The sequence below is a fragment of the Emydura macquarii genome, unplaced genomic scaffold (genome assembly GCF_026122565.2).
Source record: "Emydura macquarii macquarii isolate MOO-44397 ecotype Brisbane River unplaced genomic scaffold, CSIRO-AGI_Emac_v2 contig_2422, whole genome shotgun sequence".
Classification (NCBI taxonomy): Eukaryota; Metazoa; Chordata; order Testudines; family Chelidae; genus Emydura; species Emydura macquarii.
The window spans coordinates 18879427-18951515 of record NW_027132559.1 but is presented as its reverse complement, the minus strand read 5'-3'; the positions used below and the strand labels follow the sequence as shown (position 1 = coordinate 18951515).

Sequence of the window (72089 nt, the reverse complement as noted above, 5' to 3'; positions counted from 1 at the left end):
ACTTCTCCTGATCACCATGAGTTTTCAAAGATAATGGCCAATGGCTTCGCAATCACATTAGCCAACTCCCTCAGTACCCTCGGATGCATTGCATCCGGCTCCATGTACTTGTGTATGTCCAGCCTTTCTAAATAGTCCTGAACCTGTTCTTTCAGCACTAAGGGCTACTTACTTCCTCCCCATTCTGTGCTGTCCAGTGCAGTAGTCTGGGAGCTGACCTTGCCTGTGAAGACAGAGGCAAAAAAAGCATTGAGTACTTCAGCTTTTTCTACATCATCTATCACTAGGTTGCTTCCCCAAATCTGTAAGAGGCCCACACTTTCCCTGAGCTTCTTGTTGTTGCTAACATACCTGTAGAAACTCTTCTTGTTACCTTCCATGTCCCTTGCTAGCTGCAACTCCAATTGTGCTTTGGCCTTCCTGATTTCACTCCTGCATGCTCGAGCAGTATTTTTATACTTCTCCCTAGTCATCTGATCAAGCTTCCACTTCTTGTAAGCTTCCTTTTTGTGTTTAAGCTCACTGAAGACTTCTTTGTTAAGCCAAGCTGGTCACCTGCCATATTTGCTATTCTTTCTGGACATTGGGATGGTTTGTTCCTGTGCCCGCAATAAAGTTTCTTCAAAATACAGCCAGCTCTTTTGGATGCCTTTCCCCCTCATATTAGCTTCCCAGGGGATTCTGCCCATCAGCTCCCTGAGGGAGTCAGTCTGATTTCTGAAGTCCAGGGTCCGTATTCTGCTGTTCTCCTTTCTTCCTTTTGTCAGGATCCTGAACTCGACCATATCATTGTCACTGCTGCCCATGTTACCCCACCCACTTCTACTTCCCCTACCAATTCTTCCCTGTTTGTGAGCAGCGGGTTAAGAGGAGCATGGCTCTTACTAGGTTCCTCCAGCATAGATATGCTCTAGCTGAACCAGAAGTTAGGGGCTTGATGCAGGGACCTCTTGGTGAAATTCTATGGTTTGTGTTATACAGGAGGACAGATAAGGTGATCATAATGGTTCTTTCTGGCCTTACATTCTATGGGTGACATTGGGCACCTTTGAAGTCAATGTCAAAACTCCAATACTGCAAAAACTGATTGTTACAGTCCACTAGTGTATGCAAAATATGTGAAAAATGTAGTATAGCAACACAGCCAGAGTAGCCGAGGTGCTGATCTAGAATGGTGTGGTGTGGTGACTTTTTTAGCTTTCATTCCCCTTTCCTTGCATGTGCAGACTCCAAGGCAACATTTCAATATGTCTTCACAGTAAGCATTTCATGTCAAGTCATTAAATTTAATTTTCCATTTAACACACTATGCAATATTTGATGGTTTCATAACTAAAAGTGTCAGGTTCTGTACTTTAAAATCAATGTAGCCTTGTGAGTGAATTTCACTTTTATCTGTGCTACATAATTTGACTAAGCGAAGCTGTGTTGCCATAATTATTAATTACAGATTATGTCTAAGAAAATACATAGTATCAGAAATGACAAACCAGTATTTTTAAAAGATTAGCTATTGCTGAGACCTATTTTGCTTATTTCTTAAATATTGCCAACTGAAATATCGGCGAAGGTATCATTTAACATTTCTTTTTTTTATTCTCTCACTGGGGAGTAAAGCTGTCTGTAAGAAGCTTCCCTTTAATCTGTGGTCTTTAATAAAATATAGAAAGCTAATGAATCAGTTGTCATTGCTGGGAAAGAGACATACAGATTGCCTTTCTGCCATTGAGGTGGGTGTTTTTCTATTATCTAGATCCATATTAGAGGAGGTAGTTAGGACCTCCACATGCATGCCGGCTCCCCTGTCTCACACAGGATGGATTTCAAGACACAAAATCAGAAGTCTAGTGAATAAAATGTATTGATCACAACAGCTCTAAGTCCCTGATCTAGCACAACACTTGAGCACATGCTTAAATTGAAGTACCAGTAAGAAGTACCATTGATTTCTGAGGGTCCCTTCTGAAAAACACTACTTTTAGTCTTCAAAGCACTGCACAAACACTAACAAATGCTTAAAACATCCCTGTGAGATAGGACAGTAGGTACCATTCCCATTTTTCAGTTGGGAAACTGAGGCACAGAGAAATTAAGAAACTTTTCTGAAGTAATGCAGCGAGTCAATGGCAGAGCCAGCTATATACCTCAAGAGTTCCAGCTTCCCACTCTCATGCTCAATCTTCTATGGTGTGCACTCTTTTTTGTATTATTATATATCTTCTCCTTTGTGAAGCTAAGAATATTAATTCAACAACTTTCACAGGGCAAGTTACTGTTGTATTTTAGCTTTTGGAACTGAGGAGCTGTTTCCATATCACGTTTACCCTTTAATAATCATTTAGGGAGGGAGACGCTTTTGATGTATGTCTTGTCGAGAGAGGTCATAGGTTTGATGCAGAGAAAATGTGGCCTATGAGCAGATGTCTTTAACTGCTCTTTGTTTCAGGAGTTTCTGTCGTACACTGAAAAGAGTATGCATGAGAGAGCCCGATGAAGTTTATATTTTAAAAACAACAGAGAAAGAATAAACAGATACATTCCGGAACACGAATAATCTCTGTATCATTTTCTTGGAGGAAATGTGCATATTTCTTACAGAAACAGTCGTCGTTTAAACAGATTCAGTAAAATGTATGAAAGGTGTCCATAGTTTTCTAACATAGTGGTGTTTGTTCTCCTTTTCCATGAGGGCATATGATTGCCCCTTAGCATCAATGGGAGTTATGTATAATCATCAAGAGGATGTATATCCCACTACCTAGAAGGAAAAATAGACCTCATAGACTGATGTGCATACACCTCATTACATCTTTATTAACATGGTATGGAAAGGAAAAGCAAAGGCAAAGGAAAGCAAATGTTCTAAGAAAAAGTTATAGTTAACTGAAAGGAAGCTGTTAGCGGCAAAGAAAATGTTTCTGGGTGAGAATGTGCTGCAGGAGGAGATGAGGTGTTGTATGATTAGGACACCACTATCATTATTCTCAGTGAGCAATGCATGTACCTTTCCATTTCAACTACCCCTTTCTGCTTATGTTCTTACAGCCCTTCTTTCAATGGTGTTAGTCCTTTTTTGAGGGGATTCTCTTCAATTTCTAAATTTTGTGCCTTGATTCTCCACCCAGTAATCTGGGAACCTATAACCACTCTGGGCACCTTTGCTAGCAAATCTGCACCCACTCGCAAGCACAGAGCTTTAAACAAGCCAACTTTTTTGGGGAGGGAAAGAAAACGGAGAGGCAAATATTTGGGAGAAGTAGTTACAATTGAACACCTTTCGCCACCACTTACCTCAGTGTGCATAAGTCACAGTCCCAAACAATTGGACCTTGAATGGCTGATGCAGTTTGTTCTGATTCCCACTCTCAGTTCGTGGGTCCCCCGCTTCCTCACTCACAGTTTGTGGTTCCAAGAGTCCAGGAAAATCAGAGTCCCTGTTTCATAGGCAACTGTGGGGCTCTACCACCTGCCCTGCTCCAATGATTTCAGTCACTAGGACAGCAAGGCCTCATCAGAGTCTCTAGGCTGATGTAGATGGTTGCTGTGAATACCTCTACTCCCACTGTAGTGCATGCAGCTGCTCTCACTTTGCTGATCTGGCTGCTGCTCTCCTGCTGGAAACTGTGGCCTGTGGGTGAATCCAATGGTTGCTGTGTTCTGTCTGCCGGGTGCTATGGCTGAGCCCAACTGCTGCTTTGCTTTGCTTGCTGCTCAGATGACCAACACTGTTGCTGGGCTTGGACCACTGCCTGCTACTGGCTACACAACTGGAACATCTGGGAAGCTCTTCCCATATAAGGCAATTCCAGTTCTTCGAGGATCTCTTTCAGATACAAGGGGATCAATGGTCTTAGAAATACATCAGAGTCCTTGCTACTCACAGAGACATTCCCAGCAGCAAACCAAAAACATATCATCTCTTTCCATTTGCCCTTTAGCTCTGTCCAGGGCCTCTTATCCCACCTTGGCAAACATCAGTTGTCATTAGGGTGATCCCATAACCAGTCACTGCCCAGGCTTTACCCAGGTGTGTTCCCAACAGTGTAATCTCAAAAATAATCTCCAGTAGATGCCATCAGAGAGCTCATTCAATTATTTCCTTTCTCTCCTAAGTTTCGGGCCACAGGGCTTACGCACTGTTAGGGTCATAACATAATTAAGATGTCATTTTTATTTCTTTGAAGTTATACCCATTACTTGAAGTGAGGAACAGCCAGCAGAAGAAACTGAAAGTATCAGATAATACAGAGACATATAGATGGGACCCAAATGCTTGCGCACCCAAGGTTAGTGGACAGTTGAAAAATTGGGACTAAGGGTCTGTCTCTACTTCCGTTCTTGCTCCCATTGAAGGCAGTGTATGTTTGTGATTGACTTCAGTGAGAGCAGGATAAGGCCCTAAGATTTCGATCAGCCTGCAATGTTGTTACCCATGGGCGGAATCTCCTGATTCTCTGTGGAGCCCGATTGACTTTGGTGGGGCTCTGAGTGGGTGCAGAGGTCTGCCTGTGTGCAGTGCATTATCGTGTGGGGGCCTAAACTTGTTGATCTATCGATTTGTCATACGATATAATTTGGAGTGATCTTGGGCAAGGGCTTTTAGTAATCGTGCCTCATGTCTGTGGAACCTACTATGTGGTGACACGTCTCCCCTTTTAAATCCATATGGAAAAATGTCATATTAAATTCTGCTTTTAATGGTACTGGTATTATAAAGTGCTCTGTTTTACCATTCATGTTGCTATTTTTACTCTTACTATATTATTTGATTTTGGCAAAATATTACATTTTTAAAACTTTGTAGCCCCAACAATCTATTTTAATAATTATTCTTCCAGAAATATAATTGATATCTAGTTAAATGAAACATTTCCCTTTTCTATTTTTCCAGGACATTTTTCTCTTTAGTGAATCTTGGGGGCTGGGGTGGCGGCAGCGGGGGGTAGTAGAGAATAGAACTGAGCCCATTGCTAAACTTTAATCCATGGTCTTTGTGCATGTACCATCTGTGGGTTAGAAGATAATGAACTTTATTCCCATTGATAAAAGGTAATTTTCTAACAAACTGACGCTAATGTCTATCTTACATCTTCATAAACCAGCTTCCTTTGCCCTGATGTCTGGTTTATAGTCTGAAACAAATTGTATCTTGAAAAATGACCACAGCCATCCTAAATGAAACTTAAAAGGTACATAAGCAACCTGAAAATGAAAAACTTTTCATGTTTAAAGCTGTCTTTACAGATAGGTATTTTTTGTGCCCTTTTGTTTCTTTAGCAGAGACAGATTACTCTCACTAAAATAAATTGAGTTCTGATTTCTGAAATGCTGTGTAAGTTCTTGGTCCATACTTTTGAAGTCTGACTCCAACTAAGATTGCTTCAAGAGAAACAAATAAGGACCCCACTGTGAAGAAAGGCCGGTCTGGCCTATATAAAATTTGAAATTAAACTGCACCAGTATAAGAACGGCATGTCTTTCTTTCCTGGGCTGCTAACAAGACATTTTGCATGATTTCAGGGACAATTTTAAAGCTATCTTATAGGGGAAAATACCACCAAAATGATGAAAATATGATCATAGATCAGATCAAGATCTTTAGACAATTTTGAAAGGGAAAACTTAATGATTTCTTAATCAGAATTGTCCTAATGTTCTCCTGATCCTGGCAGATGACATATTTAAAGGACAGACAAAAACAGATTTATCTGAGTATACCTATGCTGCTTAGTTTTTCAAACCTTGAGAAATGTACACTTCTATGAAATTATCCTCAGCCAGGAGCAAAACAAACTGGATTTAGAAATATCCAGTTACTACTGTTTGTTCCACAATATGCATGTGAAGTGTTTTCCATAGGTTCAGTATTTCATCAGAAATACTTGAAGACATTAGGCCAAATTCATCTCCAGAGTAGCTCCATGGAAGCCATGGAACTGCTCCAATGATGAATTTGGCCCATTTAATTTCTATATATAGGTCAAATTAATATTACATTCTATTACATCTTTAGATGGCAGGAGGTCAGGGTTGGATTTATTGGATAGTGAGTTATCCAAACCAAATATTGTACATACAATTTATTTTTTCCTTGTACCTTTTGTTTAATGTCAGGGAGAGACTTCCTGAGTGATGTTTTCACTCTTTCATGTCTTTATTTTATAAATGAAACCAATATCTAATCTTCTGTTTTTTTGGAAATGTCATTGAAAGTGCTGATTGAATAATACTGGTGATTTCTTGAGGCCTTTGATTTCATTAACCCCACTTGGTCAAATGGACATGTAGTAGCAATGTAATTGGTTGCATTAGTTGATTATCTTCATCCACAACTAGGAAGAGATCATATCTGTGCAGATACTTTTAGATCTGTTGGCAGCTTTTGCTACCATTGATCACAAGCTTTTGTTGACTCCTAGCTCCTAGCAGGAGTGGGTGGAGTTCACTCATGAGTGGATCCATTGTTATGTAACTAAGAGAACCCAGAAGGTAGCTGTGGACAATGGTTCTCTCTCTCAGGGTAGCACAGGGTACCATATTCCCACTTGTCTGGATCAACATGTACATGAGGCCCCTGAAAAAGTTAATGAGGAGACATAGACTGCCACATATTCAGTATAATGATGGCACCCAGTTCTATTATACCTGACCTAACCAAATCAGGGGACCCAGTATCTTAGTGTCTAGAAGAGCTTGTAATATATGGGCGCTAGTTGGCTGCAATTTAATCTGAGCAAGACTGCAGTAATGTTGGTGGGCTGAGGGAAGCAAACAGAAGAGTTAGAAGAATTTATACTGGTGATCCTCTTTGGAGGAGTGCTATAGGCATTTGTAACACAGGGGCACAACTGAGGTGTCGGGCAAGTTCTTGGGCTGCTCCTTGATTCAGAGATAGTAGCTGTGATGACCAAGGGTGGTATTTACAATGGTGCCAGATGTGAAGAGTGCAATTTTTCTGTCCAATATAGACCTCGCCTCAGCTAGCCATGACGTGAGATGAGATTGTTGAAATGCACTCTACATAGGGCTATATGTCAAACCCGCTCATTAACTGGAGCTAATGCAGAATGCTGCAGTCCACTTAGGAAGTGGAGTTTCATTGCTCTAGCATCTCCATTGGTTGCCAATAAGTTTCTGGCTAGTGTTAAACTATAAAGTCCTAAAAGGTTTAAACCCATTTACCTGGGAGACCACCTCTGTCCTGGTCCTACACTGCCACTGTGCGATATAGACAGTAACTGTAAGCCACTGAGTTCCAAGGCAGCCTTGCAGAATAAGATTATTACTCTATTGATCATTTGATAGATTCAATGTGTGTGTGGGTGTGTGAATTCCACAGTGGAGGCACTCAGGTTGGAGTTTCCTAACTGTAAAGAGAAGGAGCAGCTGGCAGGGTGCTCTCTGTGAAAATTCCTTGACTTTGAATCCCATCAAACCTCCAAAGCCTGGGTTTGGTCTCTTTATGGGCATGCTCCAAAGACCATCTTTTTCTGCAGGCTTTTATGGAGGTGGGGAAAGGTTCAGGTTTATTTTATTATCGTCATATTAAAAGAGTCAGTCCTTTATATTGTATTTGTTTTGTATATTTTAATTGATTGGCTGTGCATCTGTTAAGGTTTTTATAAATCTACAGAAATAAGAACAATACATAAAACAGGAGAAGGCCTGGCATTGTCTTTTGAAACCTTACAATCCAACACTATGTTTCTAAGTAGTTTTACAGCCATTATGGCAAGATTTAAAGTACTTCCTCCCTATCCTCTTAAATTGAAGTGCAGGCTACCTGTTTTAAACATGAAGAAGTGCAGGTTAATAACCTGTTTTAAAGCTTTTATTCTAATGCACAGAGCTAATAGGATAGTGGAAATTGATTTAATAGGAGATAGAAGAGATCCTAGGAAACCTTGATTTTTACCTTATTGTTACATTAGTCACTCTGAATAAATTTGCAGTTGCCTTAAATGATGTTAGGTAACCAAACATTTTAGCTCAGAATTTGAAGTGATCTAGTTATTCCCTTATACCAGTATTGGGTAGTTTAGGTGAAAACGTTATTTCTTTATCTTTAATAAAATAGGCACATTTCCAAGTGAACTACTCTGCTATGTATAATAGGGCACAACAAAATGGCAAATGTAGGATGAAAATGAGGTGCAAAATGTTTGCAATTTATCAGCTTGCTCATTGCTAACAAATCTGCCTCTGTTCTACAGATTCTGCTTGAGGAAACTGAAAGTTTCATTTTTAGTGAATACTTCTCTTGATCCATGTTTTAGGCCTAGAGTTGTGTTATATACAACCTATTGCAGCTTGTCTATACACAGTGTTAATGAAGACATCTGGAAAATATGTAAAATGGTTTGGTGACTATGAAATTTCCCAGAGCACTGGATATATACTATAACAGTAAGTGTTGGCTCCAAACCCAGGCAATGACACACAAATTGTTACTGCAGAAGGTCTTTATTTCCCCCCAGCATTATGTATTTGACACTTATCCGAGTTCTATTGCATCCAGTAACATATTTCAAGAGAAGGAAGAAAAAAAATTGCATCAGGAACAATGGAAAAGAAAAACGGATCTGTGCTTCACTTGCTCAGAGATCTAATGAACCTAAATCCATGTGACTGACTATTGTATTTATTTATGTATAATTTCTTTCAGTTTATAAGACTATTCCAGTGCTCTGGGCACCTGTACAACCTCAATACAAATTAAATGAACAAAGAGAACCTAAAGTTCTAAACCAAAAATGGTTCCAAATCCCTATAATTTAAAATTCAGAGCACTCCTATGACACCATCCCATCTATTGCTCACTTCCCTTACAAAAGCCTGAAAGTTGAGATGCATCTTGAAGTGTGATCTGGCTCTGGTAAGCCCAATTTTCTACCCCAATTACCAGTAGTTTATAGATAAAGGAAAACAATAAATCACTTAGCATGGAACTTTGAAGGATTCTCTTGATGAATCTCAAGACCTGGAAAATTCCCCTCCCTAACATTGAGAAGCCAGTTAGCAAGGAAAAATGAACTACTTGTATACAGTAAGCGTGTAGAGTTCAGGTGATATCCAGGTCAAAGAAAAGAAGTAGTAATTATTTTTTTATATCTATATAGCACCTTTCAGCCAAGTACCTTAAAGCACTTTGCAGCACAAATTAAACCTGACATATCCAACCCCCTTGCCATGAGGTAGATATTAAGAGTCAAATTCTGATTTTCCCGACTGTAATATGGGTTGCCTGTATGTTTCAAAGGTCAGAATCGGAACCTAAGACAGCTCGGGTGGTTAAGGCAGTATAAAGGTTCAATTTCTGACTTTGCCACTGATACAAAATGACCTAGTGCAAAAAGTCAAGTTACCTTTCTGTGTCATTGTGCCATTTATAAAATGAACCTAATATCCAACTCTCAGAAGAGCTGTGTGGCTTATGTTATGTTTGTAAGCACTTTATGTTCCTCAGATCAAAGTATATATTGATCTTAATGTTTAGGGACATATGAACCCTCTACCCATACTGAGAATCAGTTACTCAGTATGTAATCCCATTGAAGTTAGTAGGGCTATTTGTCCGAGTAGCTTCTTACCAGTTTGAGTAAAAAGATTCACAATCTGGCTCTTATTAAATATCAAGATTATTGTGCCAAGTTGTTATTTTTGCCTTCCATTGTTAATTATCTCAAATATATTTACTTGATATTGACCTGTCAGCTTTTTCATATCTACTCTCTTATCAAATGAATTTTTGTGTTTGTGCCACACATGTAAAGCTTCAGTTGGGTCATTCTGGTGGACAAGGTTGAAGAAATTCAGACAATTTGAACCATTTCCCTTCCCTGCTGTTATGGCATCTATACAGTGTGTTCAGCAACAACCTTATTTTAATGCATGACAGAGTATGTCAGTGTATTTATCTTAATGGATCTTACTCTAACCCTTTGGTTCTGCTCCATCATTTGTAGATGACCAGATGGTTGTAGAGTTTGATGACAGTTTCTATTATGACAACAGCTAACTTGACGAGAATATATTTTTTAGTGTGGGGTGGATACCATTTGCTTGGACTACATTGGCATTTTCTTGCTTTCAGGATGTGCTACACGTAAAGCAGTTTCCGTCAAAGGTTACATTTGCATTATCAGTAGAGAATATGGAAAATGGCACAATTTTAGCTGATTACAAACTAAAGAATCTTTAACCAGCTCTGTAATTTTAATTGCTTCTTGCTGGGTTCTTCAACAAAGTCTACCAGCTAATTTACGCAACTATATTCAGCTGTGAAAAACTGTAGATCAGTCAGAGGCTGCAATAACTTCCTGTTTCCTTTGTTTGAAGCATCTGTTATGATAAAATAGTAAACAATTTATTTTTTGAATAATTCCCAAAGAATTCATTCAGTGTAATTCATCCTAAGGAAATCTTAGACAGCACACAGACTCCTTTTGTTCTTCTACAACTTCACACTATTAAGAATACATTCTATTATTGTGTGTGATGCCAAATGGAATCCATTAAACAAATGAAATAGGAGTCTACCAATTACACTGCTGAGGAGATGACCTTTATTGAAGCTAAAAACAATGAAACGTCAGCCATTCAAAAACCAGCTTTTTGGGGGACATACAGTGAACTTTTAAAAAAATTCAGCTTTCATGGGGGAAAAAGAAGCAGCTTCTGCATGAACCATGAGAAATGTTACGCTTTAACTCAACCAGACTGCAGTTATGGTACTATATGCAACAATTACTTCTGTGCCAATTGTTAGGTATGACAGGAATAAAATACTTGCTCAATCTTTTCAATTGACAAACAAATATTTAGGCCTTTGCTCAATTTATTTTCAATAAAAAATCACGACTTTGCTCTGGCAAACATTATTCTGTGACAATATTGTATTCCATTGGCCTTAACTTTTGATCAGAACTGAATCAACTTTCCTTCCTCACCTACAGAAATTTACTAGTGTATTGTGGTATTTAAAATGAATGGGGAAAAATGTACTTAAGGGACTGAATGGCTCAGGGGGCTAGAAAGGAAATGTTAGCCAATATTATAAAATGACCAGAATGCTTATGCTTAGCTATGAACCAAACTCCGGCATGTTTTTGCACTTATCAAGCTTACGGTAAACTGTGTATAGCCTTTCCTTTGTTCTATTGAGCTGTCAGAAATGAGAGGTATGTTCTGTTACGGTGTATTGTATTTGGTACCAAATATGAACTAAGTGCCAATGTCTCTAAGGTCTATTAACATCCAAAATGATGATGTGTGGTACAACCTATTTGGAAGGATTAATACAGAAGTCCTGGTCCCCTGAAAAATAGGTATGAAACTAAGATAAGGAAAAAGGGAGTGAGGTATTAGTCTCCTGCTTATTGTAAACAAGTTCTCTATAAATATAATTTCAATTCAATTCAGACTTTGGAACAGATTTGAAGATGCTGTAAACTGTTCTCTGTATTATTGAGATATTAACCCTTGCCTTTCTGTTTGTGCTGATTTTTCTATTCTCAATAACTCTGACTGAGCCTGGGTTATCTGATGTTTCATCAATAAAATCCTTAAACCTGAAAAGGGATATAGACCTTTTTGGTTACAGATTGAAAAGGCTATAAAGTTGCATTTGCAGACTTCTGTCTCGGTGTGAGAGGAGCCCCAGAACCAGGCATGAACGGAGTGAGGGAAAGGATGTTGGGACTGTGAGGCAATCCAGAATTTATGGGATTTGGCTGCTTCATTGGTTGTTAATGGACTAAAGTAAAATCCGTGAAATAATTACTTTCGTTTTGGTTTTTTACCATTTACAAAAAGCTAAAATCCAATTCAAACTGGTGTCAGTCACAGAGTAAATACCCTATTGTAAGTGAGATACAGAAGATTAGTAATAGATAAATCAGGGTATAGAACAGCTTATTAATTGAGCAGAGTGCAAAATGTAAGGTTACTTTCCTTGTAACCAAGTGGCATATTTATACGCTTAGTGCAAGCAGCTCATGTTCCTCAGTGCCCAAGCACAAAATCTTGATGTCTGAGTTGCTAAACTGGTAGTGAAGAGAAACACAAAATTATTTATAGATAAAGCATACAGGAACGTTGAGGAGCAGGCCCACTTCAGAACTAGCTGCCCTTATCTTCCAATCAAGGCAGCCAGTGTTGTGGAGGGCCAAGGTGGAATGGACGGACAAACACACTTAGGCGGGATCCATTTTCCAGTAAATGCTGATCATTCCTCACACACTGTGGAGGTCCCATTAGGAGATTATCTGGATATCATTGTCTAATCAGGGTTTAAATAGTCATAAGATATGAAGTAAGTATGTTCATGAATTAGAAACTGGCTAAGCAACGATCAAAGATTCAAAATAATACTAAATTTACAGCTTTGCAAAAGGTGAACAGTAGTTCAGTTTCAAAGATCTTTATTAGGAATAATGTTTAATATACTAATAATCTGGGGCTAGGGTAAACAGTGAGGTGATATAATTTGCAGATAGCACAAAATTATTTATGTCGACTAGAGAAGACTGTGAGCAAATCTAGAGAGACTTAATGAAGCAGGATGACTGACCAGCATAATGGCAGATAAAAGTCATTGTTGACAAAGCAAAGTAAAGCAATAGTTGAATTACTCATATGAATTGATGAGTTTTAAATTAACAGTAACTGCTTAGGAAAAAGAACTGCACGAATATGTGGACAAGCTCAGTGAAAACACCTCCATGTGCAGTAGCAGTCCTAAAACAAAATAAAATATTAAGACCTATAAAGAATGGGCTAGAAATTCAATAACTAAATTCATTATGTGGTAAGTGGCCACATCTAAAAATTCTTTCAAAATCATTCCAATTGTACAATATAGAATAAACGTAATTAGGATCCATGTGTAACATCCAGTGAGAGGAAGGATGATTTTATGGACTGGGACTCTGAAGTTCTGTGATGAATTCACAGCTGTGCCGCAGACTTCCTTTGAACTCGCACAAATCTCTGAATCTTTCTGTGCCTTAGTTTCCCATCTGTAAAATGAAATTTCTTCATTTCTCTCACCCTGGTCTATTTAAGGAGAGATTTTCAAAGAATTTAGGCGATCAAATTCTGTATGTGCCCTTAAATCGCAAAGGCATTGTTGAAAATTGACCCCAAAGAAGCTGTAAATGTTTTGGGGCTCAGATTATATGTATGCGCTGCTGTAATATAAATAATAATATCATCATTGCTTTCATTCAATCACAACAATAATGGTGGCAATAATGATAGTAATCCAGCATTTAAAGAGACCTCACCACAATTTGCCAGATTAAAAATTCATGTCACAGAACAGAAACCACACCAACTCAGTTTTTGAAGCCCTATGACAGCAAGACAGAGGACAGGCTTTGGAAGATCAAGATTATGGAAGTGTGACCCATTTTCTGTATTCAATTTGCTCTGATAAAAGATTAAATTGAATGCTGCCATTGAATTGATATGTGAATTTGGACACAATTTCTGTCCTGCCTCATTTCCACAGATATTTGCTTTGAATGACCCTTCATTAATAGTCTGTGATGACTGAGCTGTCAATTCCTGGGAGATTTGCTTCTCACCAGCTGTCTCATCATTGCTTCATAAACCTTAAGTGAATCCTTTAATGTGCAGTGAGATTTTGAAACATCAGTCTGTCAAAAGTGAAACTCTCCCCCTCATAGATTTCCATTGTGCTGCAGGAAAAACTTGTAGGTAGCTCATCTATACAGTCAGATGTGATTACTCATCATTATCTATGTACCAGTGTTGAGGGGCTTCATGGAGAAATCAAATGTTATATCTGCACAGGAGCTGAAATTGTTCATGATCCAATATTAACAGTTAGAAGAAGTAAGAGCTGGTTTTCCCCAAAGAAGGCAGGATGGGATTTATGCAGATAATTCTAAATAATGCAAAAGTTACCACCATAACCATCAACCACCCCCTTGAGATGTCTCCTCCTCTACATAGGGGTGTATGGATCTCAAAGTATCTATTGAAGGAAGAGCCCCTTTAAACACCAGGTGACGTACCTTAAATAACTAATGCCACATCCCTTCAGAAGCAGATACTGTTTTACCAGGGCAAAATGCTGTAATGTCAAAACACACAAGACTTAAGACCTTTATAAAGGGGTTTACTTCAGACAATTCCAACTTTCTGAGTATCTTGATGGAGCACATCCTCCTTCTCTTTGCATCCAAAATGCAGCCAACCTGCATTAAAAAAAATCTGACAATAAATCACTTTTTTTCTTAGCATGGTAGTTTTTTAATTGACTACATTCTAAACATATAAAAAGACCAATAAACCCATATTTTTCATTGGAATAAAAAGGGCTTATTAATTGGTTTTTTTTAAAAAAAATCCAATTTTGGGCCTGTACAGCATCAGTTTATGGCCCTGCATGATTGTTTTTACAGAATACACCACTTCGGGCATAAAAAGCAGACCCTAAAGTTAAAAAACATATTTTAAAAATGCTTGTGTAGTCTGGCTGGAAAATATTTAGCTCAATTATCTTGTCATTTTTACTGACAAATTTTTTAAATAAAAGTTAGTTTCTGGTTTATTTATATTTTTTACTGACTGTATGTAAATAGTTGAATAGCAACCAAGTTTGCCTCAAAATTCAAAGCAATCAACGTTATGAACTTGTCTATTAAAACCAATACTGATTTAAAGTTATCTAGTTAACTTAAATGTATAGCATTTGGAATTGGGGGCACAGAGTGCTCTACTAGCCACTTGTTCTGTTCTACTAATCACTTGTGTTATACTCATATTGCAATTGCCTACAGTCAGTGGACAGTGGAAAAGCTTGACATCGCCGTCTTTGCTGTTTCTGAGCCACTGAAGCAACAGTGTACTTTATTAGCCTTTCCACATCAGGAATATATAAGGAACATAGACTTTCTAGCCACTGATATTAGTTCTCAAGTGTTCTGTGATTCTGCAGAGGGGGAGCATAACTTCAGTTTGTGAATGTTAACTAGGTAGGCCCAGATCCTCAAAGGTATTTCGGCGCCTAAGTCCCATTAATTTCAAAGAGAGTTAATTATCTAAATGCCTTTGAGGATCTGGGCCCTAGAATTTGTAAAGCAATTTGAAGTTGAAAAGTGCTATATACTTGGTGGTGATATATTTATTTATTTTATTATTATTGGTACTGTTATTGGTCTGAATACTGCAGTTGTTAATCAAAACTTTCTAACTTCAATTAGTCCCATTTTCCTGAGCAAGGACTGCTGGATCTAGCCTATAAGTGAGTTTGTAAGAAAGAAAGCTATCTGAAATACTTTCTAGCCTTCCATTGGCATTATTTTTCCATAGCAAACATATTTTGGAAATTTAATCAAATTAGGGTTCAGTAGTCATAATTATTAGTTTATATCAATACTTATTTTGTGAATATGAATAGTTGTACGCATGCCAAACCTAAATGCCAAACAAAGCAAAAATAATCCAAATGAATTTAGGTGAATATGTTAAAATTCTAGCATTCTGTGTCTATTGTTGAAATCTCTGTGTTAGCTCAGTCTCAGTTTGTCAAGAGTTTAGCACTTCTTTGTGGGCTTTTTTTTTTTTCTGATGTAACAAGATAAAGAAAATGGGCTAATAAAAGATGCTCTCTCTCTCTTTTGAGTCTTTAAAGAAGATGCTAAATGGAATATGCGTTGCACAAGGGATGAACTAGGAATTTTCTCACAGAAATTAGACATGAAAAAAACCTATTAGATCATCTGGTCCATATCCTGCTAATGCAATATTTTTCTCTCAAGTAGGCAATCATTGCTTCGACCAATCCAGTACTAAATAAGCCAAGCATTGTTTTCCCCACAAAATTCTTACACCAGCAACAGAACTCTGTGTCAGGAACTTATAGTCCCCAGGCTACTGGAATCTGCTCGAATCAAAGAACTGAGACTCCATGTTGAGAGAGATACTTGTCAGCTGTCTTGATTATGTCTATCCACACAGTACTACTCACTAAGGCCAAAATTTTCAAACTTGGGCGGCTTATTATAAAGTGAGGCTCCTAAAAGAACCATTAGCCATGTAAATAAAAGTGGCCTGATTTTCAGAGGCACCCAGCTCTCCCAATAGGCCAGTGATGTCAGTGGCGACTAGAGGTGCTCAGTATCTGTGATGATAAGTCCTGTTTGATTTAAGTCATTAAATATGGATTTAGTAGCCTAATTTAAGCATTCAGTTTTGAAAGTTTTGGCCTAAGATTTCAATGCCTTTTCACAGAGTGCACCAGGCTAACATAAAAACTAGGATGGATTGCTTCAAAGCCTCAGTCAGGGCATGATTTTTCCAATGGCATTACAGAACATTTTCCTGATATTCATTCTAATTATTTTTCATCCCATTAACCTTATTCATAGCCCCTCCCTCTTGCTCTTTAGCCTTCAGTTTCTGCTAGATGGTAGTTAGGGCCTTAATCTTTCAAGGTGCTGAGCATTCTGCCCCGATTCAACTAGACCTCTTAAAGTTAAGCATGTGAAATGATTTGCTAGATTGGAGCTACACCTGGAGCTGAACCCTAAATCACCCTACATAGGGACACCCTTCATTTCAGAGGCAGGATGATCTTGCAGTTAGGACGCTGACCTTGTATTCAGGAGACCTGGGTTCAAGTATTTGGAGTATTGTGTCCAATTTGGAGTACTGTGTCAGTTTTGGGCCCCCCATTACAAAAAGGAGGTGGACAAGTTGGAGAGAGTCCAGCGAAGGGCAACAAAAATGATTAGGGGGCTGGAGCACACAACTCAGGAGAGGCTGAGGGAACTAGGTTTGTTTAGTTTGCAAAAGAGAAGAATGAGGGGGGATTTGATAGCAGCCTTTAACTACCTGAAAGGGGGTTCCAGGGAGGATGGAGCTAGGTTGTTCTCAGTGGTAGTAGATAACAGAACAAGGAGCAATGGTCTCAAGTTGCAGTGGGGGAGATCTAGGTTGGATAATAGGAAAACGTTTTTCATTAGGAGGGTGGTGAAGCACTGGAATGGGTCACCTAAGGAGGTGGTGGTATCTCCATCTTTAGAGGTTTATAACGTGCAGCTTGACAAAGCCCTGGCTGGGATGATTTAGCTGAGGTTAGTCCTGCTTTGAGAAGGGGGTTGGACTAGATGACTTCCTGAGATCCCTTCCAACTCTAATATTCTATCATTCAAGTCCCAACTCTGTCACAGACTGCCTGTGTGACCCTAGGTATTACCCTGGAAAAAACAAAAACAACCAAAAAACGAACAGGCCAGTAAGTCTCAGAACCTCAGTTAGCTGACTTGGGCTCACTGGGCTAAAACTAGCGGTGTAGACATTTGGGCCTGAGCTCTGAAATCTGGGACAGGCCATGTTACACTTAAGATATTACTGAATATATTTCTGTATGTTATATCATAGTAACTTTGATATTACACGTGTCACTATATGTGAAATATAAGGTCATGTTCTCCATTGTTTAATGCCAGTGTGATTCTATTGATTTCAGTGGAGTTACATTGGGGTAATATTAATGTAAAACAGTCGAGAATCAGCCCCACAATATACAAATGCATATATAATCTTAAAATAACATATAAAAGCAAGCATATACAGTACTCCAAAGAAGGAACGACAATAACACTCTGTAGGATTGAAAGAGTAAAAATGTGGTCATAAAGTTAGAACAGTGAGGAAGTGAAGACAATAGTAATAATTAATCAGTGTTTAAAAAGTATCAGCATGCTATTCTCACTGCTTATTAATTATTATTAATTTATTTATAAAGTATCATATATATAGCTTTACATGTGCCAGCATGTAGGAAGGCAAGGTAATTAAAAAAAAGAACACAATTAACATTAATAATATAAATAATTGTGCTTTCAGATGGGAAATGAAAACCATGATCCACTCTTTTTAGGCTTCTCTCCCATAGTCTTCTGAAACATCTTAAATGAAAACGTATCTGTGAAGATTAGTTGTATGTTATCCTTTGTTTTGGGACAGTTTTGCAAGATTTAAAGAATCCTTCCAATATATTTTTATCATGTTACCGATTCAGATTTTGTATCCTACATTTTTTTCTTATTTAAATCGCCTATAAAACCTCTATGATTTTTTCAAAGAAAGCTTATCTAAATAATTTGAAAACAACATAATCAAGTGCTGTGCTGCCTATGACATTGCTCACATGCACATCTAGCAGCTCTGTTGTCTTCATTCTTTATCAGTCCTTGCCACATAATAAACAGAATAACTCTGTAGCTAGTGATTATCTAATTAATTGGAATTCTTTTTTGTTGCTTTTCTAAGGTACCAATTTATGGTGGGAAATATCAGAAGTACTGAGATAATTTGTCTTTTCTGGTCCTTATGTGTATCAGGAAAAAGCCCACATTATTATTAAAATTCAAGAGATTGTAATTAATGAGATATTAGAAGAGAGCCCCTGTGCAGAAATTTTATACACCACAATATAATTAAATAGGATTAGTAAGCCTTCTGATTAATTAATTAATTAACTGATTAATTTTATTTTGTCCATTTCATGAAAACTTCCAAATAAAAGTGCAGAAACCTAAAAGCAGCCTCATTGGGAAAGAAACATAAACAAAAAACAAACCACCAAACAAACAAACAACCCACCCCCCCAAATCAGTAATAATAGGAGTTAATTTGTCATGAAGGTACTGTATCAAGGTGTGAAAGCCCATCTCTTAACTTGTAATGATACTATCAGTTACAAATGTGTTATCAAGTGATAGGGTTGTTGTGATTTTCCACAGCCTTAAAAAAATTTGAAAAATTCTCCCCAAAACCCATGAAGATTTCATTAAATTAAATGCAAATCACATACTGTATTATTCACTGTGGAACTATATTTATTCCTCATATATAAAAGGGTTTGTCTACACCCAAAGAATATACCATAGTAAAACACACTAGCTAACACAATGAGAAAGATGACTGAGAACTCAGTGGAGACAAGGACTGTTATGTTTAATGTGTCAGCTGGTTGTGGTTAAACCTGACGTGGACCTAGGATTAACAACTGTGAGCCTGTCCACACCGAGATAAGAGTTGTGTTCCAACCTGGTTCAGTACTTCTAAGTATGGTCACTAGTCTGTTGCAGGTGGACCCAGTCACTGGGTCCTACATATTTCCAAGTCCATTGGATCTGGGTACAGTCTATTCACTATTTCTGTCTCTAGGGCTCTAAGGTATATGCCCAGGCTCAGACTTCTTGTCTGACATCCTTCTTGGGGATGAGAGGTGCTACTCCCCAGCCACTATACACCTCGAAAATAGTACCTCTTTAGGGACAACATGGCAGGAAAGCAAGAAACACAGGCTTAGCAAAGGCACTTCTTAACTGCAATCACTTAACTCTTAAAGTACTCAAGAGTTATAGCTGCTTAAAAAATAACAAAGTATTAAGATGCATCCTCCCCTAGTCTGAACTCACGCTCCCTGTAAGTCTGAGGTCTGTCACATTTCAGGATGGACAGAATCCATCCTGCCCCGGGTGTCTCCTCACAGGCCTTCTTACATATGGCAATGGTCAGCCCCACTGCTCAGAATAAAGCCTTGCTCTTAAGAAGGCCTCTATCTGTCTGTCATATGTTCCTCTGGGAAGCTCCTACTCCCTCCCACAGTCATGCATGACCCATCTGTGTGGAAAGACCATAGTTCTGTAGGAGTGGGGCAGCAGTTGACAGTCATTCAAAGCCCATAACTCCAGATTGCTCTCTGTCACAGCCCTTCAACAAGGTGTAAAGCCCCTTTCCTTGGCAGGGCAGCTGTCTGGAATGCAATTCAATAGGTTGCCCTCAGGCAAATTTAGACTTGTTCAGCACACAATACAAAATGGAGTTCATAATTTGATATAGATCTATTACACTTTTGTCATAAAGTGTATTTTTAGGTTAGTGATCACATTTCAACTAATACATTCTAAAGCCGTAGTGTAAACAGGATACGCTTTATTTTCACATATATTAGCTGATCAAGGTAAACCCCAAAGTGCCCCTTTTATCCTAGTGCAGACAGGTCCTGAGTTTTTAACATTGTGTTAATTAATACATGTTCTAACACACTGTGTTTTCCCAGTATAGACACTGGCTAGTGTTAAAAAGAGCCATGTTATCAGATATTCACTTATGAAGTTTCCAGAGACTAGCAAATCTAGCTCCACTAACAATTCACAGCTCTACCCACACCCCTGTCTTCAACATCCAGTGACAGTTGATGACGCCCACAAGGCATGCCCCTGTCTCCAATCTCTCCTGACTCTACCCACTCGCCCCTTTAGGCGTCAAGTAATTTCTACAGTATTGTTATTGTTCCCTAACAGGTTTACAATAACCTTAATCTTCTCATTGTTTCTCCTTTAACTTTCTGTAGAATAGTTAAAGTTTTCATTTATGGATTGAAATTAGATCCTCAAGATTAAATTTCCAGTGTCAAAAAATGTTAAACACATGTTATACTCATATAAAAACATATTAAAACATATAAAAGCATGTTAAAAATAAAATGTAATCCCCCCCGACACATCCTTAGTACTAACAATCACCACTGGACCGGGTTTATTCCTGGAACTACCCATCACTCTCCCACCAATATTTTTCTTAATCCTTGCTAATGAGTAACATAAAATGTTTTAACTGGCCAGGCACAACTTCATTAGTGATAAGATCAGACTTTCATTTGTATTCTGTCCATCTGTTACTTGAAACAATTTAGAACAAAATTTGCAAGATTGGGCCCAAAAAAGTGACTATTCTGCAAAAGAAATAACCAATAATATTTTAATCTTATTTGCGTTTCAGATTTTTGAGTTATGATTTAAGCCATCAAAAATCTATATTCAGTTGGTAGTAAAATGACACATTTTATGTAGCATGTCACTAGTCAAATTCTTCTGCTGTAATTTCTAACCTTAATTTTAAATACTGTCAGCATCAGCTAGAATTTCAAACAAATGGAACAACTCATCACCATACTAATTGAACGAAAAAATGCTCCATGATTTAAATACCTATAGCTTCATCATTTACCCAGTTTTATGCTTCCATTTTGTTAACCATGAGGTTGGTGATTAAACTAGATGCATAATTATTAGCAACAGAGAGACTGTTGTCATATCTTGCAGTTTCCTGACCAGGTGCAGGCTTCTCAGATTCATACTGAGATTGTCTGTCAGTTTTATGAACAATCCAGCAAAATAAGTGACTGATTTCTCATTATAATCACAGAGGCACTTTTCAGCAGATTGTCACACTAGATCCTGTTTTCTGAATGGTATAATGAACATTCCAATGTCTAAAAATTGTGTGTGCGCACATGTGTAATATATAAAAACATGTCAAAAATGATATTTGCAAACTGATCCCAGTTATCAATATAACTCTTACTGTAACTTCTGTGTTAATGTTGCATCTTGTGACAATGTTGAAGAACAGAATTAAGACCTATTGGATTAACCCAATGTGATGAGAACTTCAGAAGATCGAGGTTCTTTGCCCTTGTTCTTCCAAATTCTTTCATGTTTAAAATCCACATGGTGAATTCACTTAGTTGGTGTTAAGGATAAGAATGTCTTTCATGATCTGGAGGATTAATAGTCTTAGGATCATGAGCCTTTCTTATTGCAGTCTATACCAAAACTCCCATTCATTTCAATAGGTGTAGTAGCTGGTCTCTGACTAACAGTTCACTAGGTAAAAGAGAGAATTTAGAGTACAAGTGTTAAATGAAACAGGACTTAGAATACATGTGCTTTGTGATCAGTTACAAATGTACTGTGTATGGCCAAATTCTGCAGTCTTTATTCAGGCAAAACTTTAATTGATTTTGACTCTAATTGCCTGAGAAAGGACTGCAGGATTTGCCTCATAGTTTGCAAAGCAGCTTCTGTTTTAAGATAGAGTAACATAGTTTGTGATATAATACTTCATCATATCCAGTGGGAATTTTGCCATTGTTTCCAATAGGGCCAGGACTTGACTTACATTGCACAGATTCCTATATTAATATATTGTAGGATTAGGGTACTGGTGAAACTGTCACGTGATTTTTGTCATTATTAATTTGGGGCAAAAATAACCTTCAGATTCATAAGTCAAAAAACAACATTGCTTTTTAAAAGTTGCTCCTTCTGAGTCCAGCTGTCACTTTTTGGACTGTTCCTTCCTTCTCCCTCCCTCATTGCTTTCCTTCCACCCTTCTCAATGGCATTCAGTTCCAGTTTCCTTATGACTTATCATCACGAAGTTATATTAGCATTAAGTGATATGAATAGTCTGTTGTGGGAGAACCCTGTGCTGAAATCCATGCCCCTGAGTTTGACTGCTGGGTAATGGCTTTTGACATTGACTGGTTTGGATTGAACCCTGTGGTGGGCAATTGCAGAGAGAGTTCCATTGGATTACCATAATGTGGCATGCTGGACTGGGCAGCACTCCCAAATGATTGGGTTGTGGGGGCAGAGGGGGCTCGGGCTGGTCTTCAGTACCTAGTGGGTCGTCAGAAGAGAAGCCACTGGGCAAAAGAGGCCTCTTTCTGGGGCCCATAGCTCAACTTGCCCAACCTTTTAAATTTGCCACTGCTGTTAACTGAGGTGGCTACTTTGTTGTCTGTTTATTAAAGGTAGTTACATCTGTTTGTTGTGTAGACTTATGAGACATCTATACGTTGCTTTCTATTACTTCTGGAAATGGATTGCTTGCGCTCAGTGCTGCTCTGAATGCTTCTGCTGCTTTCTTATTTCTTCTTTTTCTTTAATTTACAGTAGTACATGAGTACCCCAGGATGGATTAGAGCCCTTATGTAATAGGTACTACATAGGCAAGTATAAGGATTATGAAAGCAGCCAGTCCCTATCCCAGAGAGCTTTCAGTCTACATGTAAGAGATGACACAACAGACGGACAGAGGAGACAAGAGACGTGGGTGGTGGCCGAGAAGATGAAGTAACAAAATGAACAGAGAATGAACGGATAAATAGGACTCTCAGTTTGCCACTTGCCTAACCAATTATTATTCACATTAGTAATGTCAATTAGGCATTGAATCATAAAAACATAGAGATGGAGATAATCTATTAAGCCATCTAGTTCATTTTTCTCTTTGACAAAGTGAGTATGTGTGGCTGGGGGTGGAGAGGGAAAAATTACAGCTAAAAACCAGACATTATGCATCCTGAACACTACGCGTACAGCTAGAGAGCAATGGGGACAGTAGAATCTGCAAGGGTGGTAGATGTGCCTGTTACTTGTATGAAAATGGACATCGCTGGGGATGTAAGTAGCTGCGCTCCACAACTGTCACCTGCCCCATAGCTGATGTGCTTGCGGTTGGTAGAGATGTGTCTGTGGGGATGGTTTTGCCACGCATTGGGGTTAATGAGTACCAGTGCATACAGCTTGCCTGAAGTTGACTGGGCACTTCAGTGAGTTTGTAACATGTAGCTTGGGATTAGGCAAGTACTACCCATGTGCACTTGTTGTTTTTCTCTTTGTAAATAATGTTGTGATCTTGTGTATCCATAAAAACAGGTGCCTATCTTATTGGTGATGCACTTTTAGGATAATAAGGGGTTTACATCAGTGTAGCTCTATTGACTTGGAGCTGATTTACAACTGAGGATCTAGACCTACGTATACAAGTGTAAAGGACCAAAAGTTGGTGCCCAAACAGCACCTACAAAATTTGAGTGCACTCCCACTTATGTGAGCAAATTTTCTGGCTGCACATACAAACGTGCATGGGCAACACAGGGTTTTATTATGCAAACATGATTTAGGGTTTTTCACCTTCCTCTGTAGCATGGGGCATGGGTCACTTGCTGGTGGATTCTTTGTACCTTGAAGTCTTTAAATCATTATTTTAGGACTTCAGTAACTCAGTCTTAGGTTAGGGGTCTATTACAGGAGTGAGTGGGTGAATGTGGCCTGACTTGTGCAGATCAGACTAGATGATCATAATGGTCCCTTCTGACCTTATAGTCTATGAGAACATTTTTCCCAAAGTGTGTTTAGAGGGTAAGACTGCTCTGTGTAACGTTCCTTTCTGTCACTTTTCCAATATAATTTGCTAACCTAATTTTGCCAGATCAATCTACATTTAAATGTAGAATAAACATCCAATCTAAAAATTGAGTGTGCTCAGTGGGAAGATAAACATGTTGTAAATGTGCTATTAAAATGTTATTCTGCAGGATTAAAAACGTCATGTTGGAGAAATCAGTCTGTAAATCATCTTTTCCTGTTTGACTCCACTGTAAAGTAAATTCTCCAGTGGGCTTGTCATTTCTGGCTCTCATTTAAAATGTTCATCTGCTGTACCAACATGGAGCTAACCTAATCATGGAGCTTTCAAGAGTATCTTACATGTCCCATGAAATAGAAAAGCAGACCAGAAGTTAATATGCAGTAATTTTGTACTGAACAAGTCAGCTCTTTTCCTTTCTCCTCATCTTTCAAAATGTGTGCCTTTGTATTCACATTTTCACAAGCACAACAGTAACTAACTCTAAATGGGTTTAAAATAGATTTTTAAAAATTCAGTCTAATTTCACTTAATGCATGTGTAGCAGCGCTATCACACTGCTGGAAAACATGATTCTGCCAAAGAACAGGAGTATCCTGGAGCTCCAAAACCTGTGCAAAACATATTTTTCTTTATGTAGGTACAACGCCCCGAAAAATAAGGACAATTTTATCATATTGATTAAAGGAGCACTGTTAGATTAAAATTGTATATTTAAAACTATAACATACTTACCTCTTTTTCTAATAATAACTTTCTACTCATAATTAAGATCATTTAAAAATATCTATTTTTCACCCTTTGTTTATATTTTTGCTTGGGTAGTGACATCAGAGTAGCTTTTTCACTTTTGTTTCTAGTGCCTTTTGCTTTCTGATTGTCTTGTACACGTTCAATACTACATTGTTTCAGCTGTAAATAGTGGAGAAAATGAATGCGTAAATTCAAATGTGTAAATATGAAGCACAGAAACATTTCTAATAATAGTAGGTTTTGTCAAACTTTTTTGGGTAATGGCTTTGAGCTCTGTGTTAAGGGCATTGATAGTTGTGCTCTCTATTTCCAAACAGGGGAGTTGATGTAGGACAGCATGGGCATAGGGAGATCTGAAAAAGCTGTAGGATGCTATCTATCTTTAGTATTTATCTGGCCCTCATTACCGTAGCATCTGAGTGCCTCCCAATCTTTAACGTATTTATCCTGGTAAAACCCCTGTGAAGTCTGGAGGTGCTATTATCCCCATTTTATTGCTGGGGAACTGAGGCAGAGAGAGACTAAGTGACTTGGCAAGGGGCATACAGGAAGTCTGCAGCAGAGCAGGGAATTTAATCCATATCTCCCAAGTCCCAGGCTAGTGTCTGAGCCACTGGACCATCCTTTCTCTTTAAGAAACTTATTATGTGCTGGGCTTTGTTATAGCTTTACAGACAATATTTCACTGTACTAACACAAGCAGCCCCTACTGGCTCAAGTAGAGAATGAGACCAACTCTAAAAGAGTCCTGGCCTCTCCACTGCTGGAGGAGGCTGCTGTGGCATACAGGGCTGATACAGAATGCAACATGTGTCCTGCTCATAGAGGACTAGTGGTATGGAATTGTCAGTAGAAACACTTGGGAGGAGGAAGACAAGGAATGTTTCTCTCTTTTTACTAGAAATACTTTCTCTTCCCTATTCCCTGCTGGCTAAGCACCACCACTTGATGTTCTAAAGAGAATCCCATAACTGAATATAAACCAAATTGCTACAGTGTCAGCCAGGGTATGTGAACAGTTAAAATCTTTCGCTGATTGATCTGTGATGGAAAAGTCAAAAGACAAAGTTTAGATTTATGATTTTCCTGTACCCAGTGGCCTGTAATTAATGTGTGGGAACATGGAAATTGTCTGTCAGTTACCGTTACAAACGACTGCATTATATTAGATAGATTATTTGAGAAATAATATGTGATCATGAAATTGAAGACAGGGAGGTAATGATCAGGCATGCACCTAAAGGGGCAGATTTAAGGCTGCATATGAAACCTTAACTTAGGCATTTCCTGACTTTTGAGTGCTAAGCAGCACAACCTTTACATGTTTTTGACGTAGCTTTTTTTGGTAAGGATAACAGAAATGTTCAATGAAAACATCAATACTGTATTTTAAACTGTAATTGAAAATGCTGCTCAAACATTTGAAAAAAGAGCTGGAAAAATAACTCCAGAGCATTTTATTATTAATGAATTAAATATTTGTCTTTATTTAAATATCAGCATTATTAATTTAAGGCCCTGACCCTGCACTGTTTCACAGACAGTACCTCTGAGTCACAATTCCTCCTCTGTTTCTTTCTTGCTGTCAGGGGATAGGGTGGGGTAACAATTTGCTGCTGGCATTAGCTACTCTGGCTATGGAGCAGGAGGAGAAGAACCAAGGCTGTGCTATTGCCCCTGCCTATTTGCCCTGGAGATGGGAGTAAGCAGAATAACCCCACTTCCTCCCATATATTTGGACTAACTTCTTGGTAGCCTACATCGGGACAGGAGAAGGAGGAGGGGGCTTCTTATTCCCTCTCTTTCTCCTGAATGAATTCACAGTCCAAGTCCATATCTAGCCCTTAGATGTTTCGTTTGAGATTAATTCTCAAAGAGCTATTAGAATAACCCCTTCAAAAGAAAGTCTAAACTAGTCAAAATCACTACTTTATTTGCTCTTTCCTGCAATGTATTTGAGCTGTAGAGTGATATTTGAAAGCCTTTTTTAAAGACATATTTTCTTTTTCAAGTAAGCCAGAAAATAAATTAATGGTTTTCTGAAAACAAAGAGGCAGCTGGTAGTTTGTCTAACAGAAAACGCCAAACAAACAAGAAATTCAATTTAGTTTTTATCTCTTAATAACAGAAAGTGAGAAAGGTTCCATAAAGGCCAAATATATGAACTACCCAAAAGGCACAACAAAGAGAAATATTCAATGGATTTGTAATTTACCCTTGAAACAGCCTGGTCTGATTGAAAGTAATGATGTCTCGCTGCGCTGGGGTCAGCATGCTGCTCTTTGTTAATGCACAGCTAACCAAGAGCCACCATGCACTGAGACTCAAAAACCAATTAGCTATTCGAGGGGGTATATTAGCATTGGAAGATAAAATGTCCTAATTAATCATGTAGAATATATATATTTCCTTAGTTCTGTAACTCCTCTTTGAATATGCTTATCAATTGTTCTGAGTGAAATAATTTAGTTGTTGAATGTCCCAGCAGAGGTCTTGGAGCCAGCTATAAGTGAATTCTTGTGAGCGTATGTCAGTTTGTGTATGTATCTACAAATACATAATGTCAAATATATTTATAATATATACAAATGGGTGTATGTGAGTATATATGATTAAAGGAAAAAATACATTTCACTTACTCTGGTGCACATCTTAAAGAAAATTATTTAAGTATTACTGCATTATGTTGATTACATTTTTATTAGTAATTTACAGGAAAATTCTTTCTTGAGAAATTTAGCACTTTTCCTGTAAGTGATTAATAAAACTATATTGGTATGGTGCAATATTACCGATTTAATAATTTCAACTATTGTTTTATGCTGGGCTTTAGAATACAAGTTTTATTCAATTATTCCTTGTAAGAATCCAGTTTCTCCTCTGGGTTCCCTATGCTACATTTGTACTGAATGGTATAGGAAGCTTTTTCATATTTATAGCTGAAGGTGCATGAAAAAATGGATATATAGTTAAAAATATGAAATCGAGTAAGGATATGTCTACACTGCAAAACAAACAAACAAAAAAAACCCAGTCCTTGAGGCTGTGAATCTGAGTCTGGGTCAACTGATTTGAACTCTCATTACAGGGCTAGAGAGAGCAGTGTAGATACTACCACTCGGGCTGGAACCTGGACTCTGAAATCCTCCCTCTTCACTGGGTTTCAGATTCCCGGTTCCAGCCTGAGCGGGAACATCTATACCACTATTTTTAGCCCCATCGCACAAGCCCTGTGAACCCACATCAGTTCATCCAGACTCTGATACTTGCTGCTGTGGGTCTTTTTTGCAGTGTGGAGATATCCATAGTAAGAGATTTTGTAGCATTTGGAATAAGTTACTAGTAGTGAATTTTTCCTGCATGTTTTTAGCCTTCTTACTGCTGTAGATTTTGTAGCCAAAGAAGGACACACAGGTGATTATAGTGTAAATGAATGATTGCCACTTCACAGAATCATTTAACTGTAAGTATCCCCACTTATGTTACCTGGCAGCTGACCTATCCAGTGCAGAGCACTTTGATCACAAGCTGCCCACATTGGTGGAAGGAATCCAGTTACAACACACCCAGACACCCATGAACATCCAACTAGATTGGGCCTTTCTGCACAGCCCTGAACAGGGGACGAGGTAAGTGAGTGCTAAGTAAGTAGAGGACAAGTAAGACAAGGGCACAATATAGCCCATTGGGATTAGATCACAGAACAAACTCTGTCATTCTTTCCTTTCCTCATGCTAAGAATTTGGGCACTAGTGCCTCAGGGCATGTCTACACTACAAAGTTAAGTCGACTTAATTTCAGTCGACATCCAGCTGCCGCAGTAATTAAGTTGGTCAGGCGCATGCACACTGCACTCATTGTGTTGATGGAGTGCATCTTCACTAGCAGCACTTGCATAGATGCACAGAGCAGTGCACTGTGGGTAGCTATCCCACAGTACAACTAGTTGCAGGGGGTTTTGGGTAAGGCTTGCAAAACCTTATGGGACCAAAACACTGTTGTGGGGGGAATGGGAACATGGCTTCGACCTCCCATGATGCAGTTTCCTCCCTCCCTACTCTGATATCAACGGCAAAGAACTCGTACTTTTTTGTGCCTTTTTTCGAAAGCCTGGCTCAGCTGCATGTACACCATAGTCTGAGAAGCATGGACCCTGCTCAGCTGTGCACTCTTGTTGTGTGCATTACAAACACCTTGTGCCTTATCCTGCAGTATTTCCAGAGCCGAGAGGAGCTGCCACGTGGAACTTTGCGATGTCATTCAAGCAGCTCTGCTGCAAGCCATAGAACCAAACAATTTCCTGGTTGCTGCTGGCAGTCACACAGCATAGTGGAGCGCCATTTCTGATCCCAGAAAACAAGCACTGAGTGGTGGATTCGCGTCGTTCTGCAGCTATGGGATGATGAGCAGCATCTGCAGAAATTTCGAATGAGGGAGGCCATTTTCCAGGAACTTTGTACAAAGCCTTCCCCAGCCCTGAAGCACAGCAACACTCAAATGAGGGCTGCTTTGACCGTGGAGAAGCAAGTGATGATCGTGGTGTAGAAGCTTGTAATGCCAGACTGCTTCTGGTCACTGGGGAATCAATTTGGAGTTGATAAATCCACCATGGGAGCTGTTGTGATCCAAGTATGCAGGGCCATTAATCAACTTCTGCTAAGAAGGGTAGTGACTCCGGGCAACGTGCGGGACATAGTGGATGGTTCGACACAATGGAGCTCTCTAACTGCGGTAGGCTGATATATGGCATGCGTATCCCATCTTGGCACCAGACCATCTTGCTAAAGAGTATGTAAACCATAAAGGATACTTTTCAATGGTGTTGCAAGCGCTGGTGGATCACAAGATGTGTTTCACCAATATAAACATGGGATGGTTGGGAAAGGTGCATGATGTGCATATTTTGAAAAACACTGGTCTGTTTAGAAAGCCGCAATCAGGGACTTTCTTTCCAGATTGCAAAATAACCATTGATGATGTTGAAATGCCAATAGTGATTCTGGGAGACCCAACCTACCTCTTGCTCCCATGGCTCATGAAGCTGTACATCGGCCACCTGGACAGCAGTAAGGAGTGGTTCAACAATAGGTTGAGCAAGTGCAGCATGGTAGTGGAATGTGCCTTTGGACATTTAAAGACTCGCTGGTGCAATTTACTTACTAAGTTAGACCTCAGTGAAAACAATATATCTATTGTTATCACTGCATGCTGTGTGCTCCATAATATCTGTGAGGCAAAGGGAGAGAAGTTTCTGCAATGGCGGGGCATGGAGGTGGATAAGCTGGCAGCTAATTTTAAGCAACCAGATACCAGAACAATAAGAAGAGCTCAGTGAGGAGCTCTGCATCTTCGGGAGGCTTTGAAAACCTATTTTAGTAATGAGCCACAATAATGTGTGCAGCTTATCTGTGCTGTGCCTACCCATACCTTCCCTTCCATTGCATCAGTTTCTCTGTACCTTCCTTCCCCCCCAAATCCACATGATTGGAATATATAAAGAGTATTTCATTTTTGAAACGTTGACTTTTATTGCACAAACATAAAGAATGTGAAAGAACAGGAAAATAATTTAACCTTGGGAAACAGTGTGATAAAATTAGGAGGGGAGAACAAAAATGCAGTTTGTCTGTGAAAGCACAGAAGGTTTGCCCATCAAAGGTCTTTAAATGGCCGCCTTTGTTTTTATTACCTTCTCCCAGTGTTGAGTGGAAGGGATACTGAGTCTCCCCTAACCCCCACTTCCTGGGACGTTTGGAGAATGGGGGATTGGGATGAGGGTGATCTTTGTAGGCCATTCTTCAGGGACTGCAGAGGGGCTCTAGCCTCAAGCTGCTTTTCTTGAAGCTCAACCAGATGCCTCAACATGTCTGATTGGTTCTTCATAACCCACAGTACATCTGATCCTGCGTCGCGCACACATGCTCCTGGGATGCTCTCCTGCTCTTCATATCCATGCCCACTTTTTCAGAAAATGAAATCCTCCAAGCTCTTAGCTCCGTGTCAGTTGTCCCAGAGACATTCATTATCTCGGTGAACGTGTCATCACATGTTCTCTTTTTCCGCCTTTTAATCTGTGAAAGCCCCTCTGCTGGTATGGAGGATGTGTTGAAGGCCAAGCTTTCCACTGTAAGGCATGCAAAGCACAAAGGCAACCATTGTCAGTGCATACCCTGGGTCTAGTGCAAGGTTGCTATTTAAAAAATACTCCCCTTATTACACTCAAGTGCAAACTAGAACGTAATCAAAATCCCTAGCTATTCAATGAACTGGTTTGCTGCCCCAGTCATGGGGAATATGGCCCAGCAGCATGGACTTGTGCTGCAACTTGTGGGAAACCTGAGTCTGGAGTACAGGTGGGCAGGTGGACAATGCCCTGCCCCAGCAACATGGAGTTGCTTTGAGACCAGGAACCAGCGTTAAGCCTCCCAAATTGCATTCTTTGACTGAGGCGACTCTGGTGGGGGGGGAGGGGAGTTTGCAGCCACGAGAAAACACAGGAACCCCCCCATTCCCTTAATGCTGCTGGTAGTAGTCCCCCTGGACTCACAAATTCTGAGGTCGATGCCGATCCCTGCCACCCAAACCATTGGCATGTTAGGGAAACTGTGGTTGATGGACCCAGAAATCGCCATGAGTGGGAGAATCACATGCTGTATTGTGTGCAGTACAAGAATTTGTAATTAAAACTTCCACCATCTCACCAGGTGACCCTATGTGATATTAGTCTCCTGAGCGTAACAGAGGTGGCAAGGGAGCAGATGCTGCAAATGTCTGGGTACAGACCTGGTCCTTGCACTGCTATGCTCAGAACCAGAATGAATGTTTGCCTCCCTTGTCTTCTGGTACCCCGGTTTAAGTTCTTTGATTTTCACATGGCACTGCTGCATGTCTCTGGTGTATCCCTTTTCCACCATGCCCCGTGCAATCTTTTCATAGATGTCTATATTTCTTTGGCTGGATTGGAGCTGTGCCTGCACAGACTCTTCTCCCCACAGACTGATAAGATCTACCACCTCCTTTCTATTCCAGGCTGGAGCGCGTTTGGGACATTGAGTCACCATGATCAGCTGGGCTGGCAAGCTCTTGACTCTGATCAAACAGAAAATGGGAATTCAAAATTTCCTGGGGCTGTAAAAGGGGAGGGGCTGTTTCCTGTATACCTGACTGCTGTGCAGCGGAGTTGAAAATGATCTCCAGAGTGGTCACAGCCGAGCATTGTGGGACACCAATTAACCAGTGGTCAGTGTCACCAATTCAGTCTACTTACACAATGCTGCATCCACACTGCCCATCTGTTGGCCTATCAACATCAGTTTAAGTACTAAACCTCTCACAGGTGGAATAATTAAGTTGATTTTACAGGCAACTTAGGTCATGACCTGGTAGTGTAGATGCATACATTATTAGGTTGACATAAGGCAGCTTCCATCAACCTAAGTTTGTAGTGTAGACCAGACCTCAGTCTCTGGTCATTGTTGGAGCCCAACACCCTTTCCCCTCCCCCGAGCTACCGGTGGTATATAACTTAGGTCCGCTTAGTTATAGCTCAGAAAATCGTTAGTGAATATTAACTCAACTAAGCTCTGGTATTGTTATACCCATTTTAATGAATATTCTAGTAAACATATTCCTGGGCAGATATGTTCATGTAAATAGCAAATTTTACAGAAAGCCAATTTCTATCTTGAAATCCACATATTAGCACTAGAAAGCTGATTTGAAGAGTAACACTCATCCAACCAGGGAAATGAAAAATACCATGTGGTCTACGAGTCCAGGCAAAATTAGCCAACATTATTTAGATTTTGAGTACAGAATACATGCAATAAACCGCTCATGAGCAATCTACATACCAAGAATTACTGAATGAAATTATTCAGGAAATAATTCTGAATAATGAATAAATCATGAAAATTGCAAATTTTTTGCAGAGAATTCATGAATAGAAAAAGTAATAATCTCTATGTGGGCCAGTCACTAGGGATAATTTGAGTGCATGCACACACATTTATACATAGAGGCCCTAATCCTACAAAGACTTCATGCACATCCTTAACTTTATGCATTATGGATGAGATCCTCACTGCCACTCTGGCCCCTTTGTACCAGGTAAAAAGAACATGTGCCTAATGGGGCTGAAAACGCTCTGGTTCTGGGCATGGGACAATTCTCCCAGCATAGGTCCTGTAGAAAACAGCCATAATGCTATCTTGAGGTGAAGCCTTACCAGAACTGGTATAGGTGGGGCTGAAGGGCAGGAGGTGTGCATGAGGGTGGGGCTGCAGCACACAGCACTTTGGAGATTTTGGGCAACATGAGGAGGCTGCTGTAACTTACTAGGCCACAAGCCTATGTTACACTGGGTGTCTCTCCAGCCCTGGAGCAGCCCAGAATTGGGATGCTGCAAAGGTGTCTTAAAGCTGCTTTAGCCCCTATTTTTCCAGGCTGCAAATTTTGTGCTACTCCGCTCTGGCTACGTCTTCATTTAAAAAAAAAAAAAATACAGTTTTTCAGCGAGATAACTACCCTGTGCTGGTTATTTTGCTGACTCCCTCCTGTTCCTCCTCCCCAACTTTTTGGCGGGGTGGAAATAGCCTATGAGGCACAGCATGAAGCACTGAAGGTATTTCAGTGGAGTCAGTGTGTAAACTTAAGAATGCATATAAGACTCTGCAGGATTGGGGCCCTAGCCAGTACTTTACAATGGCCTCTGCCTTCGGGCAGATGGTCTTGAATTCCACTCCCCATGCTGGCTAATTAATGAAGTGTTATAGCATTTTGTCTGATTAAACACTGGCCCATTTAAATACCTAGTATCTTATAGCAGGTGGTTCATTTGTATGCCAGTTCCCATGCTCTCATCCAAGCTATTTCTTACTTGTGCTGAGTTCTGAGGGAAATAATCCAATGATCTGGACATGTACATATGTACTCTGAGTTCTTGCCTGTGTGCTTAGCAACAATTTTAAGGTATTAATCAAGAGATCATTTACCTCAATTAAATGGAAACCTGTTCCTAATATTGTTGCTTATTAAAACAATGAATAACATGACAAGAAATGTGTTAAGTTACTGTTCATGCTGCATAAATGCAAAAATAGTTAGATTTGTGTCTGAGAAATCTAGAAATGAGGAAGGAAAGCACAGTATTACAGATTTGCTGTGTTAGCAAGGTCTGTTTTTTGTGTATATCTTAATTAGTTCCACCTAATTTTGTTATAACAAGACAAATAAGGAGCAAGTCTCCATGAAAATGCCAGGATATGATCAGTAAATTTCATGGGGGTAGTGTTCTGTGGTTGGGTTTTTTCAGTGCCATCAATGATAAGATTTTTATTTAAATATTTCAAGTTTCCCCAGGATCAGTTATGTACCTAATAGTGATGACATTGGCAGTGGAGGTGCACACATGATCATAGCCTATTGACATTCAACTAGCCTGTTGATCTTGACCCAACATTTACCTTCCTTTAGGACCACTCTACATCATATGTGGAGTCCCAGACCAAAGTCAAGAGGGTGAACTAAAAGATAGGTAGATAGAGCTATAGGAGTTGTGATTCTTCTAGTCTATAGAGAGGTTACATGGTTTATTACCTTTCACTCCAGCTCACCCAAGTCTAGAATAGGGATGACAACTTTAAGGCAGTAGGGGGCCAAAAATATCCACTAAAACCCTTTGGTGGCCCTTAAATTTTTTTTATAGGCTACTTAGTGCATAACTCAGAAATGTTTGCTACAGTACAGCATGTTTAACACACAATTAACTGTGTATTAACAGTGTAAACTGGAAGTGTTCTTAAATATGAAAGCCCCTTTTAGCACAACCTTTAAAAACAAAACAAAACCAGGCACGCCACCACAGTTTAAACATAAATCTTTCACTAACCGTTTTTTCCCCCTGAAAGTACACAGGAGCAGGGGAATCATTGAAAGTAACAAAGGATAAAAAGATCCTTCTGAATGTTTTTTCTCTGCTGCTTCCAGTCTCTGATCCCTCCTGGACACATGCTCCATCACATGGGGTGGAGCCCAGGACTGGGAGCAGGAGCTCATGAGCAAGGTTGCAGTGCCACTCAAATTTGGACTCGCCACCCATCTGTCATTCCAGAAGGATCACATATATTCTAAGTAACCCATCTACTGTGCATGACAAAATTCTCAGGCTCAGAACATCAGTAAAATTATATAGAGGCTAAAACACATCTTTGAATTACCAGCTAACACTGGAAATTGATCATTTTCTTTGAAAGCCTCACACTCCTTAACCTGCCGTGGGCAATTAAGAGACAACACTATTAATCAAAAAGCAATTATCATTCCTTCATTTAGTTTGTAAAATTTTCTCAGTATTTCATTTCAGCTTGGGTGTGATTTATTAACTTGATTGGGTTGACAAAATGTGTGGTTTATTTAAAAAATATATAAAACCTTTAAAAATTGCTCACTCTTTCCTTCTCAAGGATAAGGGTCCTATTACCACGGAACCATCCTTCAGATGAGAGGCACAGATGCTATTCCTGATACATAAGACAGTTATAATTTTTAAATAGTTGTATTGGTTTCAAGGCACACACCAAACAAAACCAGAAGTAATCTTGACAGATTTGCTGTGTCTAAAGCTGGACTTACCTTCACACAGTAGTTAGATAATGTATATCTTTAACTCTGGTTTGTATTTAATTTGCTTTGTACTTTGACTGTTTTTTTGTCACATGCGGTTAAGGATTTGTAACATAACATAGCACAGATCTTAGCTTGCAAGAAGCTATGTGCTCTTGCTGCACAGGTATCCAGATTGGAGAAAGACCACAAGCCTCAGACTCCGCTTCAGTAGTTTTTTGGAACCTGTGATTCTCTTGGAAGTGACAGTCACCAGTTATTTTATAGAGCAATGGTCAAATTAGTCCTTGTGATCACCTTACTCATATCAGCCATCCAATTAAGCATAGCTCCAGTGAAGAAATGGGCTTTCCATTTGCTGGGGCTGAAAAAGGAATTCCTCAGCCAGGACCAAACTAAACTAAGAGATGAAAAGCTTGTCTTGATCATGCTTGGAGATAACTCAGGCACCGAAGTCTTTAGAATCACTGCAGAAGAGCTAGAAGTCTCCACCCATGGACTGAATAATAGCTACGCACAGGTGATGCTCCCCAAATTGGCCACATTTCAAAGACTCTTCATTAAACATATCATTTGTTGATGGGTTCTACTTTGTGCATTCATTTCCTGCATAGTATACCAAAAGTGGACATCCACATAATGAAAACTATACATCCTATCAACAGCCTGGGCCAGATTCACCCTGTTGAAATTCCACTGAAGTATCTTTATTGGATTTGATCCCTATATGCTTTTTAAAAAAAAAAAAAAAATCCTCCATGAACTGAGCCAAGTCTATAATTACAAGGTCTGTTAGGGAGTCTCTCTTTCATGATTATTTTGACTTGCCATTGTTAACAGCAAGTCACTGGCAATGTTATTCACACTCCAGCCACAGACCTATGGAATTTCTAGAAGATTAAAGAGATTAATCTGAAAAAAATTGAAATCATAAGGCTCAGATTAAAAGCTGCGTGCAAATAAAATGGTTTTAACCATAGAAAGGCTGTAAACAGTGGGTGGAAAATAATTTATTTCCTCCATTTAATTTGATAACTGAGAACATCATCTATTGTTTTGCAGAAGGAGATTTGTCTACTTAAATTGTATTTTGAGTTATGTACAGTATGATGCAGCTTTAGATTGTATTTTTCTTTATTACAAACCTGACTCTATTAAGTTATTCATTTCATCCCTTCTCTTCCCAGGAATCCCATATTCACACCTATCCTATGAACACCCTCCTGTGCTCTTTACTGTTAATGGCTTTTTGATAGTAGATTTTAAAAATGTTTTATTGGATTGTAGAAATGCTTTAGATGCATACTTTCTGATTATCTGCTGCCCATTTTTCCCCACAGGGCTAACTTCCCTCTCCTTCCCCTGCGTCACTGTGCTACTCGAACAGAGGTGTTCTGCAGGGATATGAGAAAAGGAATCCACCATTCCTGTAATCCCTCTCCATTGGGGTCAATGGCCAGTGTGTTTGTGTAGCAGTCCCAGCCAGGCTAGGATAAAGGCAATCTAGGGCTCCAGGCATACCATGACAAGGGATGTCCTGTATCTCCATCACTATGGCCCTGTCCTGACTTGGCATGATGGTGGCAGCCCCTCTCTCCCCACCACTTACCCCAGTGGCCGGGGTGTAGCTATTGGGATGGGTGCTCCTGCTGCACTCTTCCTTCCTGCCGTGCACAGAATCCTCTGGTGAGGTCACGTTAGTCCAGAACAGCGAAACTTGGTGTTTACATCATTGAGAATCCTGGGATAGTTCTTACCTCTCAGAGCTATTGTTTCAGGCTCTCTGCAGATGCAGGCAGACTTCCATGTGTTACGCTAATTTCACATTTTCAAGCTTTCCTTTATTACTATGAGGGCTAGAAACTTGCTTTTTAAAAAACAGCTGTGATTCAGATGTAACTGTATGACCCCAGGAGCTGGGTCCATAGACCATGGGCTCATAGCCCCTATGCCATAATTCAGCCCTGAATAGAGCCCTGCCACTGGTTCTCTATGGACTACCCTTGCTCTGCCCTTCCATCCTGCTATACAGGGAAGTGCAGAGCACTCTCACAAAGCTAAGTTCAGAATGGAGATTCCCCAAAGTTCCAAGTAAGTTGAGGTTCTATTTGTGATGTGGCTTTTGACTTCGCAGGGGTCCATTCTGATAATGTCATGTCAGTGTTTAAATCCTCCATGTGAAATTCTTATTCCTTTGCCCAGGCTGCCTTTGTCTATCCCTTCCTCTTTTCACTACCCATTGTCATTAGTGCTTCACAAAGAGATCGTTAGGAAGTTTTCATTTTACTTATAAAATCTAAACGGAGACCTGAGCCAAAGCCCACTGAAGGTAAGGGAAAGACGCCCATTGACTTCAATGAGCTTTGGATCCAGCCCTTGTATGGACAATTGACTTTAGAAATTCATGATTACATAAATTATATAATAATGAATAATTGTGGTCTGACAAATGAAACATGGACACTTTAAGATTGTGTTGGAATGATAAGAAAAGCTCAGTGTTTCAGACAAGTGTCCAAAATGTCTAGCGAAACTGAACAAAAGCAATGATGCAAGCGGTGCTGGTGGCTATAGAGTGTCCAGGGGTTAAGATAGGATGAATTGGGATGCTATCTATCATGTTGCAGGTTTAGCTCAATGAATAAAGAATCTGTGTACAATAAGAAGAAAATTTATTTTGGCCCATACTATCATATAGAGCTTTAATCAAACTGTGTCTGATACATAACATTTAAAAACCTCATACAAATCGCATACATTGTGCTTTAAAAACACTCACAAAATATGTATTTCATATAAAATGCTGCAAGATTCTAACATCTACATGCCCTCCCTGTGGGGATGGTTTGTTCATGGAATGCTCTTCAGTAATGATGTTTTTTCATTTAATGGACACAATTTCCTCCATATAGAAATGTATTTTTGATAAGAGAACACGCACACTTTATCATTGGTGCTAGAGCTTGCTGCGTGGAGTTTTAAAATTACTGATATACACAGCTAGTATATTCCTGTTGCCAGAATGTAAACCTGCTCACCTAGAAAACTGAAATTACAGAGAAATTGCAGAGAACCTGTCACATGGCATGAGGATGAGTCTTTTACTTGCTTTTTAATTTAGATTTAGTGTGTTCTCATGGTATTAACCCCATCACCGCCAGCCCACCACTCTGATGCTTGATGTAGTTTTAAGCCACTAAACCACATGGATTTTACATATTGTACTTTTCCTGTATTTTCTCCAATATTTTGCAGACTTTGAACCAACTTTTTCTCTCCATTGTAGTGTGTAGGTAAAATCCTGTCCCCTCAAGTTCAGTGGGAATTTTGCCATTGACTTTAATTCGGCCAGGATTTCGTCTAGCTGTTCATTCAGCTATAGTTATATAGCTGTAGTATATATTTCATCCAGCAATAGTTATTTAGCTGTAGTTATAGTCCTTTATCTTTGGGTGATGTTTAGTACTGGTGTCCATGGCAAGGCTTGTTGCTGGTGGAGGCGTATAAGAAACTGCATGATGAGCATCTACTGTATGCAAAATTTCAATGTGACATGGGATTCTTATCAAGCACTTAGCGAAGCCTCAGGCAGTAAGAAAAAGATTTTGACAAGGGCACTGTACATTATTAATCTGGAATTTTATTTTAAAAGAAAGGAAGCCAAATAGATGTGAACTAGGACTTGAGAGATTTGGGTTTATTCCCAGCCCCGACACAGACTTTCTGTGTAACCTTGGCAAAACGGCTCAGGCTCGCTCTCCCTACCGCAGTTCTGCATCAGTAAAAAGCTGGGCAACAACAGGCATATTGTGAGGCTGAAGTCATGAGTGTGTCTGGGGTGCTTGGTGACTAGAATAAAGAGTGCCACAGCAAAGCCACTAAATAAATGTGACTCTGTGGAGTTGCCCCAAGAATAAATTTGGCCAGTAAAAGTCTGGATGGACCAAACATTGCTGTACCATGGCAGTGTACTAGGGATGTAGCTTATGAAGAAGTGTCAAATATATTTCCAACCAATGTAGTAATTTTGCCTTAAATGTTGCATGGGGGCTAAGACCCTCCCCAGACGTACCATGGTGCCTCTCCTTAATGAGACTCCTAGTTGTGTAAATTTCTTTCTGCCTCCTTTGAGGCCCTCCCCTCACCCCTTAATCAGCATTTTGGTGCTGCTCCACCCTACTTTGTCCTTCTTCAGACTCACCAGAAGTCCAGGGACCTACTTCTTAATTATGCCATTTTAGAAAATACATGCAACTAGACAGTCAATGGGAGTTGTTTTGCCTGAGTTTGGGCTGCATGACTGGGCCTTGCATTGGGGAGTCTCAGTTTAGTTTGTTTCTTGCAATAACAGTTTCGTTATCCTTCTGTTAAACAGACGGCAAATTAAGATCTGGGAAAAAAACATGCAAGCAGAACTGGCTTTAAGTTTTAATTTGAAAATGTATTCTAGAGTGGTTTTTAAATGTATCTTAGAGAAGTAATGCAGGGGCTAGGCTGACCAGACAAGCTGTGATTAAATCGTGTACTACGCTTTAACCATATTTAAAATTAGTTCCACTGACAGTTCAATTTCCTTTGTGGTGGGAATGTTAAAATGGCCTTTTCCTGCAGGAAGGGTTTACAGCTTCTGCAAAATCCTTCAGAAATCTTCATTACAATGGACTGACTCCGCCCTGGGGAACCTATAAAATTCTGCAGGGATTGTGCAGTGAATGAGTTTTTGATCTAACAAAGGGCTTTTACTATGGAATTCCCTTGTTGTGTCTGTCTGCCTGGTTTGGGGGGGAGGTTTTTTTTTTCTTTTTTGTGGTTTATTTATAATTATAATTTTCAATAAAATGTTTAAATTAAACATTGACAGCCCAATTAGATTAACATTCTTGGGAATACAAAAATATAAATCCTGCAGTACAATGATGACCAAAGTAAACCACAAATAAGCAGGCTAATTCATCCTCAGGATAACTCCACTGAAATGGATAGTGTCACAACAGGGATTAATTTGGCCCAACAGCTTTAAATAATAAATTCCAATTTTTAAGGGGGTTTTGTTCTACCCTGTAGTAAGGACAAATAATTTGAAAATTTTTGGAAAATATGGAAATGCTGCAGTTCTCTGAGCAGTTCAGTGCATAACAGTCATCAAGACAAATGCCAGAAAATCTTTAATATTGATTTAGAAATCATGCCAAATCTTGTAAGTGGAAAAATATTGACTGGCTTTATAAAAGATACCAAGACTATTATAAGGCAGAAAACAAAAGAAACATACTGTACAATCAATGTTTTGTTCTCTGAGGTCAATGTGTCATGTTAACTCTATTTTAAAATACCCTGGAGGCATATTATATCAATGGATGCAGTTGGACTGAGTTATTCTGGGGAGTTTGTATTTATACACGTGTATCTATATGTGTATATAAATACACAAGCACATATACGTTATATATTCTTAAGCACTTAAACACTATGGTGATGGGTATTATACAAAACCATTAAGTAACTATCCTGGAACTCTCCCTTCCTATCACTCTGCATCTGGATGGGTATGCTGGAAAACAGCATGTTTCAGTAAGACTCTCTAAAATACAAAGCTGTGTCTTGGCTTTTGTTGGGATCTGGTGCAGGAATTGTGCTTTTTGTGAGGCTATAGAAGAAAAAAGAGAAAATGTTCCTTCTGACTGAACACTGACTGTTCGGAAGTGATGTGACAGCTTCCATCAGTGTTCAGTGCACAGGAATGGCTTGTTTATTGTACAAAGCACTGACAAAAGACAACTTAATCCCACCAGTTTCTTCAAAAACACATGGATATCAAATGTGCATTGTAGTATCGAGAATACATGACAACAACTTCAGTTAGCAGAGGGCCTTCTTATGTCAAATCCTTCCAGGACTCAAAGGATGGACAACACAGATAGCGACTGAATGCTCCGCTCAGTGTAGTTTGTAAAGTAAAGGCCAAATTCTGTCCTGAGTTACACTCACATGACTCTACTGATTTAGAACAGGGTTCTTATTCTAGGCTACTGTTTTTTCAATTGACCGTTCTTCCAGTTAGTAATGGGACCCTCTCTCATCATACTTATAGCTACTCTGGCAATATGCATTCTTTGGCTTCCAGCCTGTAGCTAATTCCTTCATCCTAACCAAAATGCCAACTCCAGAATTTGGCTCCCATTCATACACTACCACTGAGTAGACTCATATTGTTTCCCCCTTTGGGTGACGTTTAGAGTAATGCACAGGAAAAGCACATAGTAATTCAGAGTTTTTCTTTTAACATAATATTGCAGAAAAGGGAGGGATATTCTGAAATATCTTCTATAGCAACAGAAATCTAACAGGCAACCGATCAGCATGACAATCAAACGGCCAGTGCTATATTTACCTATAAACTGGGTGTACAAAGGCAACAGTAAATAAGTGAGGCAACAGATACCATAACAGTGAGTTGTTAGGCACCATATAAATTCCTGCCTTATTAGTAGTAATCATAATGATAATAAACAACATCAAGCAGCCAAAATACAAGCAGAGTGGGAGAATCAGAATGGAATAAACACATTTTCAATCGTGTCAATTGAAGGTGCCTTTAGATTTGATTTTAAGTGGATTCATTACCTAATAAAATCTTGAGGACATGTGGAGGGGGAAACTACGGAGGCTGTAATGTGAGCTGGATTCAAGACATTACAGGGATCTGTTTAATAATGTAGGTCTCCTTTAAAGAAAAGTATTTTAAAGATAAATTTTGTTATGTGTATTGTTATGTTCATCATGCACTAAGTAGACGTGTTTTTATCATTTCGTCTGTTCTCCTTTCCTATATCCACCTGCCCCCAAAGTACAAGTTGGAGGAAGAAACAGAATCGCATGTAAGCAGATCTCCTCTCCTTGATGTCAGAGTTGTTGTATTACTGGCTAAATTTATTCTTCATTCTATTGTACCAATCCTTTTAATAAGGGGTTAAAAAGAATTGGCCTAAATGGAGTGAAAGTGAAAAGTTCCTAGTCAGACTACAACAAAACTACACAGGCTTTTCAATGGCCATAGCTGTGCTTTGGCCATTCTGTGTTTGTGTCAAGACAAATCAATAAGCCTCAGTCACATGTCCCCCCAGTTCAGAAAGATCATCAAAGTCAGGTTCTTTGGAAAGGTAATTAATTTATTATCATGTTCTAAATCCCAGGCCAATCTGTAATCACATTTACAGGGTGGTTGAGAGGTAAAGAATTATCACTAAGTGAGTTAAATATTTGAGGTCCTTCTTTGTGTCAACAATTGTACTTGGTACTTATGCTCTGACCCACAGTCATCTAAGGATCTGGGTGCAGTTAGTCCTCCAGTACTATCCCATAGTTCCACCTGGGCTATACTTTCTTGCCTACTTCCTCCCTCCTTCTGCACTGGAAGTCACTCACTAACACTTACATTGGCTTAGTCTTTAAACCCCACATTTGCCTGCTCCATTCTGCTGCACTTCACAACACTTTCAGAGATGCCATCCAAGAAATCCTCCTGCCATGGTACCAGTTGGTCAGAAGCTGACATCACTGTATCAGACTAACAATATCCTGAGCAAACCTTATTGAATTAAGTTAAACCTTACTGAATTAGGGGTAAAACCTTTGGGTCTATTGTGTTAAAAGTGCAAATGTATATGTGTTATTGTGCCATTGTATGTACCTTCTTTAGCCGGGGGGGGGGGGGGGCGGGGAGGGAGGAGGATTCTAATGTACTTCTTCCATTATCAACCCTTTGAAACCACTATATGTGGGAAGGTTTGCATATACTCATTCAAACTGGATTCTCCAGGGACCAACGAACAATGAAAAGGTTTCTGGATAAATAGCCTGGCTTTAAACTGGCTAAGGAAGATCCAGCAATCAGACAGGACCCCTGGTCCACAGAGGACCCCAATCCTTAGGGTAGGGTTAAAAGGACTGTGTGCTTGTTTCGAGCTGAAGCTGTAATGCAATGGTAACCACAAGGAACCCCCTTTGGGTGAGGGGATTGAAGGACTGTTCCTGCCAGAACCCATGTTAGGATGGGGGTGATCTCTGGTAGGCTTATTAGAATGTGTGGAGGTTCTTTTATTGTTTTTAATATGTTTTCTCTGGAATTTCTATAAAGACTAAAGCAGGCTTGCATAAGCAGTGCTGTGTTGTACCTTATAACTGTAGCAGTTACACCTGTTAACCATCTCTGCAGAGAAAGCAATCAGAGATCCTCAGGCAACCTGTCTATGCTGAGAATAACCCAGTGTAGGCAGGGAACTGGGCAGCCTGGAGCTACCCAGTCAGAAGAGGGTTGTGTGTCTCCATCCAAGAAAGGCAATGGCTGGGGAGTGGAAAGCCTGAAGACGGGAGTCCTTTTGGCTCGCTGAAGGGAAATACAGACACAATTGCCCTGAAATGTGACAACCACCCGTCTGGTAAAGCCAAAGTGTGATATCAGTAAGACCCATACTTTGGGGAAATGCACCCAAATCAACCGTGCTTTGATGATATCTCTGAGACGCTGGCAAAGGAGGAGATTGAATGGACTGTATCTCTGCACAAGGAGAAAATCAAATCCTTTAAGACCATGTACAAGAAGGCCATGGAGCACTAGCAAATCGCTGGAAACATGCCCATACTACAATGACTTTGACCAAATGCTGGGCACTTCCAAAGCCTTGGTGCCCCCCTTTAATTTCTGATGAACTTTTGGTACAGGGGGAAAAAGGTGTAGGGCAGCTACAATAGGAAATGGGGCCAGAAGACATGGAGCAGATGCTGACCCCCACCATGCCATACACTGCCACTGCTTTGGACAGCACCCTCAAATTAACGGTGATGTTGGAATTCATCATGGACTGATCCCAGAATGAAGTGGAAACAGCATCTCTGCAACAGGGTGTAGCATGTAGCCAGGTGTATTACTGTTACAGGACCTATTATAACATAATGCATGCAAAGCTTCAGTTGAGGGTGGAAGAGACTCAAATAATCATAGAAATGTAGGGCTGGAAGTCACCTCAAGAGACCATCTAGTCCATTCCCCTCCACTGAGGCAGGATTAAGCATACCTACACCACGCCATTTGCCCTGGTACCCCTTCTACCTCGTCCTGCCTTTCGCAGCCATGTGTGATTCAAGATGGATTCCAAGTGAGAAAAAAAATGTAAAAAAGGAAAACAGTGATTTACTGTGGTATGCATTGCTGTAAGCATGCAAAGCAGGGCTTATTAGTAAAAGCACAGCAATGCAATACCTGCAAATGCAGGGACAGAGGCAGCACAAAAATATATGCATGATATATTATATTTTGTTGTTCGTTTGCACTGAAGCTAGCATTAAAGCATTTTTTGAGGCAGCCTACACATTAAGTCCACTGCAGGATTTGTGTTGGTATTAAGCCCAGCCAGAGCACTTGCAAAATTTTTGCAGGTTTGGTGGACAACTGATACAGGTGGAAGCGGGATGATTGGGAACCCACATTGTAATTCTTTTAAGCAGCTGCATCCTTGTTCAGCATCCTGTTTATGTTTACTGACTTTTTCTCTCCACTCTTTGATTTTTTTTTCTTTTTTGGGGGGGGTGTCATAAAAATAATATGCTGTCTCATTGCTTTTCAGAGACATATCAACCCCAGCTGTGAATAGGCACACCACAATGATGCTACAGACTGTCAGCAAGGAGTGCAAGAAATATCAGCTGAAAAAGAAAAAGGCCAGAGATTAACTGCTGCAAGAAATATACAGGGAGTTTTCCAGCCAGATGGCCTGGCTTCTGGAGCACGACAAGCAGATGATGGGGAAGGATCATCTGATTACATTGCCCTGGACTGTGCGGTGAGGGGGGAAGATAGCTGCATCAGGTATCTGATGATCAACATAGGGAGATAAGTTGATGGACTGGCTTCTTAGCATAATGGCAAGCAGGCGGGAGAAAATGCCAGCCAAAGTGTTAGCCCCTGCCCTGACGCTACCTCTGTCAAGTGGCTTTCCTCCACATTATCACATCATGCGCTGAATAGACAAGCATAGATAGGGAATGAACTACTTAATGAAGTACATGGAAGAGGTACATGTAAGGTATATAGTGGACATGGCCAAATGTACCTATTTCAGTCTAGACAAGCACAGCAAAGGGGGAAGGAGAACAAGTTTAAGTTTGGGTATATTGCTAAAGCTCACCAAAGCTATGGTCACATAATTTCCCTACCAATGTTTTACAACATTTAATGTCATTATTCCTCCTGCAATGTAAGGATGTGAGCACAGAAGGCATTCCTTAGGTCTTTTGCTCTCATGCCCTGTATCTTTGTCTTTCTGCTTTTCATGAAATGTGAGTTGTGTTAGCAGCTGGAACAGATCTTCTTCCAGAATAGAACCCAGGCCTTACCACTGGTTGTTCATGTTACTGAAATGGCAAGCCCATGCACTACAGACAAGTTCTCCCACAAAATGCTGCAAATAATTACATAAAGCTGCTCAGTTTAATACACCAAGAACCATGGGAAACATCATCAGAAATCATCCCAGCACACTGGCTAGAGTAGCGCCATTGCAAACACAGTAACACAGGTTTGGCATGGGTAACGCTTTCCAGTGGGCACGCTTCAACCGTTGTAGGCTAGCTCAGGCTTGTAACTGATCAGTCACATTTACCTCCAACATAAAATCTTTTTTAATGTCTGCCAGTGCTGCAAATTTAACTTTCAATTTGTATGTCAGTCTAACTTTTCTGGATAAACACAACATTACCAGCAATAAAGTATTTGATACATAAACAATTATGTAACCAGACTGATTCCCACTAACTCTCTCTTAGTTGTATTGACTTTGCAGTGCTAACAAGAGTAAAAAAAAAAAAGAGTAAAAATGTATCTTTATCAGTAAAATAAGCAAATATGACTCTGATTACACTCAGGTTGTGGATCTGTTGGGAAAGAAGGTGCCATTTTTGTATAGTTAATTTCCTAACCACAACCACATTTTAAGCACAAGGCTGTTTTTCAGCTTCAGTGCCTTAGATCTAGATGAATTCATTTCTGGACACATCAGTTGGTGGTAATGTTCTGCTGATGAGCATTCTCAGATTTCTTTTAAAAGCGTCAGCAGATGTACTCCTTGTATTTCCCTTTTTAATTTACTCCCTGCAGGTAGGATGTCTGACAATCCTCTGTCTGGATGTGATTGGTTTTCTTCAGTCTTTGGCACAATCCTACTAGCCTCTGAAGTCTCTTGCATTTCAGACAAGCCTTTGTAGTTTTTTCAGATGCCTCATTTCAGCAGAATTGTGGAGCCTACCTGGACTTCTCTCTCTTCCCCTTCTTTTACGCTGCAGTTGTATTATTGTTCATTTTAATAATTCTATTTGTCATTGAGCTACAGCAGTTTTCTCAGTCGCTCTTGTTCTGTACTTTTGCAAAATCACTTCCCCCCAGAGCCGGGCGATTGTATTTCTGCCATAAAACCCATGTTTTATTTTATGTCGTTACTTGCTGTTTTTGGTGTCAGCAGTTGAACTGTTGCTAGAGATCTTGTTCTAGTCTCTACTTGCTCTTGAATGTATCTGTGTTTCTGTGCTGTCTTCGGGGGTGGGGAGGTGTCAGGGAAACCGTCCTATTGTCACAAATAATGTTTTTGTGTTTGTTGCTTTGGATAGTCTGGTTGTGTTCTTGTTAGAACTGTGAATTGCAGTATGTATCCTGAGAATTGTTATGGAGCCCCTCTGACCTCATGACGACATTCTCAGAACTTGGGGTTTATTGCTGTGTTTTTTGCAAAACCAATTATATTTTTTGCAAGGTTCCACTAAAGCAAAGTTTTGTGTTTCCAGTTATGCATTTCTGTGGTTTATAAGGCAAAGGCTTAGAGGGTCTTCACTGGTGTGAACAGCACTGCTTTAAATAAAAATAAATAATTTTTAATAAAAATAAAAAAATTAAATAAAAGGTGCTACAGGACTCTTGTTGTTTTTACTTTAAATAAAGTAGAATTGACCTGTATTAAATCTTGAAACTCCAGCTCCAATCCAAGCAGTTTAAAAAGAGTTACTCAGTCATTACTAAAAATAGTTATTGTCAAGGATGTTGCCTTTCCTTTTATCTAAAAGGGTGAGGGGGTAGATGGAGATGCATGGTGGCCTGAGTGTCTGTTGGGGCCTAACTGTGTAACTTTTCTTTAGTTCAGCATTGTAGTTCTATACTTCAGCTTTCAAAAGGAACTCAAACTCTGTGGATTTTGAGGTTCCAATATCCTATCTTGGTCAATTAATATAATTGGCCTTCTCAATATGAAAGTGTTGGAATGTTCAGATACTTTGATGATGGGGGCCATATAGGAATATAGACCCAGATTCTCAAAGGTGTTTAGGTACCTATACATTGATGGGAGTTAGCTACCTAATACCTTTGAGGATCTGGGCCATGATATTAAATACATTATAAGAAGGAGCTCTTCACGTTTCTCAGCACTTGGTTTGCATTTTTATGCTCTTCTGAGTGTCCCTGACAAGGAGTGAATTGACTATGTTGCTTTTTGAATGGCTTGTATTGTGCTCTGGCTGTTTTCCTCACTTGTTTGAGTGAGTGTTAATTAAAAAGAAAGTACCTGGTGATTTTAGTTTGTGTACAGGCATGCCTTTGCCTTTTAGTAGAATATCATGAACCTTCTTAGATATCATGGGCCTTTCTACTACTTGCTTCGTTAGTGAAGATGCTCCTTTAATATTATTAGATAGAGAAGTGCTATGCTTTAAGACTGAAATTCTTAAGTTTGAATCTTATTGATATGTAAAATGATTCATAAGAAAGGCTGTGAATATGTGTAAAAATTCAAAAACAAGTCCTTTGGCCTTAGGTGAACCCTGGATTAAAAGTGTGAAAAAGTGGGTGTTGGCTAGGTGTATTAAAGTGACATGAAAGAAGACTTTTCTAACAGTACTTTTAAGCAGATTGAAACCATCAATACTAGGAATTTTGTGTGAGAGCCTGGTTTTGTGAGATTACCAGCCCAATTTTCTTACCATATAGGTTTAGATAAGATTTGCAACTGTTGAATAATAATTATACTATTCTTATCTAAGTGAACTTCCAAAATTCCAACCTTAAAGATTCAAAATTTGGAAGGTTTGTTCAATATGGAAACCCTTAGGAAGTCATTTTAATTTTTTTTTAACATGTTAACTTCAAATGACCACTGTGAATTACAAGGGAGCACAGCCATCATCAGCAAACTGACAATATTTGCCCTTTCCAGTTCCTTCTTATCTCCTAAAACTTAGGCTGGAGCTCATGTTCTTGAATACTCTCCTTGTGCTAGGGGAAATGTTAATCTTGTTCTTGTATTTACAACAAGTGCTGTTAATGGGATCATTGATGCATGACACCTCATTTTGTTTCAGTGAAAATGTAACATTATGTTTATTTCAATAATAAGAAAACCCCTTAATTAATTGGCTACATATTATGAGTAATATTCTATCCAAACTACAACTTAATCATATTACATCTCAGTTTAATGAAGCTCTGTTATGCTCCACGTTTAGTGCAATCATGTATATCACCTTCAATAAATGGCTTAATTTTTCATTCACATTTATGGTACAATACAAGCTTCAATAAATTGGCATGTTGGAAGGATTCAGGTTCTCATCTTAGTCTGAAACCATAGCTAAATAGTCATCTATTGAAATTCTTGAAATAAAAATATATGTAAATGTGGATTTTCACGTTCCTTTTGGCTTTTTTCTGAATGCTGCATTTTGAGCTGATATTTGCTAGTGACTTTGAAATTATCCTGTGTTTCACATTGTAGTGTCACATACCACATGGGTTCTTTGAGTGCTTTTTTATACCACCACTGAAGTTAGCCTGCACCAGTGACCTCAGACATCTACTTCTGAAGACACTAATATCCATTTGCACAATGGGGCTCCTGTATCCAAACTAAGGTTGCTTGCTTATGTGAATAAACAGTATCATGGCATGGTGGACTGACACAGGTTTTATTAACACATCTAGATGGAGCTACTATAAGGTGGCTGCATAACTAGTTGGAAAACCATTACCAGTGAATACTTGTCAGTGGTTCACAGTCAAGCTGAAAGGGCATATCGAGTAGGGGGTCCTGCAGGGATCAGTTCTGGGTCTGGTTCTGTTCAATATCTTCATCAGTGATTTAGGTAATGGCATGGAGAGTACACTTATAAAGTTGTAGCCATTTGTGGGGGTTGCAAGTGCTTTGGAGGATAGGATTACAATTCAAAATGATCTGGACAAACTGGATAAATGATCTGAAGTAAATAGGATGAAATTCAATAAGGACAAATGCAAAGTACTCCACTTAGAAAGGAAAAATCACTTGCACACACACCAAATGGAAAATGATTGCCTAGGAAGTAGTACTACAGAAAGGGATCAGAGGGTCATAGTGGATCACAAGCTAAACATGAGTCAACAGTGTCGCACTGTTGCAACAAAAGCAAACATCATTCTGGGATGTACTAGCAGGTGTGTTATAAGCAAGACACGAGAAGTAATTCTTTCACTTTACTCCATACTGTTTAGGCCTCAACTGGAGTACTGTGTCCAGTTCTGAGCACCACATTTCAGAAAAGATATGGACAAATTGGATAAAGTCCAGAGAAGAGCAACAAAAATGATTCATGATCTAGAAAACGTGATCTATGAGGGAAGATTGAAAAAATTGAGTTTGTTTAGTCTGGAGAAGAGAAGACTGAGGAGGGACATGATAACAGTTTTCAAGTCATAAAAGGCTGTTACAAAGAGGATGGAGAAAAATTGTTCTCCTTAACCTCTAAGGATAGGATAAGAGGCAATGGACTTAAATTGCAGCAAGGGCGGTTTAGATTGGACATTAGGAAAATCTTCCTGTCAGGGTAGCTAAGCACAGGAATAAATTGCCTAGGGAGGTTGCAGAATCTCCATCATTGGAGATTTTTAAGAGCAGGTTGGACAGAACACCTGTCAGGAATGGTCTAGATCAGAGGTCTTCAAACTGTGGGACGGGCCCCTGAGGGGGACATGGAGGAATGTTCAGGGGGGAGGGCCCGGCCAGTCCCTGGCCACCCAACCCCACTCTGCCTCCGCCTCGTCCTTGGTGCCTAGCCACTGGCTTGGCCTCAGCCCCTGGTTGCAGTGCATGTGCGTGGCCTCAGCACCCAGCCCCTGCCTCATCCCCAGCCCCTTGGCCTGCTCCCAGCCTCAGCCCCAGCTAGGGGGTGTTTGAGGGGTGGGGGTGCGGACAGGGAGAAGGGGGGGCACAGGGTAAAAAGTTTGGGAACCACTGATCTAGATAATGCTTGGTCCTGCCATGAGTGCAGGTGACTGAACTAGAAGACCTCTTGAGGACCCTTCCTGTCCTGTGATTCTATGATCTTATGTGATCACGCACTTTACATGGCGATACTTGATGTCAATAGTTGCTCTGAATGTATAATGTTACTATACAGTGCATTGATTTTTAACAGGCTATCGTGTAAGAGTGCTTGGACTTCATTAAAAGAGAGAGTGTCATCATGAACAGAGTGAGAATGCATGAATCTTATAGCTACATTTCTGGGGACATGGACAAAGGGTAACTGTAAATAACTAAGTTGCTAACACTCCTGAGCCTGTCTCTTTCTGATCTCCCTCCCAAGCTGCACTTGGATCATTCCCACCTGTCCACACTCCCAAACTGCACTCATCTTTTCCTGTCCTTCCTCTCCAATCCTACTGAATCACATTCATCTCTCCCAACTACCCTCTCATCTCCCAAAAGCTTCCTCCTGCTGAATGTGTAGCTCCCATTTCTGCCAGAAAAGGGAACCAGTAAACACCAGCACACTTGATGCTGGACCTCCGGCAGACCAGCAATTAAAGCACCCATGTGGCAATATAATATATGGATGATGTCATTAAATGCATAGTGAGCCCTGAGCCTGCAGGTCTCTTGCAAAACTCCCACTGAAATCAATGGGAGCTGGAGAGGTGCTTGCCTGAGCCCCACCCAAACAATCAGGACACTTAGATGCCTAAATATGAATTTAGGTTCCTAATTTTAGGTTCCTGGTTTGCAAATGTTGACCTTGCTATTATAATAGTTTTGATGCTTTGTAGATGGAGATTGCACTGGTTAACATGTTAAGGGGCCAAAGCTGCTCCCATTGAAGTTAGTGGAAGTTTTGCCATTAGCTTCAATAGAAACAGGTTTAGCCCTTGGAGGCTTTCAATGTTTTGAGAAATAAGACAAGAAAACATATTGAGAAAATGTTAATAAAAAGCTGTAGTGAACTATATGTATTGCTACAATTCTATATGGTCCTGAATCAGGAACACATCCCTCTTTAAGAAAGAACTTAAGTATGTGCTTAATTTTAAACATATGCTATGGGATTTAAGCACATGCTTCAAGGGCAGCACATGTGCAAGTGCTTCCCTGAATAAAAATGGACTTAAGCATGTGCATATGTGCTTTCCTGAATCATGGCTTAGATATTAATGCCCAAGAGCTCTGTTCTCTCTATTTAAAATGTCACAAAAAACTACTGATGGAATTACTCATCGCATATTACTGCAGCCCATTTATGAGTTCACATATATACAGAGATTGAACATACACTGGTGCAAAATCTTGGGCTTCCCAAATTAAACCATGGTACAAAAAAAGCAAAGTATTCTGAAGGAACAGTGACAGCTTTATGGTTTGATATTTCATGAACCACTGTGCTATAATTGTTGTTGTTTATTATTATTATTATTATTATTTTTATTGTAGCTTCTAGGAGCCCCAGTTATGGACCAGGACCCCTTTGTGCTAGGTGCTGTCCAAAACAGCAAAAGATGGTCTAGTAGATAATGCTTGGGCCTGCCTTGCATGCAGGGGATCGGAATAGAATACCTCTCGAGGTCCCTTCCAGTCCTATGATTCTATATCCCTGATATAAATGAATGATACAGGCATGCATACAAGGTGTATTGTCACAGATTTGTAGCACTATACAGCATTCCTTCTAGCCCTAGTAGCTCCTTAGACACTGGACTTTACATTAATTTCCTTCTGATTAGCACCTTGTTCATTTACTCCTATTTCCATTTCAACTTGATTTTAATGGGTGCTATTTTGAGACACACTAGTACTAGAAATAATAGCAATATTGGAATGCAAGGAGTCTCAATTTTCAGGCTGTATACAAGTATTGATATACTTTATAGGACAAATAAAAAAATGGATCCAATATTATCTCACCCACCTTGTCTCTCTAATGTCCTGGGATCAACATGGTTACAACATCACTGCAAACTAAAAGTATTAATGTGATAAACTCCACTCCACTTCTGTAGGCTGATGGGAACCAAATCCAGCAGGACTGGGCCAGAGAGTGGTAAAGATGGCGAATGTTAGCTGTGGGGCATGGTCTCCCCATATGCCATTGCCACCACCACCTGTCTTTCCCAATGAGAGCTAATTAGCTGAAGCACTGCAGGGTTTGGATTCAGTAGAAGTTTGGAGGTAAAGTTGGAAGTGGGAGGTGACGGAGCTATGGGACTGTTGCTTTCTATGGATTACTCTTCAGCTGAGCCCATGGATTTCTAATCTGTCTCCAGGGGAGTCCGCCAGTGTTAGTATGGTTCTGCAGAATTAATAGGATAACTCTTTACAAGATAACATTCATACGATGTCTCTTTACAAGTCCTGCAGGAGTTATGCAGCCTAGGGATGAGAGCTATCAGAGCTGTTGTGTAGAGCTCTGTGGATCCCCCCCAGATCTGCTGCTTTTAAGAGACCAAACCCCTGACTAGTCCATGGAAAAAGAGCAGGAAACTCCAAGCATGGAAACTCACTGAAATTCTTCTTCTACATGGGCTAAAATATAGCCCATAGTCTCTCTTTCTGTTTCATGATCATTGATCTACTGAATAATAAACTATTGGCTAATATCTTGGTGAGGGCCGTGGGCCTTTTGAAATTGGTCCTCTGCCTTAGTTTGAAATAGCCAAAATTGGGTGACCTTCCAGACATGCTGCACTAAGAACTTGTTTGACAGGGTTTTTGGAGAAGGTTACAACTATGTTCTTGAAAGGATGGAGCTGGAAAGAAGCTTTTTTTCCAATGGCTGACTGGCTGAGTTAATTTGTTCCTGTTTGAATGTTTGATTTTTAATGCTGCCTGGTGTATTCCATTGTTGAAAGATTGTCAAGGGGCTTAGAGCTCTTATGTAGACATTTTATGTTTTACTACTATTTAAATCTTTTTTAAAAAAATAACTGAAATAAAGTTGTATTAGAGCTGAAGTGAGAGATGGGGGCAGCTAAGGACAAGATGCCAATCAGAATTATTTGATTTTGAAGGGTGGCGTCACTTCATTTAGTAACATATATTTTCCATATTTTGTTAGGTTATTGAATGTTACCTTATAAAATCAATCCATCGTTCCACAAAACTCCTTCCAACAAAGTCTGAGAGGCCATTAGAGACCTATGCTACATCCATTATCATAAGCAGTTTCTCTTTTTCAACTTCAGTGGGTACTACTGTGGTCCAAGGAAGTTAAAGTATTGGTGTCTCCTGGAACTCTGAAAGACCCACTGTTACTGTCATCATAGGATTTACTCCTGTGGAGTGATGAACATCCTCTGCTTTGGAGGCAACATAAACTACACCAAAAAAGTCACTTTTATTCCAGAATAGAGCATCCCAATGGGGAGTTATATTGGCATTGCTATAGCTGATAAATTTCCCTGAGCAGATAAGCTCCAAGGCTTCTCTCTTTTGAGGGTTCGACTTCTGAGTCTGTGGCTATAATTTTGGAAGGATCCAGATGGCAAATCCAGATTTTTATGGTGATGTTGTACATCAGAGTCCGGAGCCTTTTGGTGTAATAGGAACAATTAAACTTGTGCTATATCTAATCAGTGAAATTTTAGGATTGGAGTGAAAAATTGGCTACATCCAGCAGTGCAAGTTTTTTGTGGTGATGTTGTGCCAGAATGCATCAGGGACCAGGTGTTTTTGTTTTGTTTTGTGTTGTTTTGTGGGTGTAAGAGGTGTATCTACACCTGTTCTCTAGTTATGCTGTGGAATTAGAGGATTTGTGCAAAACAATGGCTGGCTGGGGAAGGATTCAGGGGCAAGACCCAGAGCTTCCGAACCACTATTGCTCCAGCCCTAGTTCAGTTTTTATAGGCACAGTAGGAGCATCTACACATCACTGGGGCTTGTTCCAGCAAGGCAGTGGTTTTGCATTGGGGACTTTTTGTGCGGGGAGAAGGGGGGCAGGGCCTTTTTTTGCTTCTGGTACGACAGGAGCAGTGGCAGGTTTGACAGTTTGGCCCTGGGGGAGTTTGGATCCGAAAACTAGAAGGCTCCTGGAGGAGCCAGGTAGCCCGCCAGCTGCACCCTGTTTCTGTGCGTGGGTGTGTGTGGAGGGGAGGGCTGGCTCGGGAGTCTCTGAAGCGTCAGCAGCGAGCCACCGCCCCCCCCACCCCGGACCCCCATGCCGGGGCTGTCAGTGTCAAGAGGCAGCAGCAGCTTCTGATGCCAATCCCGGGGCAGGGCGCAGGCGGCGGGGGGATCGGAGTCACCGAAGCGTCGAGCGTGAGCGCCCGAGGCCCCTCCTGCCTGCTAGGAAAGCCATAAAAAACCTCGGCGAGGCAGCCAGCCCCAGACTGGCGAGCCGAGCCGAGCCACTGGCGAGAGACTGACGCCGGCCGAGCTGAGCGCGGGAAAAGCAGCAGCAGCAGCAGCAGGAGGAGGAGGAGGGAGCGCGCCCCATCTCCAGCGCCCGACGTGAGTAGCCATGGGGCCCGGAGCCGGGTCCGGCCGGGGCGGGCTGCTCTGATCCACTCACCCGCACACCCGCGGCGCGCCTCCTTGGCGCCAAGGCCCGGCTCCCTTCCGAAGGCGAGAGCCCGAGCCGGCCTGGGGAGAGCCCGGCGAAAACCGCCTCTCCCCGCGGGCTGGCGGGAGCGGACGCGGAGCGGGTCCGCGCCCCTCGTTAGCCTCGGCCCCGCGGCGGGGCTGCCCGGGCTTTTCCCGCCCGCCCGGGCTGGCGTTTGGGGGGATTCGTTTTCGGCCGCTTTTCAGAGGCGGCGGGGAGCCTGGGGCGGGATCCGAGCCAGCCCGGCTCTAAGTCCTCCTCCCGCCTGGGCTGAGCAGCCCACCGAGCGCAGGGATCGTACGCAATCCGCTCCCCCCCGCCCCAGACTTTTTAAGCGAAATCAAGTTGTTCGGTAGGTGGGTTTCTGTCTCTCTCCCCCCTCCACACACACACACCGGATTGGAGGCTGTGGGGATCTTTCCAGCATCCTTGTGCGGTGTATCACACACCGCTCTGACCAAACCCGCCCCACACACAAAGCAACCGAGACAAGGGCAACTTCGTTCCTTGGCAGCTGTAGCCACCAGCTCAGAGCCCGTGTCGGTGGGTCACAGTTACTTTTACACAGCGCCAGCCTCAACTGCTGCCTGGGGGCCGGTGGGGTGGAGAGCAGACTCTGCAAATTATCAGCCCTGCTTAATCTGTAATGCAAGAGGTGCCTCAGCTCAAGCAATTAGCTGCCGGGGCTCAAGCAATTCTTTTGCATTCATAACTGATCCAGCAGAGGTGCCGGGGCTATGGGGCTAGCCTTCGGCTAGGCACCAAACCTCTGGGTGCCCAGCTTAGCGCTGACAAGCCCTGGCATAAATTAAGTGTCTGCAGAAACTGCTCAAAGGTCTGGCCCCAGAGTTAAGGGGCTCTCTTGACTGAGGTTCTTCTAGGGCAGTGGTTCTCAACCGCCTGCGGTAAGGAGAGGTCTTCCAGGGGGTTTCATCAACTCATCTAGATACTTGCCTAGTTTTACAACAGGCTATGTAAAAAGCACTAACAAAATTGGTACAAACTAAAATGTCATACAGACAATGACTTCTTTATGCTACTCTATATTCTATTCACCGAAATGAAAGTACAATATTTATATTCCAGTTGATTTATTTTATTATTGTATGGTAAAAATGAGAAAGTAAGCAGTTTTTCAGTAACAGTGCTGTGACACTTTTGTATTTTTATGTCTGATTTTTGTAAGCAAGTAGTTTTTAAGTGAGGTGAAACTTGGGAGTACGCAACACAAATCAGACTCCTGAAAGGGGTACAGTTGTCTGGAAAGGCTGAGAGCCACTGGTCTAGGGGAAAGGGCTGCTGCTGCTCTGTCGTTCAGCTGTAGACGGACGCATGCCATTTAATGCTGGTTTCTCCTGCCTCCTCCACCCGGGGGGTTGTGCAGATGCAGGGGACCATGCGATTGTGGCTGTCCGTGCTGACTTTTGCCCTGTCCTTGCTGATCTGCTTGGGGACACTGGCAGAGGCATATCCATCCAAACCGGACAATCCTGGCGAGGACGCGCCTGCGGAGGACATGGCCAGATACTACTCGGCACTGAGGCACTACATCAACCTCATCACGAGGCAGAGGTAGGTACTGGACATCCCACCATGGGCAGGGAGGGTGAGTACAGACAGGCTTTCATGTGGGGAGGAAAACTTTGTATTCACCAGGCTCATCACCACCCTGTTTCTCAGAAAACAATTACTGGGAAATAAGTTCTGATCTCACCCAGGCTTTGTTCTGTATGACGGGCTCTTTACCTGTGCACAGTAGCCATTAGTGAGTATTACCTGGAAGGGGGTCTAACTCCACTAGGATCTCTAGCTCATGGGTCCTTCTACACCACACAACTGGGCAGATGTGAAGGACAGTCAGGTCAAGGCTGAGATCAGGCACCAGAGGCTGAGCATGGTCCAGTGGGAGTATGGGAAGAGCAGTGTGAAAGGCAAAATGTTGAGGGGAGCACAACTGCGGAGAAGTTAAATGCCTCAATCAGAGCTCTGAGCGCTTAGGAATTCACCAAATGAGATGCCCAAGAAAAACAGTGTTATAAGGATGGATTCCATTTCTGTAGCAACCACAGTCACAGCTTCATGATGGGGCAGTTGTTCCTATTTGGATACAGCATATCGGTTTTGTGTAAGATGGAGGTAAATGTGACTCCAACATACATAACGTAATGAAGGATTGGCAGAGTGGTACCAATAAGATCTCCAAAGTCTCGTCAGGTTTTAACACAAGGAGCTTTCATGGCTAGGAACATAAAGTCACCGGAAGTTTATTTTATGAAGAGAGTACAGGACAGGTGCAAACAGGGAAATGGAACATAAACTTAGAACATGAGAGTGTGAGACTGATAGAGAGAAAATTCAGAACAATTTCACACTTCCATTGCTGCCACTATGTCTGATATGGTTCTCAACTGGAGCAAGTGACAGTTCTTATTGTTGCTGAAGAATTGTTGTAATTCAGAAATCTTTTGTTTTGACAGCAGCTTAATATACCAGTCACTTAACAAATAATTTTAAAAAGCATTGTGTCAGCAGCCAAGCCTGCCCTTCGCTAGAATGGTTATCTAGGACTGGCCCTGACTTGTTCATGTTACTGCAGATGTTTGTGGTGAAACCAAAGATTGAAATGAAAGGTAAAATTACAATGTCAAATCCCTTTATTTGGGAGTGTCAGTCCAATTTAGTTCAGCTGGCTAATAGAAGAGTGAACTTCCTCTGAACCATGTGTCACCCAGAAAAGCCCTGCTCTGATTATTTCCTATCTAGGCTGTTGGAACCTCCTCTTTGCCGACTTTTTGCTTTCCTCCCTCTAGTTCATATAAAATGCAGATGACAAAATCCTCTCTCCTTCTCCACATGGCTCTGACCATATCACCTTTCCCTCCCTTCACACACTTGAATCTCTACACTGATTTCCCACCTTTTTTCTCATATCCCATTTCACAAATACAATTTCTATATCACTGATTTATTCATTAGACAGTATTTCAACTGTGGTTCTAGTCTGAAAAATGACTGGGTAAAAGTGACATCACCTTACTTCACAGATCCACAGCTTGCATATATATCATATTCATATCTGCTTCCTTTAGTGACAAAAATAAGATTTTACTCCCCCCCCCACTTATCCCTCTTAGTTCTGCAAAGGGGGAGAGTGAGTTAGATTCCATTCTGGTATGCACGTTATATATAGAATGATGAACCAAAGTCTTTATTGATGATAAGGCATGAATCAAAACAAATGAAGTTTGATTTTTATATTCCAGGTGTCAGTTAGGGGGAAACAATCATTTCATTTTTAAATGGAGTAAATTTGACATGGAGAGTCAATTGGAGAGTCGACAGACAATAAATATAGTACCCTACAATGCCAGTTTCACAGTGTCGCTTTTCAAAGTGGACCACACTGTAATCAGAGGATTGGAGGTCCAAATAGGACTTAATTAAAAAACACGATGCACTGTTTCTCTTGTTCAGTGCATTAGCTGCACTGAAACAAGGCACGGCAATGGCTTGCAATTGGTTTTAATTTAACTCTTGAACATTTCCTGTTTCAGCAATGATAGAAAATTTTGTGGCATAAATAAATGTCTTTCAGCTCTGATCTAGGAACTTGAATAATATTCAATATGTTCTAGCAGAAGTATCAATAATTTTCTCTCTCTCCACCCATTATACTTTTATAGTTTTCTCTTTCTCATGATGAAGAGCATAACGAAAGTGGGAACTTAGTACTTTTACTTAGTACCAGATGATGATTTTCAGGGCTGGTTCTGATGGGCTATGGAACCTGTGGTTACAGGGAAACCAATAATAAGAGGGCATAGCTATGTTGCAAACTAAGCCTGTGTCTGTGGGACCTGGGCTTGTGTATTCAAGCTCATGCTTGAGCATCCACGCTGCATTGTACACCTGGGTTTAACATTTCTGGACCCGGCTCTCACAGCCATGCTAGCATGTCCATGTTGCACTACGCAGATATTCTGACTCAGGTCTGTGGCTGGACCTGTGTCCACACTACAAATGACAAGGCTTGGACCTGAATCACAGCAGGACACGACACAGGCTCTGACCCACCCCCTTAGCACAGTTCTAAGACCTTGGTTCTGAGTGCTTACTGACTTGAATCAGACTGATTTGTATGTGGACAGAAGGGGGCTTGGGCTCAAACCTGAGTCACAGCCTGGGCTTAGTGTAGACAAATACATATAGAATCATAGAGTTGGAAGGGACCTCAGGAGGTCATCTAGTCCAACCCCCTGCTCAGAGCAGGACTAACCTCAGTTAAATAATCCCAGCGAGGGTTTTGTCAAGCCGCAGCTTAAAAACCTCTAAAGATGGAGATTCCACCACCTTCCTAGGTAACCCGTTCCAGTGCTTCACCACCCTCCTAGGGAAAAACTTTTTCCTAATGTCCAACCTAGACCTCCCCCCCTGCAACTTGAAACCGTTGCTCCTAGTTCTGTCATCTGCAACCACTGAGAACAGCCTAGCTCCATCCTCCCTGGAACCCCCTTTCAGGTAGTTAAAGGCTGGTATCAAATCCTCTCTCATTCTTCTCTTCTGTAGACTGAACAAGCCTAGTTCCTTCAGCCTCTCCTCATAAGTCTTGTGCTCCAGCCTCCTAATAATTTTTGTTGCCCTCCGTTGGACTCTCTCTAACTTCTCCACATCCTTGTTATAGTGGGGGGGGCCCAAAACTGGACACAATACTCCAAATGCGGCCTCACCAATGCCGAATAGAGGGGAATGATCACTTCCCGTGATCTGCTGGCAATGCTCCTACTAATGCAGCCCAATATGCTATTAGCCTTCTTGGCAACCAGGGCACACTGCTGACTCATATCCAGCTTCTTATCCACTGTTACCCCCAGGTCCTTTTCTGCAGAACTGCTGCCTAGCTCGTCGGTCCCCAGTCTGTAGCTGTGCATGGGATTCTTCCGTCCTAGGTGCAGGACTCTGCACTTGTCCTTGTTGAACCTCATCAGATTTCTTTTGGCCCAATCCTCCAGTTTGTTTAGGTCCTTCTGTATCCTATCCCTACCTTCCATGGTATCTACCACTCCCCCTAGTTTAGTTTCATCTGCAAACCTGCTGAGGGTGCAATCTACCCTATCCTCCAGATCATTGATGAAGATGTTGAACAAAACCGGCCACAGGACCGACCCCTGGGGCACTCCACTTGTGACCGGCTGCCAGCTAGACATGGAGTCATAGATCACTACTCGTTGAGCTCCAACAGAGAGGAAGAGAGAATTCTGGGCAATGCTCATCACTTCTCATTGAATGTGAGCAAGCTACCCTGTGGCCTGGTTTACATTAAAAAGTTAGGTCGACCCAGCTACATCAGTCAATCCACACCTGTGAGCGATACATTTAAGACCGCCAAACCCCTGGTATAGACAATACTAGGTCAATGGGAGGGTTCTTCCATCAACCAAGCTACTGCCTGTCAGGGAGGTGAATTACCTGCACCAGTGGGAGAACCCTCCTATCAGCAATAGGTAGTGTTTACACTGAACTGCTACAGTGGTGCTGCTGTAGCATTTCAAGTGTAGACAAGCCCTGAGCCTCTCACCTTATCCTGTGGATATGGAAACCCCTAGGCCCAGCCATTAGATTCCAGCTCACCACACAACTGGTGAGACATAAGGAAAAGGGTATGTTTTAGGGGAAAGAGGAAGCGGTCAGTACCATTTCCTTTTGGGTTTCCACTGCCTGCTTTGTTGTTTGATGCACCTGTAGTACTGATGACGTTTTTCTGCCTCATCTCTCCTGGTAACTGCTGCTGCCCTAACCAAGACCTCTTACTGTCCCTTTCCCATGGACTACTGTTACCCATAACTACAGTGAAACCTGCCAAGAGTGACCACTTATGGGAGTTAGCAAAAGTGGTTGCTTGTAAGAGGTGGTCCCTCTCTCACACTGGAAAGCAGCAGCTGCTGACTAGGCGCCCAGCTCTGAAGGCAGCGCCACCACCAGCAGAAGTGCAGACATAAGGACGATTGGTTTCTCTGACAGGTTTGTTTTTATGGATGGAGTAAGATAATGTGGTCCCTGGTCGCACATGAGAGGTCATCGCTCTTCACACTTTCTTCACAGTTAAATTATAGTGGGAAAAATGTTCCATGGCCTCTGCAAGTAGCTGCTCGTGACAGGTGTTCTCTCTTCATAGGTGATTGCTAAGGCAGACTTTACTGTACTTCCTTTGCCCCACTTCCCATGAGGCTGCTCCCCATTCCCAGACAGGGCCCTTCTCCACTGTACACCTTCACCCCAGTGGTGCCCTTGGGAACTTCCTCTGGGCCTCATCCTTGTCCTGCTGCTTGAGTCAGAATCCCACCCTTCCTTGAAGCATCTGCTACCCGTGTACAATGGCTTCCTTCCCCCAACTGGCATTGTCATGCCACTTTGTTTGCCTGCAGCTTCCAATCCCTGCTTTTTCCGTCTCTTCTTCACTTCCCCCATAGCTTGTCACTATCACTTCTTGCCCCACCCCCAGGTTGTTCTTTGCATGCATTACCATTCTGTGTTATAGAGAAACATCCACCATATCGTTTTAATTATAAGCCCACAAGAAGGGGGCATTCCTATAGGAAGAGGCTCTAATCCAGAGGCTCCGTAGGTGGCCCTGGATGTATCTGAACCAGTTCTGATGACTTGGGTTTCAGATAACATGAGATTTTTCCCATTTCACAACTATATCAGATATTTAATGTGAAAAAGAGCCTTTATTACATGCAGATTCTTTTGATATTGAGGGCCTCATCTTGCAAAGTTCTGAGCATCTCTCACAGTGTGCTGCTGAGCACCCTCAACCTCTGCTGCAGGTGCTGAACACCTTATAGGATTTGAACCCCCCATGCCCACATTTTCAAAAGTGGCTTTGAGTGCCCAACGTGAGACACCAAGAGCCTGATCATCACAAGTGCTGAGTGCTCACACATCCCCTTTACGTCTCTGGAGTTGTGGGTTATCAGCATCTGTGAAAAACAGACCTTGATGTCTAAAGGTATGTCTGCACTATATACGTGCACCGCAGCTACGTCACTGTAGTGCTGGACTGTGGACACTACAGTGATGGAAGGGATTTTTCTGTTGTTGTAGTATATCCACCTTCTCAAGAGGCAGTAGCTAGGTTAATGAAAGAACATTTCCATTGACCTAGCTGCATCTACACTGGGGTTAGGTTGACCTAACTATGTTGCACAGGGCGTGATTTTTTTCACAGCTCTGAGCTATGTAACTAGGTCAACTTAAGTTTTAGGTGTAGACCAGGCTTCAGATTGGGCACCAAATGATACTGATCACTTTTGCAGAGTTGGTCCTTAACCTTTAAAATGTTAATGTGGTTTGATGGACGTGTACTCTATCCCACGGTAAGTTGGGATACTGTCATTGGAAAGTCTCTGAATTGCACAAGATAGGGGAAAAATACCATCTCCTCTGGTGTAAAGACTTTATGAAGGATTTCCTCCAATGACAACTGATTCTCTTTTGCGTTCGGCCCTGCCTTTCAGTTCAGTTCTCTTGCTATTGTTCTATTGTGATTATAAGGGGCTGCCCTAAACGATAGAGACTACAAAACTAAGGGGCACACCCAAGCCTTGAATATTTAGCATTAGAAGAATTTGCTTTCCTTTTAGTCCTTTTCCAACTGATCCTTCAGTCTGCACTCCAATCCGTGATGGCTTAATCCTGGTCAGAACACAGACACACCCTGTATGGCAACACAATGCAGCACAAGTTGGTGTCCTCAGTCTGGGAGCCACGGAGCTACAGGGATGGAGTGTGTCGAGTATCTCAAAATAAGAATCCTCTTCATGTATCTGAGACATGTCTCCTCTATTGCAAGGGACCCTACCCAGTCCTTATTCAGACACAATTTTAATTGAAATCAGGGGGAATTTTGTCGAGTTACGGGCTGCTGGATCCAGTTTTTAATTTGTTAAATCAATTTCTTTAAAACAAATATTTTAATCAGGGAAATTAGATTCCCCCTCACGGGAGTCCCAATCGCATCCATATTAATTGGAGTAGGAAACTAGAAACAAGTCCCTTTGTGGTGATGGAGCATAAGATATTTGATTCAACATCATGCTTGATTGAATTACTGTAATAGCATTTCACTGTGTGCGGCTGGTTCTTTTCAGATATTCATTTTCAATCAGTTTATATCCAGAAATATGCTTCCAAAACTTGAAACTGATTCTTTGTCTCTCTAAAACATGGGCAATATACTAAATTGGCTAAAACAATGGGAAAAATCCAATCATTAAAATATAATGATAACAAGTCAGCCTTGTTTCCACATTCATATATCGTGGTAAACATATGAAAATCACCACACAATCATAGCAAGAAATGCTGAGTTCTTTGTTGGAAGTTTTCTCCTCTGCAATGGAGGGACATTTTGAGGACCACTGACTTCAGTGGGGCCAAGATTTCACCCCATGCATTTAGTAATTCTTTGCCAATATAATTTTACTGTCATTTGACTCATATATCCTAATAAACCGTAATCTTTATTTGTTTTCAGTGAAGGAAGAGTTCTCTTGTGGTTACCATTCTATTGTTAATCTAGTGATACCATGCAGCTAGGAGTATCTATCAGGCTGACTGCTTATTATTGATACTGTGTTCAGGAAGGAGAAAAAGGACACATTCCTTTACAAGAAATGGGATTTGTGATTGTTTTTTCAAGTAAATGCCCCTAATGGATTCTAATGTTTTCAGGATTTTTTTTTTTAATGCAGGAATAGAAACACAGTCGTCAGGTTTACAAAGATCACACCTGACAACAATTATCATACCATGTTACTAAAAAACCTCTGATTCACAAAACAATATATATGATAGCAAAGTTTTTAAAAACAACTAGTGAGTTTGGATAGCTCAATTTTTGGGTCCCCCACTTGAGACAACTTTAAGGTGCCTGATTTTCCGTACGTCTATGCTCAACGTTTTTTGAAAATCTGGCCCCTGTAAGGCATCTCATCTCATGTTACTAATTACTTTTGAAAATCTTGATGCAGCATGAGACTAGTTTTGTATTCACTATATAGTGCAAGTAGTTTTTGCGGATTTCTCACTCAATGAATTTCTGATGGCAGCATTATCAGAAACTACTGGAACTGCACCAGAAAAACTTAATTGCATTTGTAGAAAAGGATCGCCTCAGATCTGATGTCATATTTCAACTTCTCTCCCTGTCCCTCACATGCACATCTTTCCGCACAAGAAGTGTGGATGTAGGATATCCGCTAATACCCACCAAATAAAGAAATGTTAGAAATGTCTGGATACTATCATGTACTTTATAAGAGGTGATTATGGAAAATATTTCTATATGAGAGGTCTTTATATGTATATCTAATTATTAACATATTTGTAATGAATGTGACACTGAAGGAGTGACACATTCTCATATGATCAAACTGGGTTCAACTAAACACCTGCTGGAGAGTTGCCTTTACTTCTGCCCTACAGAATTTTACAATAAAGGTTTGTATGAACATCCAAAGTTAGTCTCAGTTTTAAAGTTGGAGTTATGAAAAACATAGGTAATTTTTTCATTTAATAGATATGGAAAGAGATCGAGCCCAGAGACCCTGATCTCGGATCTTTTGTTGAGAGAAAGCACAGAAAATATTCCTAGATCTAGGTAAGTATAAGAGTGCTTTGTGATAGCTTTTATTTCTAACTTAAAATTAGCTATTTCAGTAAATGATTTTCATAGGCAGAAAATATATAAGCAGTAAAAAACGAACATTATATTTGGGTTATACACACACACACACACACACACACACACATTTCTTCATTATTAAAAAAACCACAAACGTTCTAGGAACATAGGAACTATGATACCAGATCAGATCATTGGCCCAAATCCAGTGCTGTATCTTACTTTTGGCAGTAGCTGATACCTGACGTTTCAAGGAAGTGAAGTATCCTTATAAGGCACATCCCTTATTGTGAAATGCTGCACAGAATTCCACCCTGACTCCTGATGGTGATCCAGCTACATACTGAAATACGAGGCATGTTTTCCCATTACCAGTTAGCTTCCTTAGCCTTATTTTTTCCTCTCTGAAATCCTGAGGTCTTTTAAAGTAGCTTTAGGTGGGAAAATGTGCACCTGTATTAATCTACACACAGATTATATACTTTCTTTAAAATATTACATTTTGCATGAATTTTGTGCCTTATATTTTACAAATTGAAGAGGTCACAAGTTGGTACATTTTGGCTGGCGCACACAAGAATATCTACATCTGAAAGCCTGTGATCTTTGTCTGATTTTACTACAACACCATTCAAAACAACGTTGTCCAAGCTGGCTGATTTGATTAATTGTGTTATTGACTGTCTCAGTGTAATTGTAATTGTTAAGGGATGACATTATCAGTGTAGAGGGCTGGTACAAGATTTATGCATCACTGAAATTCCACTTAAACTTGATGTTGAGGGGAAAAACAGAACTTCAGTGGTGCATAGGTTTGGTTTTGGCCCTTTGTAAAGGGGTAAATTTCAGCCTGTAAGTATATATCCATTTAAGGTAATGATATATCTAATTAAAATACTGTAATAATGACTAAGATTAACATAGCCTTGAAAAATGCTGCTTGCCTCCTCATCTGGATTGAGTCCATTTTTAATGGAGATGTAAAATAGTATTTTTTTAAATCTGATTCGTAGTTAAGAGTGGGTAAGCAGAGTTTAAGCCTTGACTGGTATGTTTGAAAGGCCTGTGATAATATGTCTACTGCAGAAGTAAACTATTTTCACAGTAGCTATGTCATAATCCTAAAATTAAGCACACATATAAATTGGACCTATGGGCCTAATCCTGCAAAGCCTTTGTGTCCAGAATTCTCACTGATGCCAATGGGAGTTGTCCGTGCAGCGGATTTACAAAATTGGGTCCAAGTATAGAAAATTCTACTACAAAGTTAAAATACAGCATTATGGTTATAACTTCAAGTGCACCTACTGTGATAATTTTATCTCACTGATTTGATGTAAACATTAATGTAAATTGTAGTGAAATACGTGATGGAAGTTCTCTATGGTTTTATAAAGACAAGGCAGAACACTAATGGTTCAAGAACACTACCAGTGTTGTAAGCACAGATGTAGTTTACAATCTATGTAATTCCTTCATCTAATTCTTTATATATAATTTTTCCATTCCAAAAATGCTACACTGCTTTATTTATAATAATATTAATTAATGCTAAATATATATCAATAGCCTAAAGCTTATGAACAAAAATAAATAAATAAAACAAGTGTGCATGTGAAATGGAAGAATTTATAAGGAAGAGATTTTAGTTTCATGCCCTCGACAGGGTATTGTAAACAACAGAAAGATAAAACAAGGACCAGAGTTAATAAAAAATAAAAGCAGGTTAAAATTAGTTCTAAACTTAAAATAAACTAATTATGAATATATTTAATTATATACATATTTAAGAAATAGATGCACACCTGGCCAGCTAGTGAACAGATATAGTTTCCCATGGCTGAATCATCACCAGAATGTCACATTTCATGACTCTGCTGTCACTTTTTAGATGTTGTGCAAAAAATTATGAAGTATGAAGAAAAATCTGAATAGCATTCAAATTGACTGAGTCACCTCTGATGTCACACTCTTACCAACTAATAAAGAGAAACTCCATACGTCTTAAATTAACACAGTACATGCAGACATCTAAAGAAAATTTCTCCCTTAGCAGAAAATCTTTACTAGATTCTTACAGAAACTATATAAAAAATAAATGTGCTGGGAACAAAGGGAAGCATTAAGTTTAATACAAACGATTCTCTTATTGCAATGATGCGTGGTTTTGATCTTGTGGATCCCATGAAGTCATTAGGAAACCCTTATACTATTATGTGAATTGTCTTTTGTCTCAATTATGTTCTCCCTCTTTTTGTGTCTCTTTCTGTATGCATGTAGTACAAATACCAGAGTACATAAATAATTTGGGCTATTGGAATTTGCTTTAGCAAATATTTTAAACATAATTTATTTAAAATATTAAGTGGTAATGCTACTATAAGATTTAGCAATCGCTGTTTTTACCTTTAGATTGAGTTCTTGACAAAACTAAATTCTGTGTGAACAGTATTATGTAATTTTGCTAAACTGTAAGTCCTCTTTTTGAAAAAATGTCTCTTTTACTGCTTAGTAAGAGATACAAATGTATTAATAGGCATGTTTATATCTCTACATGCTAAAATTTGCTAGCAGAAATGCACTATGTGTTAGCCACTAGCTTAAAATTATTCTGCAATGGGTCTTAGTACTGTAAAGACATAACACTGATGCAGCAACATTTAGGGGCACATTACATAACAATGAGTGGATATTTAGCCACCTAACTATCATTAATTTTCATGAAAGTTGAGCAATTCAGTCTTTATACATCACATTGGAAATGTATCCCATACTCTAGTAGTGGTATTAAATTGAGAACATTTATGACTTCTGCCTGTTAAAAGATAATCAATTATCTTAAAATCTATTTGGTTCTATCATTAATCTTTCAGAGAAGATTTCATAACATGTGTAATGTGTGTTACAGGTTCGAAGACCCTTCTATGTGGTGATGGAAATTTCAACACATCGTCAAACTTTTCCTAGTTTTCAATCCATACTTACTGCTACAAGACCAATCACAGTTTATCACTCCTCAGTGCATGCAGCCATCGTATTGAATTCTGTAGAGTTTTTCCTTCATCATACTTGTATTTACATTTATTTAAATAATTTATTTGTGCATTCCAAAATGTAACATACTAAATGAAAGACAACAACACTATTATTGGCATAGTAAAGAGTTGTTTTAAACTATTAAAATTGAATTATAACCTCCCTGCAGTTTAAAGTAGCATGTACAGTATTCATTTCACAAATATTAAAATAATAGTTGTGAAAGGTGAGATAATTACAACACTTACCTGGGCCTTTAATTCAGCTTTGCTGTTTTGATTTATACAAATTTATTTGTTTCATAACATCCAATATATCCTACATAATTTAGGAAAATAAAGTGATCTGGAAAGTGTTTTTTCATAATCGTCATACACCATTGTTTATTACTTACATTAACATATATATTAAAAATAATAGTGTTTTCAAAATACAAAGATGTTCAATTCTGCTAAACCATCAAGACTGATTAAGAATTCGAATTTAAACAAATGGAATCCTACGTTTTGATAATATACAAAGTGATAGGAAACAATATAATTCCAGGCTAATATTGCAATATGAATTTGGAAGTGTTTGTATTAGAAAGGAAATATCAAACATTCACTAGGTCGCTTATCATGGAATCAACTATTGACTCTCAAAGTTTTGAGTAACTGAATCCAACACAAAGAATTTTCCTAAATTTCTTTCCCAGTCACCCTTTCCATGAACAGAGGGTACTTAGATCAGGCACAATGGTACTTTCTTTGGTGTTTATTCTCCAGATGTTGCATGCATAAAATTCCCATTACCTTTGTGGGGGAGCTACTGATGCTTATTGAGTTGAAAATAACCTTAATATATTCATTCAAAACTACTTAATGTTATAATAATAGCATTTTCTACCCTCATTCTATATATGGTTCTGTCATTGCCAGAGATTGTGTAGAATATTGTCAATATCTGTTTGTATTATATTTGACATCTCACATAAAGTGGTACAGATTCTGGTCCTTGGTCCCTGATATTTTAACTTGATACCCCTTATTTATACATCAGAGATGAGTGCGTAGGGATCATGTGAAAGAACATAGCCCAAATTGTAAGTGAGAGAAAAATTTGCTTGGAAGTTTGATGTATAAGCATATCGTATCTGTTTTCCAAATATTGTTATATGGCTAAAACACAAATACATATATACAATTTAAATGGGTTTTTAATCTGCTCTTTACAGATCTACATTGGATGTGTTGTTACATTTTGCAGCGCCTCGACATTTGCCAGTTACTGTATGTCACACCTACTTCAGTGAAACATTAAAAACATATTCATTTAAAGAAAACACGCAGATGTTATTTTAATAGGAAAACTGTGTTTTCAAAATCTACATTGTCATTTTTTTGTTTTAGATTATATATTTGGTCAATTCTGATGCATTCTTTACAAAAGTTTAATTTAATGAGATATATATTTTATTTACCATTGATTTCTGGCATTGTGTATAAGTGATTTTGGGGTACTATGGTTTGATGGTATTAAGGATGTGAGTAGATCCCATGATTATTTATTAAATTAAAACTGCCTAGCATTATCTTAAATATATATGCCTGAATGTAGAAAAGGAATGGTTAAAGGAGAAGAACATACACAAATTGCTCACTGGGTAGTTCTACCTAATTTTGTGACTTTTTCTTCATCTTATGGAGCACACACCTGTGTACAAAAGTTAGAGATCTCTCTAAAGATGTTAAGTTTTATTTACCTTATTGTTTTAATGAGGCATGGATGATAGAGGCAAAACAATCAAACATGGTACAGAATTATATTACATATACCAATGCGGTTCTTGAATTTTCTTTCTAAATCTTCCTGTGTACTCTCTGTAGCAAATGAAGTTCTTATAGTATTGAGAGAAACTTGCCTTCTAAGCAATTGAGCCTTTGTGTACTTTGTATTCCAAATACAGAGAAACTGGAACATTCAAAATTATGTGTCAGGCCCCCAAAATCATGAGACTGGCTTAAAAATAATGAGATGTTAAATTTGGGGTTCTTTAGATTTGCCTTCTGGTTTTTGAGCTTGTAGGATTTGTTTTCAAACTTTTCTATAACCATGAGGGATAGAATCTAATTTTTTTCTATTAAAAAAAGCTGAGATTCATGCCTCCCGAAGTCTGAGGCTTTAAGAAAATGAGAAACTCACAATACAATCACTTCACCAGGAGTTCTGGAGTCACAAGAAACACAGGGACAAACTAGAGGCAGCACAAATAAGGAGGCAGTGGGACTTATTGCCCCCATGTAAACTCCTGCATGCACACCAGGGTGGGAGGGTGTGGGTAGATTGAGCGGCTGACTCAGCATCCAGAATCAGGTCAGGGAACAGACAGGAACTGCTGGGACTCCTTCGTAGCCTGAAGTCAGCTTCCTATGCTGCTGTGTCTTAATAGCTCCCCTTACTCCTCCTCTGTCTCTTACTCCGCAGTAACCTTCCACCCGCCTCTGCGGGGTGAACCATTTAAGTGACAGGCCAGTTATTCTATTGCATGTTTACCTTTACTACTGGCAATCTCTCCAAAATATATGTCTCCCCAAATCTGATTCATCCAAAGAGAGGGTTTCTATTATAAGGCGATCAGAGAAATCTGGTAGATTCTTGTTGTAAAAGGAAAATTACATACCCACGATCTGTTTAAACCTCACCCCACCCCATTCTCCACAGATTCCAGGAGTCTCCTGTGCCACAATTAACTCATTACTCCACCTGCCCCAGTCTTCCACCCCAAAAAGGCGACTCCCCTTTTCCCTAATTCTGACCCTCTCCATCTTGCAACCTGATTTTTGCCTGGGCTGCAGCCAGTCTGCCAGTGGTGATGACTCCAGCACTCTCTCAAATTTCAGCCCTACTGGGGGCAACACACCTCTCCGACTGGCACCCTTCTCTGAGAAAGAGCAGCCAATCTGAGCTGCTGCAGGAGGCAGGCCGAGCTCTCCTCCTTCCCCCGCAGCAGTGGAGAGGAGTTTTTGGGTGGGGGAGGGAGGAGAGGGCGTAGCCTACCTCATTCTCCCAGGAGGGAAGGCAGTAGCAGTAAGAGTCCAACAGCCCAGAGCAGCTCTGTTCCCTCTGCCTCCTCCCTCCTGTGAAAATGTGTCAGTCTGCTGTCTGCTTCTCCCCTCTCCATCCCTGCAACTCCAGGGCAGAGGAGAACCACCCACACCCACCCCTGACCTAAAGAACCTCTGGAGCTGCAGGAGGAGCAGAGGTAAGCTGGGGAGACAAGCAGATGTGGGCCTGGGGGATGCATAACTGATGGGTTTAGAGGCTGAGCTGATGGGGTGGTGGATAATTAAGGGATGAGAGCTCACAATTGATTTGGGGGGCAAAACTGATGTGGGGATGGAGAGGAAAGAGAATTAATGAACGAGAATTTGGGGTCTGGGAAGCAGCTGGAAGCTCTGCACCATCGGGCAGCCAGCAAGAGCTCCTGAAGCAGGGACCAAAATCACCTTTGTCTATAAATTTGGGAGAGGTGGCAACACTAATTCACATACATATACTGGCGATGTGCCTGGGGGGGCAACACACAGACTGAAAAAAGCAACGTTTTGTTTTTTTTTAAACTCATGATTTGGGGTCCACTCTTGAGTTTTAGGGAGTCTGACTCATGATTCTTTAACTTCTGGGGTTGGCAATGCTGCTCTCTTTTCTTTCTAGATGGGAGGGCATCACCCAACTCAAGCCACCGCTGCCTTACCTTCTCCCCTACTCCCAGTTTCATGTACTGTGTGCTGGGAAATAACATGAAAGCGCCCCATTCAAAACTGGCTCTTCATTAAAGCAACTTTTTACAGAGCTGCTCCAGCTGGCATTTACCTTCCTAGCCATCTGCCTACAGACAGCCTTCCTGGTGCCTCCTTCAATCTCATCCTACCTAAAAGCCCTTCCTCCAGATTTCATGCCCACCACAGAGTCTGGAAATCTGAGTCTGGTTTAAGTAAGGGTATGGGAAGAGCCTGATGTTTATTTCACCCTAGTCCCATAAGATTCTAACCCCTATTGGAATAATAGGAACTGGGGCCAGCAG

The 72089-nt window shown here is 40.3% G+C and overlaps 1 protein-coding gene across 1 annotated transcript; it reads left to right on the top strand.

The window, feature by feature from the left end:
* The first annotated feature begins 55015 nt into the window (after positions 1-55015).
* NPY (neuropeptide Y) lies at positions 55016-69347 on the top strand. The gene is made up of 4 exons (XM_067561658.1): positions 55016-55211; positions 56687-56874; positions 64883-64963; positions 67896-69347. Exons 2-4 carry the CDS (start codon positions 56687-56689, stop codon positions 67918-67920), a joined length of 294 nt encoding a protein of 97 aa, XP_067417759.1. The 5' UTR covers positions 55016-55211; the 3' UTR covers positions 67921-69347.
* Positions 69348-72089: the final 2742 nt, after the last annotated feature.

Coding starts and splice junctions, on each gene's coding strand:
- NPY (XM_067561658.1), top strand. CDS start 56,687: ATGCAGGGGACCATGCGATTGTGGCTGTCCGTGCTGACTTTTGCCCTG. Junction 56,875..64,882: donor AACCTCATCACGAGGCAGAG/GTAGGTACTGGA, acceptor TTCATTTAATAG/ATATGGAAAGAGATCGAGCC. Junction 64,964..67,895: donor GAAAATATTCCTAGATCTAG/GTAAGTATAAGA, acceptor TGTGTGTTACAG/GTTCGAAGACCCTTCTATGT.